This window comes from Lolium rigidum, chromosome 4 (assembly GCF_022539505.1).
Source record: "Lolium rigidum isolate FL_2022 chromosome 4, APGP_CSIRO_Lrig_0.1, whole genome shotgun sequence".
In the NCBI taxonomy this organism is placed as follows: Eukaryota; Viridiplantae; Streptophyta; class Magnoliopsida; order Poales; family Poaceae; genus Lolium; species Lolium rigidum.
The window spans coordinates 6,623,461-6,695,549 of record NC_061511.1 but is presented as its reverse complement, the minus strand read 5'-3'; positions in this window follow the sequence as shown (position 1 = coordinate 6,695,549).

The following is a 72,089-nucleotide window of genomic DNA, read 5'->3' as shown; positions in this document are numbered from 1 at the left end:
ATTTGATCTAAGGGGTTAGATCAAATGGAACTAAAATCCACACAACAACACTTTAATCAATGATCAATTGCTTGATCTTATGAAAGATCATAACACGCTATTCTTTACCATAACATATGAACAACTATTCAATTGGAAATCAAGTAACAATAAATGAAGAAACTATTCTTCACTTATCTTTTACATGTCTTAAACTAATCTATGTTCCTACCATGAACCTCATGGTATTCATTCCACTTAATTCTTGGAAACATGACAAGGAGATCAACTCTAGAAGTATATATTCTTCTCTATTCCAAATTATTATACATCAAACCTATCGGAGAGAGAGTTCTATATTTATTATGCAAGCACTATAAACTTTGAGCATATGGATGTATTCAAATCAACATCTTTAGGAGGAACCCTAGGATATTATTCAAGACATTCCTAGAGAGAGAAACCATCTATGATAATTAGAGATATTGATGATCACATCATTCTCTATGGAGCCTAACCTTAGGTTAGTACTAAAGTCCTTCCCAAATGAGAGACCATTCATACCAATCCTAGCTTTATCTATTTAAGAACCAAGGACAATTCTTGAACTAAAGTTTTAGGATGTAAACCATTTCATCTTGGAGTGGTGAGATGACCAAATATCAAATGGAATAATACCATACCCATGAACTGATAAAGTAAGGAGGAGACTAATCCAACCAAGATAGCCAAGTGGAGTCTTAGCCTAGATACCTAAGGAAATAATTAGGAGTACACCATAAACTCTAGAGCCCATTCCTAGTATTACACTCAAGTTAGTAGAGCCACACTTGAATTTGTGAGAGAGATCTATTCATAGAACCAGATGAATATATCATCATTCCCTGTAAAGAACCCTAAGTAATTATCTCAGGCATTCTCCTGGGATATAAACTATTGAGACAACCATAACCATGTCCATTCAAGAAACTATAAAAGAAGTTCTATACCCTAGTTGATCAAGACAATACTTGATCTTGGAAATGAGAAAACGTAGTTCATGAGAGATACTTTAGGAAACCAAACCTTTGATCATTACAAATTGAGTAATGATCATATACTCTAAGAATTAGGAGTAGAAGCCATTGAGAATAAGATGCTCATGATAATGCCATGATCATGCTTTGGAGAAATAGAAGAATAAACCATAAGTTAAACCTTATACGATAAGTAGATATCATTTACCACATGAAATCATAGGAAGATCACTAGTAAGCAACCCTAGGCTTATATCTCAATCCTAACTTGTGAATCACTTGGTGATCATAAATAGAATCCTACCACATCTATATTCCACTTATTCCTCAATTAAAGAACATAAGAAAACCTTAGAGTCAAACTCTATACTTTATATGGTGAGAAACCATTCATCCTTATAACCAAAGTTAACTATAAAAAGAACCATAGCCACCCTAGTTAATTCAATGATAGATTAAAGATAATAATAGAAAACCACTGGTATAAGATAGAACCAATTCTCAGATCCTTAGTAACTAGAGGAGCACATGAAATATTAAGCAAGTAACCATTTTATCATGCATAGGGGAGATTAAACCTAGCCAATGCAATATGGTGTCATCTCATCTCTACAACCTAGAATTAAATCTCAACCATAATTTGTGTATCACTTGGGTGATCACAACTAAAACCTAAGCCACAATTAAGTTCCAACCCATGTGTCATTAGGAAAATAGCATTAGAACCCTAGAATTGCACATTAATTAAATCTTATGATTCAATTCTTGAACATAAGAAAAACCTCGTGCTACATTTTATAATTAAAGCCATATGTGTGGTGATCAACCATTTATCTTTGTAACCAAGATCAACCATGATGGAAACAATACCTACTTAGATACTTTCAAAGATAATGATAGTATTAACCTTAAAAGGGGGTTATAATAGAAATTATAAAACCCTAATACATTGGTGCTCACATAAAATCATATGTAAGTCATTCACTCCTCAAATAAGAAACCAAGACTTCATAATGATCTTTAAAATTGCTTTGAATAGAAAATATCCACCCTAAATAATTTAGAAGAGATTTATAACCAAGAAGAAAAATGAATTTCAAAGAACACATAAATTCATACCTAAATGACAATTTATAATAAAATTCATATTGGTACAAATAAAAGAAACATATATTAATATGAGCTCTGAACAACAAAACATTTTAATTGCCATTGTTATTAAGTCATAATTATAATATGTAAAAACATTTGTAAATAGAACTGAATTCAAATCTGAATTCAAAACAGAAATTACAAAACAGAAAATGAATAAAAGAAAGGAAGAGAAAATGGGCTCACCTGACTTACCTAGTCGGTCACCGAGCCCAGCAGTAGCCCACGAGGCAACCCAGCACCACGGCCCAGCCCAGCCCGTGTACCACTTCGTGCGGATAAGAGCGAGGAGGGCGTCGTCTTCGTCTTCGCCACCAGACGCACAGGAGAACGCCACGGCGACGACGAGCTCCACGTCCCGGCCACCATTGTGGACCGCGTGACCGTCGGCGACCACCCTCAAACCTATAAATACCTGGCCGAAGTCTCCCTCACTTATGTTCTTCTTTTTCCCCAATTTCTCAAACCCTATCCCGCTCAGACCTCGACCATCGCCGTCGATTGGGGAAGCCCCAGACGTCGCCATGACCACCATCGTCTCCGCCATGCTCGACTTGCTACTCCTGCAGAAGGAATCGAGCCGCCGCGCTCGGAAGCATCCGATTCGAGCCCACTTTGACTCACAGATGGTCCGGCCACCGTGACCATTACTTCGCCGTCCGACCGCCTCCGACCGCGCCGTCGAGCTCAACACAATCACGGTGAGCCCGCGCATCTCCTGAGCTTCCTATTGCATCAAATCGGCGACCGTAGCCTCCTAGCCTCGTGTGCCTGAATCCGCCGCCGCGGTACCTCGCCGGAGAGCATGCTCCGGTGACCAAACCGGAGCGACGCCACCACCAGTAGGTTTGTCTCGTCGCCCTCGTTCGATTGAGCACGCGCACGCCCCCGCGGGAACCCAGTAGCACCGGCGCCGTCCACGACTCGCCGCCGGTGGTGGCCATGGTTGCCACATCGATGCCACCGTGGCAGCCAACGTGGCTACAGCCCCACCAGTCAGCCTCTGCGGGTAGATCTAGCCAGGTAGGTTTAGTAGATTTAGTTTAAATTTAAATTTCATTAATTGCTGAAACTTTAAATGAATATAGAAAATTCATCTTAACTCAGAAAAATGAAAATAAGATATAAAAATTCTTATAAAAGTAAATTCTACCCAATAAAACTATAAAATGAAATTTTTATTTTTAATAAAAATTTAATTATTTAACCCTATTTATTTAAGTCTTTTCTTTTAATTCCAAATGCAACTAAAATTCAGAAATTTAGAAAACTTCTAAAATAAATAAAAACCAGTAAGTAAATAAGGAAAACATTAAAACTAATTTCCTTTACTAATAACTTATTAAATCCTTATTAGGAGGATTTAAAACCCTAATTAATAATTGTCTTAATTATTAATTCTTTAAAAATAATAAAATGCCAATATTATTTTATTTCAAAGTTACACCTCAACTATAATGAAGTTATTAACCTAAGAACTATATGGTAATTAGGAAACCCTAATTCCATATTGAATAAAGATTACAACCTCATAATTGTATGTGAAACCCAAAACCCTAATTCAATTAGAAACCCTAGCTCCACTATTTTATGTGAACCTTAAATGGTGTCTAAAACCTAAACCCCTAGCTTATAACATGTGATCATGTACTTTTTTTTCAATCATAGAATCATAATAGCAACTCAATGCTTATTCATAATCCCATAGGATCTAAAAAACCCTATCACTGAGAATTGAGTATTCCATGTATGCATACCCATATAACCAAGATGATCAAATGGGAACACCCAAGTCTAAACCCTAGTTCCTGTTCCCTAGGTCATTACCCTTAATTGGCCACCTTTAATATCAAACCAATTTGATCAACACTAATAGTAACCATGATTGATGTTTACCTTACATATCATACTCCACTAAACCCTACTAGTGTTGGATACTTATGAATCATCATACCTAGGAGCCAACTATTCATTACTTAATGGATCCAATAGCAAACCTTAGACAACCTCAACCTTAATTGAGATACTTCTTATTACCTGAGAAGTATGTTCTTCAAAAGTTATTCTTTTTAAGTAAATAAGGAGTAGCCATCAAACCAGCTTAATAGGGTCTATAAACCCTAGCCAGCTATCACCAGCAAGGTATACCAACCTTGATCGCAACTATTTATAATAAATTGCTCCAGATAATTAAGCTTAACTCAACCCTACAAGTTCTAGCTATTGATGAATCCAACATGGTTGGGATCCATCTAATCCTTACCCTAGAAACTAGTTGGAACCCATAGTAAACCATAGAACTTCACAACCCTAGTTATCATACTTGTTCTTTATTAAAGAACATGTTCTTCAAAAGTTATTCTTTTGAAGAATATAACAAGTAATCATTAACCATGCCATATAGTACTAAGACCAACCACTGTTCATTAGATGTTAGGATTATACCAAATCTTATTGTTGTGTACTAGTAATGATATTGTCATGATATATTGCATTAATTGTTTATGATACCAAGTAACCAACCCTTAATAAAAACCTTGTTTGTGAATCACTCTAAAAGTGCAACACACCCTGAACCAATCATTACAACTCACTAATCCTAAATCATCGGGGTTAGGTCACGCTTAGAGCGATTGCATCTCATACTTATGCATTATTGCATCCTTGCCAATCTTTCAAACATCGTCCTTACTGGACGATGATGCTATTTTAGAATTTGGAGTTATTGCGTATCGAAGACCTTGCCTGCATAATCTTGCAGAGAAGGCAAGTTCATCGCTTTCTCATGTCAATTTGAGTATTTTTTACCAAATTACTTGCAAAGTACTATACTTATCACTCTTGCATGAAAAGTGTAATATCCCAGGTATTGGGGTTACAAAAATAGAGTAAACAGATGTGTGCATTGCATTCATGCATAGAAAATCTGGGGAATTTTCGCGCTTTAAAGTAAAACAGTCACAGGGACTGAAGTTTCACTTGACCTTGGTGGAATTGAAGTAGCTCATCAAGTCAAGCGCTATAAACTTCAATGTGACTTTGTTAAAACCTTGTTTTGGGTAGAGATGATTTGATCTAAGGGGTTAGATCAAATGGAATTAAAACCAACACAAGAACATATGAATCAAGGAACAATTACTTGGATCTTATTAAAGATCATAACATTGAATTCCTTGCCATAACCTATGAACATCAATCTATTTGGAAATCAAGTAACAATAATTGGAGAAACTATTCTTCACTTATCTTCTCCATGTCTTAAACTAACCCATGCACTTATCATAAACCCTATGATACCCATTATACTTCAATCTTGGAAACAAGACAAAGAGATCCAACTAAGAAATATATATCCTTCTCTATTCCATGTTAATATACATCAAACCTAGAGAGGTGAGAGTTCTACTATAATTATTAGAGAAGCAATAACTAACCTTGAGCTAAGCCTTGGATATGCATCTATATATTCAAATCATTATCTTTGAGAGAAACCCTAGAATAACTATTCATTTATGAGGGAGCTCAAGCTAAGGTGTTACATTCAAGAAAGTTAAGCCAACACTTGAATGTGAGGGAGAAAACTATCCATATACCCAGATGATAATATCAACATTGTTTAAGTAGAACCCTAACAGAATATTTCAGGCATTCTCCTGGGATAAAATCTATTGAGACAACCATAGCCATGACCACCCAAGAAACTATAAGAGAGATATTATACCCTAGTTGATCAAGACAATACTTGATCATGGAAGTGAGAAACCTATTTAATGAGAGATACACCAGGAATCCAAACATTGATCATTATAAATTGAGTGATGATCATAAACCCTAAGAACTTGAGGTAATGATATTAAGAACAAGTTGATTATGCCTAATCCATGATCATGCTCTTGAGGTATGTGTGGGTAAGTAAATCTTAATAAGATTAGTAGATACCATTCACCACATGAAATCATAGGGAGATCAATAATAAGCAACCCTAGGCTTAGATCCCAACCTTAACTTGTGAACCACTTGGTGATCACAGGTATAATTCTACCACATTTACATTCCACCTATTCTTCACTTAAGAACCACATGAAAACCTCTAGAGTCAAACTCTATACTTTATATGATGAGAAACCTTCCATCCATATGACCAAAGTTAACTATAAAAAGAATTATTACCAATGTAGTTACTTCAATGATAAATTGGGGATAATAATAGAAGTTAATTGGTAGAAGATAAAACCAATTCTCAAATCCTTAGTAATTAGGGAAGCACAGGAAATGTTAAGTAAGTACCACCTTATCATGGTTAGGGGAGATTAAACCCTAGCACATGCAATATGGTGTCATCCCATCTCTATAACCTAGAATTAAATCTCAACCCTAGTTTGTGTATCACTTGGGTGATCACAAATAAAACCTAAACCACAATTAAGATTCAACCCATGTGTCATTAGGTAATAGCATTTGAACCCTAGATTTGCACATCAAATAAATCTTCTGCTTCAATTATTAAACATAAGAAACACCTAATGCTCAAATGCCATAATTCAAACACATGTGTGGTTATGAAACACTTATCCACCACTTATCCTTATAATTAATATCAAATCATGATTGAATCAATACTTATATCCGATACTTTCAAGGATAAGGTCAATATTAATCTCAGAAGGGGGTTAAAATAGAAACTATTAAACCCTAATAAGTTGGGCACACATAAATTATATGTAAGTCATCTCCTCTTAAACAGAAACCAAGCCTTATGAACAACCCCTAAACTACCTTGAGTTAAAAAGTACCAAAACCTAACAATACAAACAGATGGATACAAAAGATGAAAATAACATTTAAAATGGGGATATAACATCACATAACATCATGCCTAATGGCTATTTTGAATCATCCATTAGTACGTAATATAATCCAATGTGAAATACTTGTTTCAAACAGAATAATGATGTGATAGTCATCACACAACATCAAAATGGAATTAACATATAAAACACCTGCAAATAAAACAGAATTCAAATATGAATTCAAATGAGCAAATTAAAAACAGAAAATAAAAATAGAAAGGAGAAAAAGAGAAGAAGCTTACCAGACCTTACCTGCCGCCGTAGCCCACCAGAAGCCCAAATTTCTCAGCCCAGCATGGCCCAGACCAGCCCACCATACCCCTTCGTGAAAATTAACGAGGAGGAGTTCATCCTCATCCTCCCCGTGAGCTGGAGGGCAGCACGACGCCGTGATCGCCTTCTCCCTCGCGCTGGCGCCCTCTCCTCGACCGAATCCGTGACGAGGCACGCACCCAGGCGCCGTATAAAAGCCTGGACGAACCCTAGTCGCCCTCTTCTTTCTCGCGGTCTTAATTTCTCTCCACACCGAAACCCTGGCTCCGCCAGTCGCCATTACCGCCGGCGATAGAAGCCTCTCCGAGCCAAGGCGAGCCCACCGACGTGATCACCGTCCTCGACTTGCTACGCCCACGGGAGGAATCGAGCCGCCGTGCCCGAGATCGACGCCGACGACCTCATACTCTCCGGCGTCGGCATCAACCAATTCCGGCGAACCTGGCCGTCTCCGGCCAAGCCGTCAAGCCCGGCGTGCTCCTGGTGAGCTCCTGTACCTCACAGCATCCCTAGCTCGCTCAATCATGCGCTGTAGTGGCGTCACACCCTTCACCCGCGAGCACCGCCGCTCGGTCTCGCCGTCGACGCTTACTCCGGCGACCATTTAGGAGCGGAGCTAGTATCATTGTGTTCACCGCGGCGAGCTGAACCTAGTGGTGTGTTTATCTCGTCCGCGGGAGCCCTGGAGCGGCGGCGCCGTTGCCGTCGGATCGCCGGCAGTGAGCCCCGAGCCACTCCTTCGATTTGACTTGGTCCACGTCTGCGTGGAAGCCAACGTGGATCCCTGGCCCACCAGTCAGTCACTGGGTATAGGCTAGTCCGGGTACATTTAGTTAAATCGTTTGTTTTAATTTAAATTCCTAATTACTGAAACTTTGCAGATTTATAGAAAATTCGTTATAACTCAGAAAAAGATAAATAAGATATCAAAATTCTTATTAAGATAAGCTCTATCCAATAAAAATATAAAATGAAATTTTTATTTTTAATAAAAATTCAATTATTTAATAATTGTTATTTAAGCCTTTAATTTTAAATTCTAAATACAATTAAAAATTCAGAAATTAAGAAACCAATTATAAATTAAATAAAACCAATAAGCAAATAAAGAAAACATGAAAACTAATTTTCTTTATTTTGCAATCCTATTAAATCATTATTAGGAAAATTTAAACCCTAATTAATAATTACCCTAATTAGTAAATTATTTAAAAATAATAAAAAGCCAAATTAAATATTAATTTTATTTCAAAGTTATTAATAACTTCAACTTTAACATGAAGTTATTAATCATAGAATTAAATTGTAGATAGCAAAACCTAAATTCCACTTGGAATGATATTACAACCCCTATCATTTCATGTGACTCCTAAAACCCTAATGCCATTTAGCATTTAGTTCCATTATTACATGTGAACCCTAAATTGCCTCTAAACCTAAACCCTAGGTTAGAGCATGTGATCATGGTACCTTCTGTCAAAGCATGGAACCATAGTAACAACTAAATACTTGTCTTGGCCACATAAAATGTAGAAGACCTAGCACTAATATATGGGTATCCCATGTGTTCATTTTCATCAGACCTAAATAATCAAGTAGAGTCAACTAAGTGTAAACCCTAGATCCTATTACCAAAACCATCATCATGATTTATCCATGCTTAGCATCACACCATTGTGATGAACTCCAATAGCAACCATGCTAATATTGACATCACATTCCATACACACTAAACCCTATTAGTGTGAGATAATTAGTAAACATCCTACTTAGGAAACCACCATTCCTTACTTAGTGAATCCAATAGCAAACCCTAGACAACCTCAACCCTAATTGCAATACTTCTTAATACTTAAGAAGTATGTTCTTCAAAAGTTATTCTTTTGAAGTAAACAGAGAGTCATCATCAACCCTGCCTAACAGGACTTATAAATCCTAGCTATCTATTACCACTAAGATATATCCCCATGATAGCAACCAATAATTGCGTAAGATGCTTATGCTTCACTAAAACCTTACAAGCCCTAATTATTGATGAATCCAACTTGGTTGTGATCCATCTACTTCTTACTCCAGAAACCAATTAGAACCATAGAAAACCAGAGAACCCCACAAACCTAATTATCATACTTGTTCTTCATTAAAGGACATGTTCTTCAAAAGTTATTCTTTTGAATTATATAATAAGTAATCATCAACCATGCATTATAGGGCTTAAAATTGACAATTGTTCTTTACTTATTATACAATTACTATTCCTGGATGTGTATGATTGTTACTATGCATTTTACCACTTGCTTATGATTCTAAAACTACACAACCCTGAATAAGAACCTTGTTTGTGAATCACTCTAAAAGTGCAACACATCCTGAACTAATCATTACCACCCACTAATCCTAAATCATCGGGGTTAGATCACGCTTAGAGCGATTGCATCTCATACTTATGCATTATTGCATCATTGCCAATCTTTTAAACATCGTCCTTACCGGACGATGATGCTATTTCAGAATTTGGAGTTATTGCGTATCGAAGACCTTGCCCGCATAATCTTGCGGTCAAGAAAGGCAAGTTCATCGCTTGCTCATGTCATTTGAGTATCTTTATCAAATTACTTGCAAAGTACTATGATTATCACTATTGCATAAAAATCAAAACCACTATTTTCATAACTATGAATATGACTATGTGGTGGGCGGAACCATGGATTGTGTTGATATGGTGGAGGTTCCATTGCAAGGGTTTATATCCATCTAGGATTAAACAACAAATGTCGTCCAGTGATTCTTGTGCCGTAATACCCGTGTTAACCATAAGATCTGGAGTGGGATGGAGTAGTCAAAAGTGTTTCCACCTCTCGTTCATCAACGGATGCTCATTACTGGGTGCACATGATCTTGCGAGACATGATGCAGGGGTGGGAACCCGTAGAAGTCCCAACGGTAATGAGGTCTATGATGGGTTGCAGCTGCCGGCGTAGGAATGTATGGTAGAGCCCTGCATTGTCGTCGTGGTCGGGGTCCACCCTGAAATCTATGGGAATAATGGGACCGGCGTGGACCCAGGGTCGGAGTCTGCAACAAAGGGTGGGTGTTCGAGGTAGCGGAGGAACATGATTGGCTAGACCTTATACCGGGCCTCACACCAAAGGAAGTGTGGACGGGTCATTCCCGGTTGGCACCAAGGTTAAGATCTCTTATGGGTAAAGCAACACACCTCTGCAGAGTGTAAAGAACCGTGACTCCGTCACTCCCCGTTCCGGGATATGGAACTGCGAACGCGGCCGGAAAGGAGCTCCATGAAGTTCTAGTAAACCGGTGAAGGCCGACGGACATAGTTCTTCCGAATAAAAGCAACCTTTTGAAGAAATGGTTATGAAAACTTGCATTGGTATTAGACTTTCTGGTCTAATGCTCGTAGCTAGTGCATTAAACACCTCTTTCCTATAATGAACTTGTTGAGTACGCTCGTACTCATCCCACTCTTAAATCCCCTGCTTAGATATGGAGGCATCGAAGGAGGATCTACGAGTGCAACTCGAAGACCGAGAAGTCAACAACTACTTCAAGAGACGAGGACCTCGTCGGAGGAGTCAAATACCACATCCGAGCAAGGAGAAAACCTAGTTTAGCCATAGAAGGGAACTAGCTTCCTAAACCTAGCTCCTATTTAGCTAGAATCTATTCTTAGCCTCTCGTAGATAGTGCAATACTCTACAAATAGAGTTCGTGATAAGACTAGTCTACGAGTCGTTCTTCCGGGAGTTTATTTGCGGTTTTACCTCATTGTAAAGTAGGAGGTCTGTGATGATCTTATGTAACGGAGTCCGTATGTAATTCTATAGACATGCCTTGGACCCGCATATGTTTCCGTTGTACCACTCGAGCGATATAATACCCGTGGAACTGTGTTTCATTGGTGTTATATCAGACTTGCATACTACACCATGCAGTGGTATGCCGGGTCACCACAGTTGGTATCAGAGCAAATGCTTTGACCTTAGGATTAAAACCCTTTAAAGGAGACCTATAGGATTGGTAGTGTCTATAGGAAGTTGTCTTAGCCAAACCAAATAATCTTATGACTTGAGATGGATATTCACTTGAGAATAATCCTGACACACTTGAGTCAAACTTTCCTACCTAACTTTCCTAAGCAAAGTTAGTTAGCTAATTCCAAACATGTAAAACATCATTAAATCCTTATAATAATAGATGAGTAGACCATAGTTGGTATACAATACATGGTAGTCCAAAGAGAGGATACAACCATAAGGAATATATCCTAGTGGAAGATGTGTACCAACATATGTTATGATTAAGTAAGAGTTATCCAGACTGGTAATAGGAGTCATATCAATTGACAAAGATAATTAAGATATCCTAATAGAAGATGTAGACCCAGATAAGTAATGAGTAAGTAAAATTATCTAGACATGTGAAACAACTGATAGTAAGTGATAACTATGAGTCATATGAGGTAGTATAGACCATGATGAGTCAATCATGGGAGATAAGGAAGAGAGATATGAATAAAATATGATTACTTACATGGTAGAGTTGTTAATCATATATGATTCACCTGAGAATCATTATGTGATGGAATAGAACATGATAAGTATTTTGGAGGAGGACAATAAGAAACCAAGTGCTAAACAATAGTGCAAGAATTATGTCCCAAAAACCATGGGAACTGTGTCAAGAACATTAGGTCCATAGCCTTACGATACAATAACTTGGAAGTATGGGAGCTATATTCCAATAGTTATGTGTATAGAATAGTGATGTTAGAACCAGACATATCATTGAAGTAGTCCTCAACAAAATGGAAGCTAAGTTAGAAGTTCCAAAGGAAATTAGGTTAACCTTAACTATCCTAGACCACTTTGTTTCAAGTTTATCTCATTGCAAATGTGCAATTAAGGTAAAGGTTGAGACAAATAGTAGAATTCCCTATATTCGTGCTAAGTATCACGAAATAAACCTATCTTATGTGGTGTTCTATACTACACATCAGAGCCTGATGTTTAGAGATGTCTTACTCAACAATCATATTCAGGCTTATGATGATGTGTATTATAAGCATAAAGCTGAATCTTCTTGGATTTTATTGGATCTTCATTGTTTGACTAGATCCATACATGAAGTTAGACTTTGATATGCAAATGCATGTTGCTATATCAAGTTCTTACTTAATACTATAGATCTAGAGGGTAATGGTATTCGTGTGAGGAAGTGACGAATTCTGAAGATTCTGAAGACAAGATGAAGGTTCATCAGAAAAAGGAAGTAAAGTTGTGGGAAGTAACCACAATACTCTGAAGGAAGTACAAGCAAAAACTCATGCTTACCTCAACAGAGGAGTACTTTTGTACGAAAGAAGCATGAAGGTGAGAAATATAATGATTATGGTGAAGCTGAAGCTGATCCATAGTCAACATAGAAGAGGGAATGCATGGGAAATCACTTAGGATACTATAATCATAGTGTCAGCTAGTGGTTTTCTTGCAAAATAAACCCTGAATGAAGGAAGGTGATATATGAAATCATAGCAGGTATAAGAAGACCATAGTTGATATCAGAAGACCACAATTGGTATAGGATCAATACTGCGAGATAAAGCAGAAGATGACTCGTCCAGTAGATCGGAACCTATAATAGAATCCATTCTTTTAGATATCAAATAGCCACAGTTGGTATAATAACCACAGCCGGTATCAGTTGGTAATACAAATAGTCCACGATTTAATTATTTGTAACAAAAGTTTGTGAACAAATAAAAATCTTGTCAGCCAAATAGCTAGATCTATAATCATTTAGTGGAAGGATTCACATTGGATGTCCACAATTAAGTGGATACACCACAAAGATTCTTCGCAAAACCTTAGAGGAATATAAATCATAAACAAGACCTATACCAATATTCTAATCATCAGTCCAATAGTTGGAAGAAAAGAAGTTGAAGACCATAAGAAAACTCTAAGGGGTAGAGTAAAGATTGAGTTGGATGTACAGTAACTCAATACTTTAAGCTATATAGAAGCAGAAGGTCTGAACTGAGAGGAAGTTCGATCTTATTTTCATAAGATTGTTGAACACTACTTTCGAAGTATGTCGGACTGAAGCCGAGGTTATACCTCGAGGAAGTAAGAAGTGGACTATAACTTGAGAAAGTAAGTAATATTTACTCAGAAGTACGATAGCTCAAGTCAGCTAAGTTTAATGAAGTTGGACGAAGAAGATACTGTAGCCCAAATGCAGCTCGAGAAGGCCAAATACTGAAGAAGATTGACCATACCAAAACTAAATATTAATTGAAAGATTCCTTTCATGGAACCTAAATAACCCAAAATAGTTATAGATGTCAACTATAAACCATGATTGGATGGACTAAATGAGTCTAATCCATTCTTAGAGGAATAATCCAGCATAAGTACCTTACTTAGTACCATTATTGCAGCTTTGGTAGTAAGGGAAAACAAAGACCTATTTACCAATTAGGAGTAGGTTATCAAATTAGTCTTCAGTTAAGACTAGCAACAACAGAAGAAGTCAACAGAAACATATAGAGTTGAAAGAAATCAAATAATTAAAGTTAGAAGCCATGGCGCAGAGACAAGTATTATTAGATTCCAGAAAAAAAATCATAGAACTGGAGTAAGAAATTAATGTTCAGAGACATACACTAATGGATTCCAGGAAGAATCTGGACAAGGGATATATTCAATGATATCCAGTAAGATCAATATGGAGTTCGAGAAAAGAAGTAGTCTGCACAAGTCAGGTCCACACTCCGAAACGTAAGAGAGTTCAAACTTCGAGGACGAAGTTTAGTTTAAGGGGTAGAGACTGTAATATCCCAGGTATTGGGGTTACAAAAATAGAGTACACAGATGTGTGCATTGCATTCATGCATAGAAAATCTGGGGAATTTTCGCGCTTTAAAGTAAAACAGTCACATGGACTGAAGTTTCACTTGACCTTGGTGGAATTGAAGTAGCTCATCAAGTCAAGCGCTATAAACTTCAATGTGACTTTGTTCAAACCTTGTTTTGGGTAGAGATGATTTGATCTAAGGGGTTAGATCAAATGGAATTAAAACCAACACAAGAACATATGAATCAAGGAACAATTACTGGAGCTTATTAAAGATCATAACATTGAATTCCTTGCCATAACCTATGAACATCAATCTATTTGGAAATCAAGTAACAATAATTGGAGAAACTATTCTTCACTTATCTTCTCCATGTCTTAAACTAACCCATGCACTTATCATAAACCCTATGATACCCATTATACTTCAATCTTGGAAACAAGACAAAGAGATCCAACTAAGAAATATATATCCTTCTCTATTCCATGTTAATATACATCAAACCTAGAGAGGTGAGAGTTCTACTATAATTATTAGAGAAGCAATAACTAACCTTGAGCTAAGCCTTGGATATGCATCTATATATTCAAATCATTATCTTTGAGAGAAACCCTAGAATAACTATTCATTTATGAGGGAGCTCAAGCTAAGGTGTTACATTCAAGAAAGTTAAGCCAACACTTGAATGTGAGGGAGAAAACTATCCATATACCCAGATGATAATATCAACATTGTTTAAGTAGAACCCTGACAGAATATCTCAGGCATTCTCCTGGGATAAAATCTATTGAGACAACCATAGCCATGACCACCCAAGAAACTATAAGAGAGATATTATACCCTAGTTGATCAAGACAATACTTGATCATGGAAGTGAGAAACCTATTTAATGAGAGATACACCAGGAATCCAAACATTGATCATTATAAATTGAGTGATGATCATAAACCCTAAGAACTTGAGGTAATGATATTAAGAACAAGTTGATTATGCCTAATCCATGATCATGCTCTTGAGGTATGTGTGGGTAAGTAAATCTTAATAAGATTAGTAGATACCATTCACCACATGAAATCATAGGGAGATCAATAATAAGCAACCCTAGGCTTAGATCCCAACCTTAACTTGTGAACCACTTGGTGATCACAGGTATAATTCTACCACATTTACATTCCACCTATTCTTCACTTAAGAACCACATGAAAACCTCTAGAGTCAAACTCTATACTTTATATGATGAGAAACCTTCCATCCATATGACCAAAGTTAACTATAAAAAGAATTATTACCAATGTAGTTACTTCAATGATAAATTGGGGATAATAATAGAAGTTAATTGGTAGAAGATAAAACCAATTCTCAAATCCTTAGTAATTAGGGAAGCACAGGAAATGTTAAGTAAGTACCACCTTATCATGGTTAGGGGAGATTAAACCCTAGCACATGCAATATGGTGTCATCCCATCTCTATAACCTAGAATTAAATCTCAACCCTAGTTTGTGTATCACTTGGGTGATCACAAATAAAACCTAAACCAAAATTAAGATTCAACCCATGTGTCATTAGGTAATAGCATTTGAACCCTAGATTTGCACATCAAATAAATCTTCTGCTTCAATTATTAAACATAAGAAACACCTAATGCTCAAATGCCATAATTCAAACACATGTGTGGTGATGAAACACTTATCCACCACTTATCCTTATAATTAATATCAAATCATGATTGAATCAATACTTATATCCGATACTTTCAAGGATAAGGTCAATATTAATCTCAGAAGGGGGTTAAAATAGAAACTATTAAACCCTAATAAGTTGGGCACACATAAATTATATGTAAGTCATCTCCTCTTAAACAGAAACCAAGCCTTATGAAAAACCCCTAAACTACCTTGAGTTAAAAGTACCAAAACCTAACAATACAAACAGATGGATACAAAAGATGAAAATAACATTTAAAATGGGGATATAACATCACATAACATCATGCCTAATGGCTATTTTGAATCATCCATTAGTATGTAATATAATCCAATGTGAAATACTTGTTCCAAACAGAATAATGATGTGATAGTCATCACACAACATCAAAATGGAATTAACATATAAAACACCTGCAAATAAAACAGAATTCAAATATGAATTCAAATGAGAAAATTAAAAACATAAAATAAAAATAGAAAGGAGAAAAAGAGAAGAAGCTTACCAGACCTTACCTGCCGCCGCAGCCCACCAGAAGCCCAAATTTCTCAGCCTAGTGATACGTCTCCGACGTATCGATAATTTCTTATGTTCCATGCTACATTATTGATGATATCTACATGTTTTATACACATTATATGTCGTATTTATGCATTTTCCGGCACTAACCTATTAACAAGATGCCGAAGAGCCAGTTGCTATTTTCTCGCTGTTTTTGGTTTCAGAAATCCTAGTAAAGAAATATTCTCGGAATTGGACGAAATCAACGCCCGGGGTCCTATTTTGCCACGAAGCTTCCAGAAGACCGAGGGAGAGTTGAGCCGGGGCCACGAGGTGGCGACACACCGGGCGGCGCGGCCCGGGCCCCGGCCGCGCCGGCCTGTGGTGTGGGCCCCTCGTGCCGCCTCTTTACCTGCCCTTCCGCCTACTTAAAGCCTCCGTCACGAAACCCCCGGTACCGAGAGCCACGATACGGAAAACCTTGCGAGACGCCGCCGCCGCCAATCCCATCTCGGGGGATTCTGGAGATCTCCTCCGGCACCCTGCCGGAGAGGGGATTCATCTCCCGGAGGACTCTTCACCGCCATGGTCGCCTCCGGAGTGATGAGTGAGTAGTTCACCCCTGGACTATGGGTCCATAGCAGTAGCTAGATGGTTGTCTTCTCCTCATTGTGCTTCATTGTTGGATCTTGTGAGCTGCCTAACATGATCAAGATCATCTATCTATAATACTATATGTTGTGTTTGTCGGGATCCGATGGATAGAGAATACTATGTTATGTTAATTATCAAGTTATTACCTATGTGTTGTTTATGATCTTGCATGCTCTCCGTTATTAGTAGAGGCTCGGCCAAGTTTTTGCTCTTAACTCCAAGAGGGAGTATTTATGCTCGATAGTGGGTTCATGCCTCCATTGAATGCGGGACGGTGACGGAAAGTTCTAAGGTTGTGGATGTCTTGTTGCCACTAGGGATAAAACATTGATGCTATGTCTAAGGATGTAGTTATTGATTACATTACGCACCATACTTAATGCAATTGTCCGTTGTTTTGCAACTTAATGCTGGAAGGGGTTCGGATGATAACTCTGAAGGTGGACTTTTTAGGCATAGATGCATGCTTGGATAGCGGTCTATGTACTTTGTCGTAATGCCCAATTAAATCTCACTATATTTATCATATCATGTATGTGCATTGTTATGCCCTCTCTATTTGTCAATTGCCCGACTGTAATTTGTTCACCCAACATGCTTTTATCTTATGGGAGAGACACCTCTAGTGAGCTGTGGACCCCGGTCCTATTCTTTACATCGCATACAATCTCATTGCAATACTTGTTTTACTTGTTTTTACGCAAACAATCATCTTCCACACAATACGGTTAATCCTTTGTTATAGCAAGCCGGTGAGATTGACAACATCAACTGTTTCGTTGGGGCAAAGTACTTTGGTTGTGTTGTGCGGGTTCCACGTTGGCGCCGGAATCCCTGGTGTTGCGCCGCATTACATTCCGCCACCATCAACCTTCAACGTGCTTCTTGGCTCCTCCTGGTTCGATAAACCTTGGTTTCTTTCTGAGGGAAAACTTGCTACTGTCTGCATCACACCTTCCTCTTGGGGTTCCCAACGGACGTGTGTCAACTGCACGCATCACCCAGCATGGCCCAGACCAGCCCACCATACCCCTTCGTGAAAATTAACGAGGAGGAGTTCATCCTCATCCTCCCCGTGAGCTGGAGGGCAGCACGACGCCGTGATCGCCTTCTCCCTCGCGCTGGCGCCCTCTCCTCGACCGAATCCGTGACGAGGCACGCACCCAGGCGCCGTATAAAAGCCTGGACGAACCCTAGTCGCCCTCTTCTTTCTCGCGGTCCCAATTTCCCTCCACACCGAAACCCTGGCTCCGCCAGTCGCCATTACCGCCGGCGATAGAAGCCTCTCCGAGCCAAGGCGAGCCCACCGACGTGATCACCATCCTCGACTTGCTACGCCCACGGGAGGAATCGAGCCGCCGTGCCCGAGATCGACGCCGACGACCTCATCCTCTCCGGCGTCGGCATCAACCAATTCCGGCGAACCTGGCCGTCTCTGGCCAAGCCGTCAAGCCCGGCGTGCTCCCGGTGAGCTCCTGTACCTCACAGCATCCCTAGCTCGCTCAATCATGCGCTGTAGTGGCATCACACCCTTCAACTGCGAGCACCGCCGCTCGGTCTCGCCGTCGACGCTTACTCCGGCGACCATTTAGGAGCGGAGCTAGTATCATTGTGTTCACCGCGGCGAGCTGAACCTAGTGGTGTGTTTATCTCGTCTGCGGGAGCCCTGGAGCAGCGGCGCCGTTGCCGTCGGATCGCCGGCAGTGAGCCTCGAGCCACTCCTTCGATTTGACTTGGTCCACGTCTGCGTGGCAGCCAACGTGGATCCCTGGCCCACCAGTCAGTCACTGGGTATAGGCTAGTCCGGGTACATTTAGTTAAATCGTTTGTTTTAATTTAAATTCCTAATTACTGAAACTTTGCAGATTTATAGAAAATTCGTTATAACTCAGAAAAAGATAAATAAGATATCAAAATTCTTATTAAGATAAGCTCTATCCAATAAAAATATAAAATGAAATTTTTATTTTTAATAAAAATTCAATTATTTAATAATTGTTATTTAAGCCTTTAATTTTAAATTCTAAATACAATTAAAAATTCAGAAATTAAGAAACCAATTATAAATTAAATAAAACCAATAAGCAAATAAAGAAAACATGAAAACTAATTTTCTTTATTTTGCAATCCTATTAAATCATTATTAGGAAAATGTAAACCCTAATTAATAATTACCCATTAGTAAATTATTTAAAAATAATAAAAAGCCAAATTAAATATTAATTTTATTTCAAAGTTATTAATAACTTCAACTTTAACATGAAGTTATTAATCATAGAATTAAATTGTAGATAGCAAAACCTAAATTCCACTTGGAATGATATTACAACCCTATCATTTCATGTGACTCCTAAAACCCTAATGCCATTTAGCATTTAGTTCCATTATTACATGTGAACCCTAAATTGCCTCTAAACCTAAACCCTAGGTTAGAGCATGTGATCATGGTACCTTCTGTCAAAGCATGGAACCATAGTAACAACTAAATACTTGTCTTGGACACATAAAATGTAGAAGACCTAGCACTAATATATGGGTATCCCATGTGTTCATTTTCATCAGACCTAAATAATCAAGTAGAGTCAACTAAGTGTAAACCCTAGATCCTATTACCAAAACCATCATCATGATTTATCCATGCTTAGCATCACACCATTGTGATGAACTCCAATAGCAACCATGCTAATATTGACATCACATTCCATACACACTAAACCCTATTAGTGTGAGATAATTAGTAAACATCCTACTTAGGAAACCACCATTCCTTACTTAGTGAATCCAATAGCAAACCCTAGACAACCTCAACCCTAATTGCAATACTTCTTAATACTTAAGAAGTATGTTCTTCAAAAGTTATTCTTTTGAAGTAAACGAGAGTCATCATCAACCCTGCCTAACAGGACTTATAAATCCTAGCTATCTATTACCACTAAGATATATCCCCATGATAGCAACCAATAATTGCGTAAGATGCTTATGCTTCACTAAAACCTTACAAGCCCTAATTATTGATGAATCCAACTTGGTTGTGATCCATCTACTTCTTACTCCAGAAACCAATTAGAACCATAGAAAACCGAGAGAACCCCACAAACCTAATTATCATACTTGTTCTTCATTAAAGGACATGTTCTTCAAAAGTTATTCTTTTGAATTATATAATAAGTAATCATCAACCATGCATTATAGGGCTTAAAATTGATAATTGTTCTTTACTTATTATACAATTACTATTCCTGGATGTGTATTATTGTTACTATGCATTTTACCACTTGCTTATGATTCTAAAACTACACAACCCTGAATAAGAACCTTGTTTGTGAATCACTCTAAAAGTGCAACACATCCTGAACTAATCATTACCACCCACTAATCCTAAATCATCGGGGTTAGATCACGCTTAGAGCGATTGCATCTCATACTTATGCATTATTGCATCATTGCCAATCTTTTAAACATCGTCCTTACCGGACGATGATGCTATTTCAGAATTTGGAGTTATTGCGTATCGAAGACCTTGCCTGCATAATCTTGCAGTCAAGAAAGGCAAGTTCATCGCTTGCTCATGTCATTTGAGTATCTTTATCAAATTACTTGCAAAGTACTATGATTATCACTATTGCATAAAAATCAAAACCACTATTTTCATAACTATGAATATGACTATGTGGTGGGAATTGGAACCATGGATTGTGTTGATATGGTGGAGGTTCCATTGCAAGGGTTTATATCCATCTAGGATTAAACAACAAATGTCGTCCAGTGATTCTTGTGCCGTAATACCCGTGTTAACCATAAGATCCGGAGTGGGACGGAGTAGTCAAAAGTGTTTCCACCTCTCGTTCATCAACGGATGCTCATTACTCGGGTGCACATGATCTTGCGAGACATGATGCAGGGGTGGGAACCCGTAGAAGTCCCAACGGTAATGAGGTCTATGATGGGTTGCAGCTGCTGGCGTAGGAATGTATGGTAGAGCCCCGCATTGTCGTCGTGGTCGGGGTCCACCCCGAAATCTATGGGAATAATGGGACCGGCGTGGACCCGGGGTCGGAGTCCGCAACAAAGGGTGGGTGTTCGAGGTAGCGGAGGAACATGATTGGCTAGACCTTATACCGGGCCTCACACCAAAGGAAGTGTGGACGGGTCATTCCTGAGTTGGCACCAAGGTTAAGATCTCTTATGGGTAAAGCAACACACCTCCGCGAGTGTAAAGAACCGTGACCTGTCACTCCCTGTTCGGGATATGGAAGCTGCGAACGCGGCCGGAAAGGAGCTCCATGAAGTTCTAGTAAACCGGTGAAGGCTGACGGACATAGTTCTTCTGAATAAAAGCAACCTTTTGAAGAAATGGTTATGAAAACTTGCACTGGTATTAGACTTTCTGGTCTAATGCTGTAGCTAGTGCATTAAACACCTCTTTCCTATAATGAACTTGTTGAGTACGCTCGTACTCATCCAACTCTTAAATCCCCTGCTTAGATATGGAGGCATCGAAGGAGGATCTACAGTGCAACTCGAAGACCGAGAAGTCAACAACTACTTCAAGAGACAGGACCCTGTCAGAGGAGTCAAATACCACATCCAGCAAGGAGAAAACCTAGTTTAGCCATAGAAGGGAACTAGCTTCCTAAACCTAGCTCCTATTTAGCTAGAATCTATTCTTAGCCTCTGTAGATAGTGCAATACTCTACAAATAGAGTTCGTGATAAGACTAGTCTACGAGTCGTTCTTCTGGAGTTTATTTGCAGTTTTACCTCATTGTAAAGTAGGAGGCTGTGATGATCTTATGTAGAAGAGTCTGTATGTAATTCTATAGACATGCCTTGGACCCGCATATGTTTCTGTTGTACCACTCTGAGCGATATAATACCCGTGGAACTGTGTTTCATTGGTTTTATATCAGACTTGCATACTACACCATGCAGTGGTATGCCGGGTCACCACAAAAAGCAAAAATGCTACTTTCATAATTATGAATATGACTATGTGGTGGACAATGGAACCATGGTATGAGTATGATTGAGGTTCCATTGCAAGGGTTTGTATCCATCTAGGATTAAACAAAAAATGTCGTCCAGTGATTCTTGTGTCGTAAGACTCGTGTTAACCATAAGATCTGGAGTGGGACGGAGTAGTCAATTGTACTTGTTCCTCTCGTACATCAACGGATGCGCTTACCGTAGCAGTTGTATCTTGCGAGAGAAACCGGAGGGGTGGGGAACCTCTAAGTCCCCATGGTAATGCGTTCTATGATGGGTTGCAACGACCGGCGAAGGAATCAGGTCGAGAACCTGGTTGTTGTCGAGGTCGGAAGGTATCCATAGGGGTACGCTGAGCGGCGATGAATGTACTAGGACGTCGCCTAGAGGGGGGGGGTGAATAGGCGGTGTATAAAAACTTATACTTGAGAGCTAAACTAGGCGGAATAAAACTACACATGTGTTTACTAGTTTAGCTCAAAACCTATCAACTAGGGGTTTGCCTAAGAGCACCAACAACCTATGCTAGCATGATGAGCAACAAGGTGATAACAAGCTAGGTATAGCACATCAAGCAAGATAGATATAACAAGGTAAAGCGCAAAGGTAAATGAGCTCGGGTTGAGAAGTAACTGGTGCACGAGGAGACGACGATGTATCCCGAAGTTCACACCCAAGGGTGCTACGTCTCCGTCTGGAGCGGTGTGGAGGCACAAGACACTCCAATGAGCCACTAGGGCACCGTATTCTCCTCGAGCCTTTCCACCAAGGGGAAAGCCTCGATCCACTAAGGGACCCTTGAGGGTGGTCACCGAACCCGTACAAGCTTGGGAAAAACCCCAAGTATCAAGCTTGAGGCAACTCCACAACACGGAGGCTCTCAAGTACAAGGCCACAAGAGGCTACAACACGCCACACCGGCAACAAAGCCACCAAGACACCAACGCGCCACAACCGGCTCCAAAACCACAAAGGCTAACACACTCCACAAAGGCAACAACGGCACAAAGGCTACAACGCCACAAAGACAACAAGGCCACAAAGGCTACAAGAACACCACTAAGGTCAAACATGCCCTCTACGAGACCGAAACCTCGGAGAGAACCCAAACCGATGCACCTAATGCAATGGCTAAGAACACCACTAAGATGCCCAAGTTCTTCTCTCCCAAATTCCAACAAAGCTACAAAAGCTATTGGGGGAATAAGGGAGGAAGAACAAATATGTGGAGAAACACCAAATAACTCCAAGACCTAGATCTAGCAAGATCCCCTCACTTGGAGAGGGATTCAATTGGTGAAGCTCTAGATCTAGATCTCCTCTCTCCTTTCCCCCAAAAATATGCAAGAAATAGTGGGGGGATCAAGAGGAGGAAGAAACAACTCAAGGTCAACAATGGAGGAGAGAGAATGAAGGGGAAGAAGTGATTTGGTCGGAGGTGGAAGAGAGGTATAAATAGGGGCCTAGAAATATAGCTGCTGGGGCAGAAAACCGGTCAGATTCGCGCCCGAGCGGTACTACCGCTTGTCAAAGCGGTACTACCGCTCGCGCACAAACTGAGCAGATAATAGACGAAAAGATGCCTCAAACCGGTAGTACCGCTCCACGGAGCGGTACTACCGCTTGTGCCAATAAAGCAGATCTGGATCTGAAAAACTGCGCGGCAGAGAGAGAAAACGGGCCGGCCGGTAGTACCGGCCCGGTACCGGCCTGGTACCGTAAATGGGTTACGGTACTACCGGGCCGGTACCGCCCTAGTACCGCTTCGAGTCCAGTAAGCCTGGAAGGCTGATGCGGTACTTGGGCCGGTACCACCAGCGGTAGTACCGCCCGGCCCAAAAGCAATTTCCTTTTTCTTTTTCAAATATGACGATACGGAAAATGCGATATCTTGAGCTAGGAAACTCGGAATGACATGAAACCAATTTTGCCGGAAAGAGGACGACGAGAGCTATCACTACAAATATGGAAAAGAGTGAGTGATGATTTTCTCATGGTCATAGAGGTGTAACCTCTCAATATGGTATATCGGGAAATCATCACCCTCGCACATGCAACATGCGATGCATCCGGAATCCGTTTTCGATGAGCTAGAGCTTGTCATGAGAATGAACACAAGCTCTCGAACATATAAAGGATAAGAACCAAGAACAACCAAGAAACACGATGCAATTGAGCTCTCTCCGATGACGCGGCCCACTATCCTATCGAGCACAAACCTTATCCTTGCGCGTTCCTCTCGAGTCGGCAAGCTCCGTCTTCACCCTCTTCATCATTGTACATGCCGCCGTCTTCCTCCAACATACACGCCACCGTCTTCTTCGATCTTGTACGCATGCCACCGTCTTCATCCATCTTCTACGCCGTCTTCGTCATTGTACTCCGTCTTCTCCATCTTGCAACCTTGAGTCCAACACATGGCTATGGACTTGACCTAAGATTGATTCTCAATGCAACCGTTAGTCCATAGGGATTGTCATCAATTACCAAAACCACACATGGGGTAATGGACATGTTCTTTCAGGCGAGGACCCAAGGTCGGAATTGCAACAAAGGGTGGGTGTGCGAGGTCGCGAAGGAGTATAATTTGGCTAGGACCTTATACCGAGCATCACACCACGGAAGTGTGGACGGGTTGCGCGCCCGGTTGGCACCAAGGTTAAATACTCTTATGGGTAAAGCAACACACCTCTGCAGAGTGTAACAAATCGTGACCTGTCACTCCCTATTCCGGGTTATGGAACTGCGAACTCTGCCGGAAAGGAACTCCATGAAGTTCTAGTAAACCGGTGAAGGCTGACGGACATAGCTCTTCAGAATAAAAGCAACCTTTTGAAGAAATGATTACAAAAACTTGCATTGCCTTGGACTTTCTGGTCCATGGTTGTAGCTAGTGCATTAAACACCTCTTTCCTATAATGAACTTGTTTAGTACGCTCGTACTCATCCCACCCTTAAATCCCCTGCTTAGATATGGAGGCATCGAAGGAGGATCTACAGTGCAACCCGAGACCAAGGAGTCCACAACTACTTCAAGGGACAGGAACTGGTCAGAAGAGAGTCAAATACCACATCCAACAAGGAGAAAACCTAGATTAGCATTAGAAGGGATCTAGCTCCCTAAACTTAGCTCATATTTATCTAGAATCTAGTCATAGCCTCTATAGCTAGTCAAATACTCTATAAATAGGGTCCGTGATAAGATTAGATTACGAGTCGTTCTTCTGGAGTTTATTTGTATGTTTTACCTCATTGTAAAGTAGGAGGCTTTGTTGATCTTTTGTAAAGAGTCAGAGTTGTAATTCTATAGACATGCCTTGGACCCGCATATGTTTCTGATGTACCACTCTGAGCGATATAATACTAGTGGAATGGTGTTTCATTGGTGTTATGTCAGACTTGCATACTACACCATGTAGTTGTATGCCGGGTCACCACATGTCTCTTGTCCTCACACACACCAACAAAACGGCACTGCTAAGCGTAAGTACCGTCACATTGTTGAAGCCGGTCTTACTTTATTAGCACATGCATCTGTTCCTTTGTGTTATTGGAATGATGCATTCGCTATTGCTTTCCCTTTTCCAAATTGTTGTACAGTATCATTGTACAAAACCCCTGCCTTGTTTTCCAAATAGTCATTTTTTCCTCCATCTATATACAACTTTCTTGTCATTTCTGCTTTTTGGTTTCATTAATAAATGATATACATCTGAAACCCAACCTAACGTATAAAGAATGAATATTTATTGGTAATGCTCAGGAAGAAAGAAGGGGTCATCTTTTTTTATTCCACCCTCATGTACCCTTCTTTGCATTTTTTCTCATTAACAGGCTTCCGAGTCGCACCATTGAGATGAAAACACCTCTTCAGAGACTTCTTAATGAAACACCTGGCTATACCTTTTTTAAGGTGTTTGGGTGCGCTTGCTGGCCACACCTTTGACCCTATAATAATCATAAGCTTGATATTCCTTCGAAGAAGTGTGTGTTTTTGGGCTATAGTTCTCTTCACAAGGGATACAAATGTCTCCATGTTCCGTCTAATCGTTTCTACATATCTAGGGACGTTATTTTTGATGAGAACGTTTTTCCCTTTTACAACATGCCAAAATCTCATTATCTACCACCTGTTTCGGAGTCCTCTTTACTTTGAGCTGACCACTTTATGGATGTTGCACATGCCTTGCCCTTGCTTGCTGACCATGGTGCAGGTATCGGACGCGGGAGTCGCCTTGACGTTTTTACTCCAGCATCATCACATGATCATGTCGATCTAGGCTACATGGAGCTGCGTCGGGCTGCGTGCAGTCATGCACAGCGGCTCCTCCCACTGAGTTTGGCCCTGCCTCGGGCTCCGCGTCAGTCGAGCCTGGCTCCGCCTCGAGCTTCTGCCCCGTCCTGCCAGGAGAGGAGCGCGCGTCCACGCTGCATGGGCAGCAGACCGCCTCAGGCTTCCGCTCCGTCATGCCCGGAGAGGAGCGCGCGTCCGCGCTGCATGGGCAGCAGCATCCACAGCTGCGTGCATGCGTGACCCCCGTCATGTCAGCGCCTGCCTACACCGCGCCTGACGCCGAATCTTCTCCTGCACGAGGATCGCCTGCAACACATGTGACTGTTGTTTTGCATGTGCATTTGTCCACTGATTCCTCTGCTGCTACGGATGGGTCAGTGCCTCAGGTGATACGGACAACCTCTCAACCAATGAAAACTCCTATTTTCTCCAGTGCAACTCCTGTCTCAACATCAGCAAACGCAACAATGCATGTGGTCATGCCACTGACTCCTCCTCCACCAACTGGACCAATGACACGTCGGCGTCATGGCATTCATCAGCCTAAAAAGCGCACTGATGGGACATTTTCCTGGACTTGTGTGCTTGCAGCTCATGCGGCACTGAAGCATACTCATGAGCCACGAGATTACAAAGAAGCTCTTCGCACTTCTCATTGGCGTGATTCTATGGAGACTGAGTTTTCTGCTCTTCAGGCTAATCAGACATGGCACCTGGTTCCTCATGTTTCTGGTGTGAACTTAATTGATTCTTGATGGGTGTTCAAGGTGAAACTTCATGCAGATGGTTCCATTGAGCGGTACAAGGCACGTCTTGTTGCATAAGGGTACAAACAACGTTATGATCTGGATTATGATTAGACTTTCAGTACGGTGGTCAAGCCAGCTACCATTCGTCCGTTGCTTGCCATGGCTCTCTCTCTCTCACAAATGGCACCTTTCTCAGCTTCATATTCAGAATGCTTTTCTTAATGGTTTTTTGGATGAAGAGGTATATATGCGCCAACCACCAGGTTTTGTTGATCCTGATAAGCCTGATCACTATTGCAAGCTGATACATTGCAAACGTATCTATAATTTTTGATGCTCCATGCTTGTTTTACACCAATTTCTATATGTTTTGTTTAAAATTCGTTGCACTTTTATGCATTTCCTAGAACTAACCTATTGACAAGATGTCATAGTGCTAGTTCCCTGTTTTCTGCTGTTTTGTATTTCAAAAAGTTGCACAGGAAATATTCTCGGAATTGGACAAAACGAAAGCCAAAGTTCCTATTTTTCCCGACCCGAAGACGGAGTAAACAACATATACGGAGGAGGGCACCGAGGTGGCCACACCACCCCTAGGCTCGGGCCCACCTCTGGCCGCGCCTAGGCGTTGTGTGGGCACCTCGGGCGCCCACCGACCTCGCCCTTTCGCCTATAAATTGCCTCCCGATGCGAAAACCCTAAATCAACGTCCACGAAAATTCTGTAGCTTCGCCGCCATCGAAGACAACTTTCGGGGGACAAAAGTCTCTGTTCCGGCACCCTGCCAGGACGGGTAATTGCCCCCAGAGCCATCTCCATCGACTCACTGCCACCTTCATCGTTGTTTCTGACTCCCATGATGAGGAGGGAGTAGTTCTCCCCCGAGGTTGAGGGCTTTACCGGTATCTATGTGGTCTATTTCTCTCTCCCATGGTATGATCTTTATGTGATCATGAGCTTTGTAATCTAGTTGAATAAGTAGATGTTATTCTTCAACTATTATGCTACTCAAGTGGTTTTATTATGTGATCTCCGGAGACATATTGTCTGACGGTGTGAAGGTGACAGTATGCATACCGTGTGTGTCTCTTAAGCTTAATTTACAGAAATACTTATGAATTGTGGTGTCTTGTTAGTACTATCTTTGTATGCTCAAAGTGATAGCGTGGGGGTCCCTAGATTGGGAAAGCGAACTTTAATGAGTGCTTATGCAGCCCTACGCGGTGATATTGTGTTTGTTATCCAACCGGAGAGTGGTTTAGAGTAGCGTAGTGAAGAGATAATATTTATGTATTCAATTATGATATCATGGTTGAGAGTGTCCACTAGTGAAAGTATGATCCCTAGGCCTTGTTTCTAAGCATTGAAACACCTTTTACAACCAGTTCTGCTACATGTTTGCTTGCTGCCATTTTTATTTCAGATTGCAATTACCACTCATAATCATCCATATTACTTGTATTTCACTATCTCTTCACCAAACTAGTGCACCTATACACCTGACAAGTGTATTGGGTGTGTTGGTGTCACAAGAGACTTCTTGTATCGTAATTCAGGGTTGCTTGAGAAGGATATCTTTGACCTCTACCTCCCTGAGTTCGATCAACCTTGGGTGATCCACTTAAGGGAAACTTGTTGTTGTTCTACAAACCTCTGCACTTGGAGGCCCAACACCGTCTACAAGAATAGAAGCGTGCGTAGACATCAAGCTCTTTTCTGGCGCCGTTGCCGAGGAGGTAAGGTAAAAGGTACTCACATCCTCTGGCTACTAAGCTATTTAGTTGTTGGTGAGTGCTCGAATTTATTTCCTTTAGATTCTGCAATTATATCATTTTGTTTCTTGTTTTTATTTTCACTAGTTAGGCTTAATGGAAAACAACAACAAATTTATACAACTTTATAGTATTTATCTTGAGTTAGGACATGAGGTGTTTGAAGAGAAAATTTAAAAACCTATGCAACTTTATTTGCATGCTAATAGCAGTGTTAATAGTATGAATTCTTTGAACACCATTATTGCTAATGCTACGGAAAAGTCTAACCTTGGGGAAGCCAGTTTTTATGAAAATGATCTTTTTAGTTCCCCAGCTTTAGAGGAGGAAATTTGTTATGATGATACTGTTCCTCCAATATATGATGATTACAATGATGATTATGTTATTGCCAATCCACCTACTATTGAGGAGAAAATTATTTATGATTACAATATGCCTCCTATATTTGATGATTATGGTGACGAGAATAATAACGATAGCTATTTTGTTGAATTTTCTCTCACTACAATTAATAAGAATGACTATGCTTATGTGGGGAGTAATAATTATTTTATGCATGTGGCTGATACGTCTCCGACGTATCGATAATTTCTTATGTTCTATGCCATATTATTGATGATACCTACATGTTTTATGCACACTTTATGTCATATTCGTGCATTTTCTGGAACTAACCTATTAACAAGATGCCGAAGTGCTAGTTCCTGTTTTCTGCTATTTTTGGTTTCAGAAATCCTAGTAACGAAATATTCTCGGAATTGGACGAAACGAAGACCCAGGGGCCTATTTCGCCACGAACCTTCCAGAAGACCGAAGAGCATACGAAGTGGGGCCACGAGGTGGCCAAACCACATGGCGGCGCGGCCAAGGGGGCCCGCGCCGCCTGTGGTGTGGGCCCCTCGTCGGCCCCCGACTCGCCCTTCCGCCTACTTAAAGCCTCCGTCGCGAAACCCCCGATGCGAAAAACCACGATACGGAAAACCTTACCGAGACGCCGCCGCCGCCGATCCCATCTCGGGGGATTACGGAGATCTCCTCCGGCACCCTGCCGGAGAGGGGATTCATCTCCCGGAGGACTCTACACCGCCATGGTCGCCTCCGGAGTGATGAGTGAGTAGTTCACCCCTGGACTATGGGTCCATAGCAGTAGCTAGATGGTTGTCTTCTCCTCATTGTGCTTCATTGTTGGATCTTGTGAGCTGCCTAACATGATCAAGATCATCTATCCGTAATACTCTATGTTGTGTTTGTCGGGATCCGATGGATAGAGAATACCATGTTATGTTAATTATCAAGTTATTACATATGTGTTGTTTATGATCTTGCATGCTCTCCGTTACTAGTAGAGGCTCTGGCCAAGTTTTTGCTTTTAACTCCAAGAGGGAGTATTTATGCTCGATAGTGGGTTCATGCCCGCATTGACACCGGGACGATGTGATGAAAGTTCTAAGGTTGTGTTGTGCTTGTTGCCACCGGGGATAAAACATTGGCGCTATGTCCGAGGATGTAGTTGTTGATTACATTACGCACCATACTTAATGCAATTGTCCGTTGCTTTGCAACTTAATACTGGAAGGGGTTCGGACGATAACTCGAAGGTGGACTTTTTAGGCATAGATGCGATTGGATGGCGGTCTATGTACTTTGTCGTAATGCCCAATTAAATCTCACTATACTTATCATGTCATGTATGTGCATTGTTATGCCCTCTCTATTTGTCAATTGCCCGACTGTAATTTGTTCACCCAACATGCTTTTATCTTATGGGAGAGACACCTCTAGTGAACTGTGGACCCCGGTCCATTCTTTAATACTCGAAATACAAATCTGCTTGCAATACTTGTTTCATTGTTTTCTCTGCAAACAATCATCTTCCACACAATACGGTTAACCCTTTGTTACATCAAGCCGGTGAGATTGACAACCTCACTCTGTTTCGTTGGGGCAAAGTACTTTGGTTGTGTTGTGCGGGTTCCACGTTGGCGCGGAATCTGCGGTGTTGCGCCGCACTACATCCCGCCGCCATCAACCTTCAACGTGCTTCTTGACTCCCTACTGGTTCGATTAAACCTTGGTTTCTAACTGAGGGAAACTTGCCGCTGTGCGCATCACACCTTCCTCTTGGGGTTCCCAACGGACGTGTCAATTACACGCATCAAGCAAATTTCACGGCGCCGTTGCCGGGGAGATCAAGACACGCTGCAAGGGGAGTCTCCACTTCTCAATCTCTTTACTTTGTTTTTGTCTTGCTTTATTTTATTTACTACTTTGTTTGCTGCATTATATCAAAACACAAAAAAATTAGTTGCTAGTTTTACTTTATTTACTGTCTTGCATTCTATATCGAAAACACAAAAAATTAGTTTACTTGCATTTACTTTATCTAGTTTGCTTTATTTACTACCGCTAAAATGGCTACCCCTGAAAATACTAAGTTGTGTGACTTCACTAGCACAAATAATAATGATTTCTTATGCACACCTATTGCTCCACCTGCTACTACAGCGAGAATTCTTTGAAATTAAACCCGCTTTACTAAATCTTGTTATGCGAGAGCAATTTTCGGTGTTAGTTCCGATGATGTTGCTGCCCATCTCAATAATTTTGTTGAACTATGTGAAATGCAAAAGTATAAAGATGTAGATGGTGACATTATAAAATTAAAATTGTTTCCTTTCTCATTAAGAGGAAGAGCTAAAGATTGGTTGCTATCTCTCGCCTAAGAATAGTATTGATTCATGGACTAAATGCAAGGATGCTTTTATTGGTAGATATTATCCCCCTGCTAAAATTATATCTTTGAGGAGTAGCATAATGAATTTTAAACAATTGGATAATGAACATGTTTCTCAAGCTTGGGAAAGAATGAAATCTCTGGTTAAAAATTGCCCAACCCATGGACTGACTACTTGGATGATCATCCAAACCTTCTATGCAGGACTAAATTTTTCTTCGCGGAATTTATTGGATTCAGCTGCTGTAGGTACCTTTATGTCCATCACTCTTGGTGAAGCAACAAAGCTTCTTGATAATATGATGGTTAATTACTCTGAATGGCACACGGAAAGAGCTCCACAAGGTAAGAAGGTAAATTCTGTTGAAGAATCCTCTTCCTTGAATGATAAGGTTGATGCTATTATGTCTATGCTTGCGAATGATAGGACTAATGTTGATCCTAATAATGTTCCATTAGCTTCAGTGGTTGCCCAAGAAGAACATGTTGATGTAAACTTCATTAAAAATAATAATTTCAACAACAATGCTTATCGGAACAATTCTAGTAATAACAATAGGCCATATCCTTATAATAATGGTAATGGTTATGCTAATTCTTATGGGAATTCTTACAACAATAATAGGAATACACCCCCTGGACTTGAAGCCATGCTTAAAGAATTTATTAGTACACAAACTGCCTTTAATAAATCTGTTGAGGAAAAGCTCAATAAAATTGATATTCTTGTTTCTAGAGTTGATAGTCTTGCCTCTGATGTTGATCTTTTGAAATCGAAAGTTATGCCTAATGAGGATATTGAAAATAAAATTGTTACTACAGCAAATGCCATCCAAGTTAGAATTAATGAGAATATAAGATTAATGGCTGAACTGCGTGCTAGGTGGGATAGAGAAGAAAATGAAAAACTAGCTAAAAAGGAGAATGTAGCTAAAGTTTGGACTATTACCACCACTAGCAATGCTAATGATTCACATGTTGCTGCACCTCCTATTATCAATGGTAAAATAATTGGTGTTGGCAATGCTTCTACTCCTAGTGCAAAGCGCGCAAAATTACTGAAGCTGCTAAAACGCTGAAACTGCTCGTGATAAAACTGCTGAAATTTTTTCCAACCTTGGGGATGATAATCCCATTGCTTTAAATTGTAATGATTTAGATTTTGATGATTGCCACATCTCTGAAGTTATAAAGTTCTTGCAAAAACTTGCTAAGAGTCCCAATGCTAGTGCTATAAACTTGGCTTTCACAAAACATATTACAAATGCTCTCATAAAAGCTAGAGAAGAGAAACTAAAACTTGAAACTTCTATTCCTAGAAAGCTAGAGGATGGTTGGGAGCCCATCATTAAAATGAGAGTCAAAGATTTTGATTGTAATGCTTTATGTGATCTTGGTGCAAGTATTTACGTTATGCCTAAAAAGTCTATGATATGCTTGACTTGCCACCATTGAAAAATTGTTATTTGGATGTTAATCTCGCTGATAATGCTAAAAGGAAACCTTTGGGGAGAGTTGATAATGTTCATATTATGGTTAACAATAACCTTTTCCCCGTTGATTTTGTTGTCTTAGATATTGAATGCAATGCATCTTGCCCCATTATATTGGGAAGACCTTTTCTTCGAACCATTGGTGCTACTATTGATATGAAGGAAGGTAATATTAAATATCAATTTCCTCTCAAGAAAGGTATGGAACACTTCCCTAGAAAGAGAATGAAGTTACCTTATGATTCTATTATTAGAACAAATTATGATGTTGATGCTTCGTCTCTTGATGTTACTTGAGATACACTTTCGCGCCTAGCCGAAAGGCGTTAAAGAAAAGCGCTTATGGGAGACAACCCATGTTTTTACTACAGTATTTTTGTTTTATATTTGTGTCTTGGAAGTTGTTTACTACTGTAGCAACCTCTCCTTATCTTAGTTTTATGTTTTGTTGTGCCAAGTAAAGTCTTTGATAGAAAAGTAAGTACTAGATTTGGATTACTGCGCGAGTTACAGATTTCTTTGCTGTCACGAATCTGGGTCTACCTCCCTGTAGGTAGCTCAGAAAATTAAGCCAATTTACGTGCATGATCCTCAGATATGTACGCAACTTTCATTCAATTTGGGCATTTTCATTTGAGCAAGTCTGGTGCCCTAATAAAATCCATCTTTACGGACTGTTCTGTTTTGACAGATTCTGTCTTTTATTTCGCATTGCCTCTTTTGCTATGTTGGATGAATTTCTTTGATCCATTAATGTCCAGTAGCTTTATGCAATGTCCAGAAGTGTTAAGAATGATTGTGTCACCTCTGAACATGTTAATTTTTATTATGCACTAACCCTCTAATGAGTTGTTTCGAGTTTGGTGTGGAGGAAGTTTTCAAGGATCAAGAGAGGAGTATGATGCAATATGATCAAGGAGAGTGAAAGCTCTAAGCTTGGGGATGCCCCGGTGGTTCACCCCTGCATATTCTAAGAAGACTCAAGCGTCTAAGCTTGGGGATGCCCAAGGCATCCCCTTCTTCATCGACAACATTATCGGGTTCCTCCCTGAAACTATATTTTTATTCCGTCACATCTTATGTACTTTGCTTGGAGCGTCGGTTTGTTTTTGTTTTTTGTTTTGTTTGAATAAAATGGATCATAGCATTCACTTTATGGGAGAGAGACACGCTCCGCTGTAGCATATGGACAAATATGTCCTTAGGCTCTACTCATAGTATTCATGGCGAAGTTTCATCTTCGTTAAATTGTTATATGGTTGGAATTGGAAAATGCTACATGTAGTAATTCTAAAATGTCTTGGATAATTTGATACTTGGAAATTGTTGTGCTCATGTTTAAGCTCTTGCATCATATACTTTGCACCCATTAATGAAGAAATACTTAGAGCTTGCTAACTTGGTTTGCATATTTGGTTTCTCTAGAGTCTAGATAACATCTAGTATTGAGTTTTGAACAACAAGGAAGACGGTATGGAGTCTTATAATGTTTACCATATGTCTTTTATGTGAGTTTTGCTGTACCGTTCATCCTTGTGTTTGTTTCAAATAACCTTGCTAGCCTAAACCTTGTATCGAGAGGGAATACTTCTCATGCATCCCAAATACTTGAGCCAACCACTATGCCATTTGTGTCCACCATACCTACCTACTACATGGTATTTATCCGCCATTCCAAAGTAAATTGCTTGAGTGCTACCTTTAAAATTCCATCATTCACCTTTGCAATATATAGCTCATGGGACAAATAGCTTAAAAACTATTGTGGTATTGAATATGTACTTATGCACTTTATCTCTTATTAAGTTGCTTGTTGTGCGATAACCATGCTTCGGGGACGCCATCAACTATTCTTTGTTGAATATCATGTGAGTTGCTATGCATGTCCGTCTTGTCTGAAGTAAGAGAGATCTACCACCTTAATGGTTGGAGCATGCATATTGTTAGAGAAGAACATTGGGCCGCTAACTAAAGCCATGATCCATGGTGGAAGTTTCAGTTTTGGACACATATCCTCAATCTCATATGAGAATAATAATTGTTGCCACATGCTTATGCATTAAAGAGGAGTCCATTATCTGTTGTCCATGTTGTCCCGGTATGGATGTCTAAGTTGAGAATAATCAAAAGCGAGAAATTCAAAATGCGAGCTTTCTCCTTAGACCTTTGTACAGGCGGCATGGAGGTACCCCATTGTGACACTTGGTTAAAACATGTGCATTGCAAAGATCCGGTAGTCCAAGCTAATTAGGACAAGGTGCGGGCACTATTAGTATACTATGCATGAGGCTTGCAACTTTTAAGATATAATTTACATAACTCATATGCTTTATTACTACCGTTGATAAAATTGTTTCATGTTTTCAAAATAAAAGCTCTAGCACAAATATAGCAATCGATGCTTTCCTCTTTGAAGGACCATTCTCTTTACTTTTATGTTGAGTCAGTTCACCTATCTCTCTCCACCTCAAGAAGCAAACACTTGTGTGAACTCGTGCATTGATTCTTACATACTTGCATATTGCACTTGTTATATTACTCTATGTTGACAATTATCCATGAGATATACATGTTACAAGTTGAAAGCAACCGCTGAAACTTAATCTTCCTTTGTGTTGCTTCAATACCTTTACTTTGATTTATTGCTTTATGAGTTAACTCTTATGCAAGACTTATTAATACTTGTCTTGAAGTACTATTCATGAAAAGTCTTTGCTTTATGATTCACTTGTTTTACTCATGTCATTACCATTGTTTTGATCGCTGCATCCACTACATATGTTTACAAATAGTATGATCAAGGTTATGATGGCATATCACTTCGAAATTATCTTTGTTATCGTTTTACCTGCTCGGGACGAGCAGAACTAAGCTTGGGGATGCTTGATACGTCTCCGACGTATCGATAATTTCTTATGTTCTATGCCATATTATTGATGATACCTACATGTTTTATGCACACTTTATGTCATATTCGTGCATTTTCCGGAACTAACCTATTAACAAGATGCCGAAGTGCTAGTTCCCGTTTTCACGCTGTTTTTGGTTTCGGAAATCCTAGTAACGAAATATTCTCGGAATTGGACGAAACGAAGACCCGTGGGCCTATTTCGCCACGAACCTTCCGGAAGACCGAAGAGCATACGAAGTGGGGCCACGAGGTGGCCAAACCACATGGCGGCGCGGCCAAGGGGGGCCCGCGCCGCCTCGTGGTGTGGGCCCCTCGTCGCCCCCGACTCGCCCTTCCGCCTACTTAAAGCCTCCGTCGCGAAACCCACGATGCGAAAAACCACGATACGGAAAACCTTACCGAGACGCCGCCGCCGCCGATCCCATCTCGGGGATTCTGGAGATCTCCTCCGGCACCCTGCCGGAGAGGGGATTCATCTCCCGGAGGACTCTACACCGCCATGGTCGCCTCCGGAGTGATGAGTGAGAAGTTCACCCCTGGACTATGGGTCCATAGCAGTAGCTAGATGGTTGTCTTCTCCTCATTGTGCTTCATTGTTGGATCTTGTGAGCTGCCTAACATGATCAAGATCATCTATCTCGTAATACTCTATGTTGTGTTTGTCGGGATCCGATGGATAGAGAATACCATGTTATGTTAATTATCAAGTTATTACATATGTGTTGTTTATGATCTTGCATGCTCTCTAGTTACTAGTAGAGGCTCGGCCAAGTTTTTGCTTTTAACTCCAAGAGGGAGTATTTATGCTCGATAGTGGGTTCATGCCCGCATTGACACTCGGGACGATGTGACAGAAAGTTCTAAGGTTGTGTTGTGTCTGTTGCCACTAGGGATAAAACATTGGCGCTATGTCCGAGGATGTAGTTGTTGATTACATTACGCACCATACTTAATGCAATTGTCTGTTGCTTTGCAACTTAATACTGGAAGGGGTTCGGACGATAACCTGAAGGTGGACTTTTTAGGCATAGATGCAGTTGGATGACGGTCTATGTACTTTGTCGTAATGCCCAATTAAATCTCACTATACTTATCATGTCATGTAAGTGCATTGTTATGCCCTCTCTATTTGTCAATTGCCCGACTGTAATTTGTTCACCCAACATGCTTTTATCTTATGGGAGAGACACCTCTAGTGAACTGTGGACCCCGGTCCATTCTTTAATACTGAAATACAAATCTCGCTGCAATACTTGTTTTATTGTTTTCTCTCGCAAACAATCATCTTCCACACAATACGGTTAACCCTTTGTTACAGACAAGCCAGGTGAGATTGACAACCTCACTTGTTTCGTTGGGGCAAAGTACTTTGGTTGTGTTGTGCGAGGTTCCACGTTGGCGCCGAATCTCTGGTGTTGCGCCGCACTACATCCCGCCGCCATCAACCTTCAACGTGCTTCTTGACTCCTACTTGGTTCGATTAAACCTTGGTTTCTAACTGAGGGAAACTTGCCGCTGTGCGCATCACACCTTCCTCTTGGGGTTCCCAACGGACGTGTCAATTACACGCATCAGTGGCTCATGATAAGAATGTTTTATGTGATAATTATATTGTTAAATATATTCATGATGCTACTGAAAGTTATTATGAGAGAGGGAAACATGGTTTTATTTATCTCAACAATATTAAGTTTCACCTCTTTATGTTGAAAATTTTGAAGTTGCACTTGTTTTGCTTTCCTATGCTTGTTTCTTTGTGCTTCCATGACTTGTTTGTTTACAAGATTATTTTTCGTAGGAAGTGGGTTAGACTTAAATTTGTTTTGTATTTGCTTCTTGATGCTCTCTTTTATTTCAATTCATATTTCTTATGTGAGCATTTTCTCAAACTACTGTGCCTAGCTGAAAGGCGTTAAGGAAAAGCACTCTTGGAAGATAACCCATGGTTATTTCTGTAATTTTTCGTTTGTTGAGTCCTGGAAGTTATTACCTCTGTAATAATCTCTCCTTATCCTTTTAATTTCGTTTTTGTGCCAATAATAACCTCTAATAGGAATAAACTAAGATTTGGGGAAGTTGCTATCCTAAAACAGATTTTGTGCTATCAACAAAAAACAATTGTATTCCCAGTCATAACGTCATTTTGAGCTGATAATTTTTGAGCATATGCCCCAGGTTATTATCTAACTTTCGTTTGTTTTGCACTTTTCGATTTGAGCAACAGAGGATTTTCGAAAAAATCGATCTTTACCTGCTGTTCTGTTTTGACAGATTTAATTTCTTCTACTATTTGCATTTGCCTCTTAATTTTTATTCTTTTTTAGTTCTTTTGAGAGAAAGAGGTATTAAAAGAAGTTGCTACAGTAGCTAATGTTTTAATGGATGTGACTTGTGTTAGAACTGAACCAAAGTGGATTTTTTATTTTGATTAATTGCACTAATGCTGCTAATGAAAATTGTGTGAAGTTTTGTATGAAGGAAGTTTTCAAGTGTAGGGAGAGAAGATTGATGTGATGAGATGAAGTATGGACAAAAGTTCAAGCTTGGGGATGCCTATTTCACCCCAAGAAATATCCAACGAGTACGAGCGTCAAAGCTTGGGGATGCCCCCTTTCTTCAACAACAAAGTATGAGGTCATGTTTCAAGACGCTATATTTTTATTGCTTCATATGCTATGTGTTGTTCCTGGAGCATATTTATTTTTGTTTTCAGTTTTCTTTTCTTTTGTTTTCTGTAGCATATGGTTGTATCCCAGCAAATTTGTTTTGGAAAATGACACACTCTATTTTAGTTGCATAGAACACTCTAGTTTTCACTCTTATTGTTCTGCGAGTGTTCTCTTTTGCTAGTACTGCGTTTAGCTCTTGCTTTCCACTCGTATTTTATTCAGAGCTTGTTAGTTTTCTTTAGTTAGGTATGATTAGCTCTCTGGTCTTTATTGATTATTATCTATGAGAGTTGTTTCAAATAAATTGATTGGTGTTGGAGACGAGTAAAATATTTCATGCTTATAGTGATGCAAAAGGAAGCTTGTTTAGACTGTGGCATAGACTTTAACATGTCATGTTAGATATTATTTTCATTATATGCTTAGTAGTTATTGTTGTAGCATGACTTGTCTCAAATAGTTGAGAGTGTTTAATGTGCCATTGAAATAATCATGTGTTGTTTTCATCATACAAAGCATAATATTGTGGTATTCTCCTTTGATGCTTTATTGGGTTGACTTGGCACATGCTTACATCATGTTATGACTACAAACCAGTCACCTAAAGCCTCTATGGTAATTTAGTTTTTGACTTGTAATATCACTTTATGCTTTGATTAATAATGTTTTGTCGCTATGCATGATTATTGTAGTGACCTCACCCGGTAGGGTGCCGATCCCTGTGCAAAAGTGCTAGTCCCGGATCGAACTGCTAGCACACACAGTTTAAGATGTAATATCAAATAGCAAAGGTCAATATTACATCGCATGATCCAGAAAATAAAATAGTTCATTACAACTTGCATAGCTCTCAGCTAGCACTTATTCAGAGTTCACAACGGAAAGTAAAACATAAAGCATGGAGCCATCTTTCTTCATGATGCCACAGGCAGACATGTTGAGCGAAGACTCGTAACCCTAATTCAACGTTCTTCAATCAGAGTTGTAACCTGCAACATAAAAGGTTGCAGCCATGAATGGTCAATACATTTGGAATTGTATTGGCAAGATGACACTATAGTGGACTCAAATGGCAACCTAACACTTAAGTGTACATTTGGCTGGTAGAGCTCAGGCAATTTTTGCGTAAAGCAAGTTTTCACCTATCATTTCTCAAAACATTTTCTCTTCTATTAAGCGGTACCATTGATAGAAACCAATGGGCCTAGACATCAACGATGGAAACCGGGGAGTCTTCCTACCCTTATTCAACCATCAAGTTTTAATTAAAGAAATTGGGATGAGGAGACTTTCGAACAGGATCCTTGTCAGTTCGCTCAAATTGTCCGTAACCGGGGACACGGCTAAGTACTTAGATTTAACACTCTGCAGAGGTTGTACAAATTTACCCACATGACCTAGTCTGTTCTTCTTCCATGATGCACATTTTGCTCAAATGGACAGATGTCGACTAGGATGAGACTTTTCCGAAGTGATCACCTAGACCATCCTCTACGGATCCGCTCCAACCTACATTCCCCTACATCATCATGTCGCGTAGGGCCCAGGTTCACACAACGTACTCCGTCAAGCCAGAGCCCATATAGCATGTGGTTGTACGGTAAGCTAATGAGCAAGGTTGTCTAATATCTCTTTGTTCCTGGGTGGCCGTCCACAAGTGCGATGCACACGGCGGTTCATAGACATGACCCCGTTGCAACCATTCAACATAAACCAAGCAAAGCCACATTCCACCCAGGTAGTTCATTGAATTTAGTTGTTTTTCCATAACCACTACTAAAACATTTTTCATAGCATAGCTGAGCATGAACTAAATTCAATGGCGACAAAAATATGGTCAGGTGGTAGTAGCTATCTACTGGGATTACAAAAGCAAAGCATATCCCTAGACTTACTACAAAAATCACTAAGGTGCATGAATAAAATCTAGGACATTTGTGAGGGTGTGTCACTTGCCTTGGTGAGAGGAGGAGTTGGTACACTCTTCGCAGAAACACTCGTTGCAATCAGCACAAGCACAATCTACAAATAAAATTTTCACTCCTTAAACACATAGCAATATATAGACAAGCACAAGTAAAGTATGGATGCAATATGTAGCTTAAACATGCTCAACACAACTTAGTATGTTTTCTGGTTGTCACCATATGCATGATGCCATGGTTCAACTTTTAGAGTTGTTTAAAAAAAAAATTCAAACATTTTCCTACACTAGAAAAGGGCTTTAACACTAAACAAATAATACAAGGTAAGTATACAGGCCCACGTTTCTATTGTTCTAATGCTGCTGTACAAAGGTTTCCATTTTATGATAACAGAAAAAAAATTGAACATTCGAGAATATTTTTTTGTAGACTAATTCTATGGTGAAAATACTCCATTTTAGTTTCTGCAAAAACTGTGAATAAAAATGATGCAAAAGTGCGATATTATGGTTCTACTGTATTCTACACATTTTTGTGAATCTAGGGACATCTTATTTGCTAATTTTGGACAAACCGAACTCAAGATATGATTTTTCGAAGTTTGCGGTAAAATCTGTCAAAGTGACGAAAATGCAAAATTGCAACTATTCAAAGTAGACGTGCTGTGTTTCTATACAGGTTCAGTTCGGTGAACTAGTAAGAACGTTCTATCTAGCAAGGACGTTCTATCTAATTCGTACGGTGGCTTCATACTATTTCGATTCTACGGTCTCCTAGTGTCTGGTTCACCTCTTATTCCTAAACGTATACGAAGATAGCATGAGCAGTAGACACCATGCCATACCAATAGCGCGAATGTGATCGATGCTGTTGTCGGGAACGGAGATGGACGAAGACGGAACGACGAGCTTCCCGAGTCGCCTTCTACGTACCGTACTTCTCGCGAAACCGCTCGCCGAAAAAAGAATCTTCCCCACGAACAGCTCGGAGATGAAAATGGCGTCGTCGCTGTGGTGCACCAAAAATTGAGAAACAAGGCTTGAGAGATGCGCAAGGAATAAATGGGAAGTTTGGAAGAAACTAGAGATCAAAAGATGGCCCGTGCTCACCGCAATCGACGATTTACCGTGACGGTGCTGCGGACTTTCGAGCTCGAATTCGAGCAGCCTGGGGGCTCTCAGGATGTGCCGTTTGGGGGAAATGAAGAGGAGGATGTGGGGCTTACGTAGCAACAAACGGTGCATCAAATGGTGGCTTAAATCGCTGGAAATCAATTGGGGATGAAATGCACAAACTGAAAACGCACGCAGTCATGAGCTATGTCCGTTCGATTCGTGCCTGGCGTGAAGACGATGACCTGGCGGTGGGACCCGCACGTGAGAGAAGAAAAGAAAAATCAACGAAACGCCGGATCATTGGATGCTGCTGTGTGAGGTCGTACGTGCGGCGTGTGCCCAGCTTTGTTCTTTTGACTTTCGTCTTGCCAGTTGCCCCGCTCGTTTCCTTTTTTTTTTACTGGTTAACTTTTCTTTTCCTGTTTTAGTATTTAGGAAATTAATTTGAAAACCAAATTTTGATCAAAAGTGAGTCAAAACAAGTCAGAAAAATACAAATAAAATATCAGCGGATTCTTTATTCAATGAAGAATATATTGGAACCACTTTTAAAACATTTTGAAAAAGAAAAAAAAAATTTGAAACTGGCACACAGGTCTATATGGCTTTACTTGCATTACTTCGGGTTTTGGTTTCTTTAACAAAATTTAAAATTACATTCATGTTTTTCCTAGGGAATGCAACGATGCCATGATGCTTATGAATGAAATGCATGCATTTTTAATTTGAAAATTTGGGATGTTACAAATCTAACTCCCTTAAGATGAATCTCCTGACGCGCGTAGGGAAATGCGGAGGGCTCTCGCGACTTTGGCGACGCGGAGTGAGCTGCCGCCGCCGGCGGCCTGATCTCCCCCGTCCGGCCTCCTCTTCCTCAGCTGAGCCCAGATCCTGCATCGCCTGCTCCTCCTCTACCCTCCGAGCCAGGCTTCATCCCGGTGCCGCTCCTGAAGCTCCGCCCCGACGTCCGCCGCCTCCTCCCGCTGGTCCCCGCGCCGGAGCTCGTCCCCGTCGGAGATCCTCGTCGGCCGCCCGTCCTCGCCCTACACGACCGCTGGCCGCTCCACCCGAGTGCAGCATGTAGCTGATGGGGCTGCCCACGGAGCAGCGGCCTTGGAGGCGACGGTGGACGTCACGCCGCCGGCGCGCTGTTCTCCCTCCGCCGGCCGTCTCTACCTCTGCCGCGTCAAGCACCGGCCTCACCTCGACGTCCTCACCCCGTGCTCGCTCCGCTGCCCTCGCTGTGGAGGCGTTCGGGCCTCAGGCAACCCTGTCCGCCGGGCCAACGTCTCTGCCTCCGGAGCCCGCCGCCGTGCTTGCCTGCATCCGCCCTCGCTCGCCGCAGGTCGGACCCAACCGTTGGTGGGCGGATGCGTCGTGCTCGTCGCTTCCGCAAGCCTGTGTTGGCGTATCCCGTTGCTTCTCGCCCTCCCGTGAAGAGTTGTGTGATCCTGCCGTGGTGGTTGAGGGTCTCGGATGCCTGTCGCTGCCGCCGCTTGAGGTGCTTCCCCAAGCTCCCCCACCGTCGTTGCCCGTCTTGAACGACGATGTCTCCGGTGATGCCCAATGCTCTGTCGGTGTATGCGATGGGGAAAGTGCGCCGGAGAAGGTGGCGGGTTCCGGCGATATGCGCTCTGAGGAGATGGCACATGAGAAGATCGACGATGATGAAGAGTTGGCCCCGCGGCGGACGCCGTCGGTCTCCACCAACGGTGTTGTCCTTGGCTCGGTTTGCGATATCGCTGATGTGCGCCATGGTGGGAAGGCGCTGGAAGAGCTCTGTGACGACCTCTTGATGGCGTGTATTTCACACGTTCGTTGGGCAACCCCAAGAGGAAGGTATGATGAGCACAGCAGCAAGTTTTCCCTCAGAAAGAAACCAAGGTTTATCGAACCAGGAGGAGCCAAGAAGCACGTTGAAGGTTGATGGCGGCGGGATGTAGTGCGGCGCAACACCGGAGATTCCGGCGCCAACGTGGAACCTGCACAACACAACCAAACTACTTTGCCCCAACGAAACGGTGAGGTTGTCAATCTCACCGACTTGCTGTAACAAAGGATTAACCGTATTGTGTGGAAGATGATTGTTTGCGAGAGAAAACGGTAGAAACAAGTATTGCGAGTAGATTGTATTTCGGTAAAGAGAATTGGACCGGGGTCCACGAGTTCACTAGAGGTGTCTCTCCCATAAGACGAACGAGCATGTTGGGTGAACAAATTACGGTTGGGCAATTGACAAATAAAGAGAGCATGACAATGCACATACATATCATGATGAGTATAGTGAGATTTAATTGGGCATTACGACAAAGTACATAGACCGCCATCCAACTGCATCTATGCCTAAAAAGTCCACCTTCGGGTTATCATCCGAACCCCCTCCGGTATTAAGTTGCAAACAACGAGACAATTGCATTAAGTATGGTGCGTAATGTAATCAACAACTACATCCTTAGACATAGCATCAATGTTTTATCCCTAGTGGCAACGAGCACAACACAACCTTAGAACTTTACATCCATTGTCCCGGTGTCAATGCGGGCATGAACCCACTATCGAGCATAAGTACTCCCTCTTGGAGTTAAAAGCATCTACTTGGCCGGAGCATCTACTAATAACGGAGAGCATGCAAGATCATAAACAACACATGTATAACTTTGATAATCAACATAACAAGTATTCTCTATTCATCGGATCCCAACAAACGCAACATATAGAATTACATATAGATGATCTTGATCATGATAGGCAGCTCACAAGATCCGACAATGATAGCACAATGGGGAGAAGACAACCATCTAGCTACTGCTATGGACCCATAGTCCAGGGGTAGACTACTCACACATCACACCGGAGGCGACCATGGCGGCGTAGAGTCCTCCGGGAGATGAATCCCCTCTCCGGCGGGGTGCCGGAGGCGATCTCCGGGATCCCCCGAGATGGGATCGGCGGCGACGGCGTCTCGGTAATGTTTTCCGTATCGTGGCTCTCGGTGCCGGGGGTTTCGTCACGGAGGCTATTTGTAGGCGGAAGGGCAAGTCAAGAGGCGGCACGGGGGGCCCACACCACGGGGCCGCGCGGCCAAGGGGGGCCGCGCCGCCCTAGGGTTTGGCTCCCCGTGGCCCCTCTTCGTCTCGTCTTCGGTCTTCCGGAAGCTTCGTGAGAAAATAGGCCTCCGGGCTTTTATTTCGTCCAATTCCGAGAATATTTCTTTACTAGGATTTCGAAACCAAAAACAGCGAAAACGACAAGCGGCACTTCGGCATCTTGTTAATAGGTTAGTTCCGGAAAATGCACGAATATGACATAAAGTGTGCATAAAACATGTAGATAACATCAATAATGTGGCATGGAACACAAGAAATTATCGATACGTTGGAGACGTATCGGCATCCCCAAGCTTAGTTACGCTCGTCCCGAGCGAGTAAAACGATAACAAAGATAATTTCCGGAGTGACATGCCATCATAAACTTGATCATACTATTTGTAAAGCATATGTAGTGAGTGCAGCGATCAAAACAATGTGTATGACATGAGTAAACAAGTGAATCATAAAGCAAAGACTTTTCATGAATAGCACTTCAAGACAAGCATCAATAAGTCTTGCATAAGAGTTAACTCATAAAGCAATAATTCAAAGTAAAGGTATTGAAGCAACACAAAAGAAGATTAAGTTTCAGCGGTTGCTTTCAACTTGTAACATATATATCTCATGGATATTGTCAACATAGAGTAATATAATAAGTGCAATAAGCAAGTATGTAAGAATCAATGCACGAGTTCACACAAGTGTTTGCTTCTTGAGGTGGATAGAAATAGGTGAACTGACTCAACATTGAAAGTAAAAGAATGGTCCTCATAGAGGAAAAGCATCGATTGCTATATTTGTGCTAGAGCTTTGATTTTGAAAACATGAAACAATTTTGTCAACGGTAGTAATAAAGCATATGCATCATGTAAATTATATCTTATAAGTTGCAAGCCTCATGCATAGTGTACTAATAGTGCTCGCACCTTGTCCTAATTAGCTTGGACTACCTGGATTATCACCGCAATACATATGCTTTAACCAAGTATCACAAAGGGGTACCTCTATGCCGCTTGTACAAAGGTCTAAGGAGAAAGCTCGCATTTGGATTTCTCGCTTTTGATTATTCTCAACTTAGACATCCATACCGGGACAACATAGACAACGAGATAATGGACTCCTCTTTTAATGCTTTAAGCATTCAACAACAATTAATTCTTTTCTCATTAGAGATTTGAGGATGTTTGTCCAAAACTGAAACTTCCACCATGAATCATGGCTTTAGTTAGCGGCCCAATGTTCTTCTCTCACAATATGCATGCTCAAACCATTCAACTCGGTGTAGATCGCCCTTACTTCGGACAAGACGAACATGCATAGCAACTCACATGAAATTCAACAATGAGTTGATGGCGTTCCCCGAGTAAACATGGTTATCGCACAACAAGCAACTTAATAAGAGATAAAGTGCATAATTACATATTCAATACCACAATAGTTTTTAAGCTATTTGTCCCATGAGCTATATATTGCAAAGGTGAATGATGGAATTTTAAAGGTAGCACTCAAGCAATTTACTTTGGAATGGCTGGAAAATACCATGTAGTAGGTAGGTATGGTGGACACAAATGGCATAGTGGTTGGCTCAAGTATTTTGGATGCATGAGAAGTATTCCCTCTCGATACAAGGTTTAGGCTAGCAAGGCTTATTTGAAACAAACACAAGGATGAACCGGTGCAGCAAAACTCACATAAAAGACATATTGAAAACATTATAAGACTCTACACCGTCTTCCTTGTTGTTCAAACTCAATACTAGAAATTATCTAGACCTTAGAGAAACCAAATATGCAAACCAAATTTTAGCATGCTCTATGTATTTCTTCATTAATGGGTGCAAAGCATATGATGCAAGAGCTTAAGCATGAGCACAACAATTGCCAAGTATCACATTACCCAAGACATTTATAGCAATTACTACATGTATCATTTTCCAATTCCAACCATATAACAATTTAACGAAGGAGAAACTTCGCCATGAATACTATGAGTAGAAACCAAGGACATATTTGTCCATATGCTACAGCGGAGTGTGTATCTCTCCCATAAAGTGAATGCTAGGATCCATTTTATTCAAACAAAACAAAAACAAAAACAAACCGACGCTCCAAGAAAAAGCACATAAGATGTGGCCGAATAAAAATGTAGTTTCGGGGAGGAACACGATAATTTGTTGATGAAGAAGGGGATGCCTTGGGCATCCCCAAGCTTAGACGCTTGAGTCTTCTTGATATATGCAGGGGTGAACCACCGGGTGCATCCCCAAGCTTAGAGCTTTCACTCTCCTTGATCATGTTGCATCATACTCCTCTCTTGATCCTTGAAAACTTCCTCCACACCAAACTCGAAACAACTCATTAGAGGGTTAGTGCACAATATAAATTGACATATTCAGAGGTGACACAATCATTCTTAACACTTCTGGACATTGCATAATGCTACTGGACATTAGTGGATCAAAGAAATTCATCCAACATAGCGAAAGAGGCAATGCGAAATAAAAGGCAGAATCTGTCAAAACAGAACAGTTCGTATTGACGAATTTTAAAATGGCACCAGACTTGCTCAAATGAAAATGCTCAAATTGAATGAAAGTTGCGTACATATCTGAGGATCATGCACGTAAATTGGCATAATTTTCTGAGCTTCCTGCAGGGCAGTGGGCTCAGATTCGTGACAGCAAAGAAATCTGGAACTGCGCAGTAATCCAAATCTAGTACTTACTTTTCTATCAACGGCTTAACTTGGCACAACAAAACTCAAAACTAAGATAAGGAGAGGTTGCTACAGTAGTAAACAACTTCCAAGACACAAAATAAAAACAAAGTACTGTAGGTAAAAACATGGGTTGTCTCCCATAAGCGCTTTTCTTTAACGCCTTTCAGCTAGGCGCGAAAGTGTGTATCAAGTAACATCGAGAGATGAAGCATCAACATCATAATTTGTTCTAATAATAGAATCATAAGGTACCTTCATTCTCTTTCTAGGGAAGTGTTCCATACCTTTCTTGAGAGGAAATTGATATTTTATATTACCTTCCCTCATATCAATAATAGCACCAACGGTTCGAAGAAAAGGTCTTCCCAATATAATTGGACAAGATGCATTGCATTCAATATCCAAGACAACAAAATCAACGGGAACAAGGTTATTGTTAACGGTAATGCGAACATTATCAACTTTACCCAAAGGTTTCTTTGTAGAATGATCAGCAAGATTAACATCCAAATAACAATTTTTCGAGCGGTGGCAAGTCAAGCATATTATAAATTTTCTTCGGCATAACAGAAATACTTGCACCAAGATCACATAAAGCATTACAATCAAAATCTTTAACCTTCATCTTAATGATGGGCTCCCAACCATCTTCTAGCTTTTTAGGAATAGAGGCTTCGCGCTCTAGTTTCTCTTCTCTAGCTTTTATGAGAGCATTTGTAATATGATGCGTGAAAGCCAAATTTATAGCACTAGCATTAGGACTTTTAGCAAGTTTTTGCAAGAACTTTATAACTTCAGAGATGTGGCAATCATCAAAATTCAAACCATTATAATCTAAAGCAATGGGATCATCATCCCCAATGTTGGAAAAAATTTCAGCGACTTTATCGCGAGCAGTTTCAGCGATTTTAGCAGTTTCGAGCGGTTTTCGCGCTTTGCATTAGAAGTGGAAACATTGCTAACACCAATTATTTTATTAGTATGAGTAGGAGGTGCAGCAACATGTGTAGCATTAGCATTACTAGTGGTGGTAATAGTCCAAACTTTAGCTATATTCTTCTCTTTAGCTAGTTTTTCATTTTCTTCTCTATCCCACCTAGCACGCGAGTTCAGCCATTAATCTTATATTCTCATTAATTCTAACTTGGATGGCATTTGCTGTAGTAACAATTTTATTTTCAATATCCCTATTAGGCATAACTTTCGATTTCAAAAGATCAACATCAGAGGCAAGACTATCAACTCTAGAAACAAGAATATCAATTTTCCCAAGCTTTTCCTCAACAGATTTGTTAAAGGCAGTTTGTGTACTAATAAATTCTTTAACCATGGCTTCAAGTCCAGGGGGTGAGTTCCTATTATTGTTGTAAGAATTTCCATAAGAATTACCATAGCCGTTGCCATTATTATAAGGATATGGCCTATAGTTGTTACTAGAATTGTTCAGGTAAGCATTGTTGTTGAAATTATTATTTTTAATGAAGTTTACATCAACATGTTCTTCTTGTGCAACCAATGAAGCTAACGGAACATTATTAGGATCAACATTAGTCCTATCATTCACAAGCATAGACATAATAGCATCAACCTTATCACTCAAGGAAGAGGTTTCTTCGACGGAATTTACCTTCTTACCTTGTGGAGCTCTTTCACGTGTGCCATTCAGAGTAGTTGATCATCATATTATCAAGAAGCTTTGTTGCTTCACCAAGAGTGATGGACATAAAGGTACCTCCAGCAGCTGAATCCAATAAATTCCGTGAAGAAAAATTTAGTCCTGCATAGAAGGTTTGGATGATCATCCAAGTAGTCGAGTCCATGGGTTGGGCAATTTTTAACCGAGAGATTTCATTCTTTCCCAAGCTTGAGCAACATGTTCAGTATCTAATTGTTTAAAATTCATTATGCTACTCCTCAAAGATATAATTTTAGCAGGGGGATAATATCTACCAATAAAAGCATCCTTGCATTTAGTCCATGAATCAATACTATTCTTAGGCGGAGATAGCGAGCCAATCTTTAGCTCTTCCTCTTAATGAGAAAGGGAACAATTTTAGTTTAATAATATCACCATCTACATCTTTATATTTTTGCATTTCGCATAGTTCAACAAAATTATTAAGATGGGCGGCGGCATCATCGGAACTAATTCCGGAAAATTGATCTTTCATGACAAGATTCGATAAAGCGAGGTTTAATTTCAAAGAATTCTGCTGTAGTAGCGAGGTGGAGCAATAGGTGTGCATAAGAAATCATTATTATTTGTGGTTGTGAAGTCACACAACTTAGTATTTTCAGCGTTGGCCATTTTAGCAATAGTAAATAAAGCAAACTAGATAAAGTAAATGCAAGTAAACTAATTTTTTTTGTGTTTTCGATATAGCAAACAAGATAGCAAATAAAGTAAAACTAGCAACTAATTTTTTTGTATTTTGATTTAGTGCAGCAAACAAAGTAGTAAATAAAATAAAGCAAGACAAAAACAAAGTAAAGAGATTGAGAAGTGGAGACTCCCCTTGCGGCGTGTCTTGATCTCCCCGAGCAACGGCGCCGGAAAATATGCTTGATGGCGTGTATTTCACACGTTCGTTGGGCAACCCCAAGAGGAAGGTATGATGAGCACAGCAGCAAGTTTTCCCTCGAGAAAGAAACCAAGGTTTATCGAACCGGGAGGAGCCAAGAAGCACGTTGAAGGTTGATGGCGGCGGGATGTAGTGCGGCGCAACACCGGAGATTCCGGCGCCAACGTGGAACCTGCACAACACAACCAAACTACTTTGCCCCAACGAAACGGTGAGGTTGTCAATCTCACCGGCTTGCTGTAACAAAGGATTAACCGTATTGTGTGGAAGATGATTGTTTGCAGAGAAAACGGTAGAAACAAGTATTGCGAGTAGATTGTATTTCGAGTAAAGAGAATTGGACCGGGGTCCACGAGTTCACTAGAGGTGTCTCTCCCATAAGACGAACAGCATGTTGGGTGAACAAATTACGAGTTGGGCAATTGACAAATAAAGAGAGCATGACAATGCACATACATATCATGATGAGTATAGTGAGATTTAATTGGGCATTACGACAAAGTACATAAACCGCCATCCAAGCTGCATCTATGCCTAAAAAGTCCACCTTCGAGGTTATCATCCGAACCCCCTCCGGTATTAAGTTGCAAACAACGAGACAATTGCATTAAGTATGGTGCGTAATGTAATCAACAACTACATCCTTAGACATAGCATCAATGTTTTATCCCTAGTGGCAACGACACAACACAACCTTAGAACTTTACGTCACCTTGTCCCGGTGTCAATGCGAGGCATGAACCCACTATCGAGCATAAGTACTCCCTCTTGGAGTTAAAAGCATCTACTTGGCCAGAGCATCTACTAATAACGGAGAGCATGCAAGATCATAAACAACACATGTATAACTTTGATAATCAACATAACAAGTATTCTCTATTCATCGGATCCCAACAAACGCAACATATAGAATTACATATAGATGATCTTGATCATGATAGGCAGCTCACAAGATCCGACAATGATAGCACAATGGGGAGAAGACAACCATCTAGCTACTGCTATGGACCCATAGTCCAGGGGTAGACTACTCACACATCACACCGGAGGCGACCATGGCGGCGTAGAGTCCTCCGGGAGATGAATCCCCTCTCCGGCGAGGGTGCCGGAGGCGATCTCCGAGGATCCCCGAGATGGGATCGGCGGCGACGGCGTCTCGGTAATGTTTTCCGTATCGTGGCTCTCGGTGCTGGGGGTTTCGTCACGGAGGCTATTTGTAGGCGGAAGGGCAAGTCAAGAGGCGGCACGGGGGGCCCACACCACGGGCCGCGCGGCCAAGGGGGGCCGCGCCGCCCTAGGGTTTGGCCACCCCGTGGCCCCTCTTCGTCTCGTCTTCGGTCTTCCGGAAGCTTCGTGAGAAAATAGGCCTCCGGGCTTTTATTTCGTCCAATTCCGAGAATATTTCTTTACTAGGATTTCGAAACCAAAAACAGCAGAAAACGACAAGCGGCACTTCGGCATCTTGTTAATAGGTTAGTTCCAGAAAATGCACGAATATGATATAAAGTGTGCATAAAACATGTAGATAACATCAATAATGTGGCATGGAACACAAGAAATTATCGATACGTTGGAGACGTATCAAGGATCACATGTTTTCACCAAGTGTTAATGCTTTGCTCCGGTGCTCTATTAAAAGAAGTACCTTAATTACCAGTAGATTCCCTTGAGGCCCGGCTGCCACCGGCTGGTAGGACAAAAGATGTTATGCAAGTTTCTCACTGCGAGCATGTATGACTATATATGGAAAACATGCCTACATGATTAATAATCTTGATGTCCTGTCTTAATGCTTTCAATCCTATCAATTGCCCAACTGTAATTTGTTCACCCAACACTTGTCACTTGTTATTGGAGAGTTACCACTAGTGTAGATAGCTGGGAACCCCGGTCCATCTCTCATCATCATATACTCGTTCTATATGTCATTGGAAGTAGTATCAACTATCTTCTGTGCCATTGCCTCTGTGTTCTTATTACTTGCTGCTGTGTTATTCGTTACTATTGCTCTCATATTACTGCTGCTTTCACATCACCCCTGTTACTAGTGCTTTTCCAGGTGCAGCTGAATTGACAACTCAGTTGTTAAGGCTTATAAGTATTCTTTACCTCCCCTTGTGTCGAATCAATAAATTTGGGTTTTACTTCCCTCGAAGACTGTTGCGATCCCCTATACTTGTGGGTCATCAAGAGTTTCGATTCTCACCGCTCCAAGTTTTTCTGGGAAGGGGCTGGCCCAAAGAGGAAATACCACCTAGTGAATTGGCCAACGATTTGCCGCCCCAAGGAGTTTGGGGGCCTGGGACTTCTGAACACAAAGAAAATGAATCTGGCCTTACTCCTGAAGTGGATCTGGCGCCTATATCAAGAAGAAGACACGATCTGGGCTCGTATCATGCAGGCCAAATACTCAGATGCCTCGGACATCTTCTCTGGCTCTGGCCATGGAGGCTCTCCGTTCTGGAAAAGCTTACATAAAATTAAGCATCTTTTCAAGGTCGGAGCTAAACACGAGGTGAGGAACGGGAGGCGTGCCAGCTTCTGGAAGGACTGGTGGATTGGGAGGGGTCCCATCATGGAGTCCTTTCCTCGGCTCTTCGCCATCTGTGACAACCAAGACATCTCAGTCGCAGAAGCTTTCAGTCACGATTCCCTTCAAGTCCGCTTCCGTCGTTCGCTTGATCAGGAAAACCTGCAGCTTTGGGGTGAGCTACAAGGCATGGTGAGCCAGGTGCTCCTCGGCTTTGGCCTGGATAAGGTCTCCTGGCACCTGGAACAGAATGGCTCTTATTCGGTCAAATCTATGTACGCCCAACTCTCCCAGGGTACGACTGTCGCCCATCACAAGGACATGTGGAAATCCAAAGTCCCGCTTAAAATCAAGATTTTCGCCTGGCAGTTGGCACTGGATAAGTTGCCATCGGGGCAGCAGATTCTGACTAGACACGGCCCTTCCAATGGTCTATGTGCCCTCTGTGGCGCCCTGGAGGATGCAAGCCACATGTTCTTCGCTTGTTCCCTGGCAAAGTTTGCTTGGTCGGTTTTACGCCAGCTGCTTGGGTGCAACTGGTGCCCGGCCAACTTCGCCCAATTCCATGCCATCCTCTCTGGTTTCTCTGGATATGCTAGGAGGCTGCTGTGGGTGCTCTTTTTGGCGCAATCCTGGGCCCTTTGAAATAAGCTTGCGATCGAAAAGGAAGTTATTTCTAACCCAGCTGACATTATTTACAAAATTATTATTCTTTTGCAGCTGTGGAGCCTAAAGTTCAAATCAAGAGAAAAGGAAGGGCTAAACTGGATGACACAAGAGCTAAGGGAGCTGTACGTGCAATTGAAGCCCCCGGCGGCGTGAAGAAGTAGCCTCCTCCTGGTTCGGGACCTGGGCGTGTGGTGAAGCATTAGTGTTATCTCTCTCTTGCCGTGTGATCTTCTATGTTGGATCTTCCCATGTCGTGTCTATGTGGCCAAGCTGTAATGCCCAGCGGTGTGTAATCCTAACTGGCTACCGTATGGCTTTATTAAGTTAAAGTCGGGCAAAGTTCTGCCTGTTATTAAAAAAAAGTTTTCTTGGCCGGAGGTGGTGGGGTGGGTTTATACACTGGCGGAGGGCCGGATCCAGGGCGACCGACCGGACGTCTACGTCGAGCTCCACTATGTGGGCGACAACGTGCAGCCGGGGTTCGACCCGACGCGCGTCCGCTTCTTCATCAACCACGACTTCCTCGGCACCGTTGCCCAAATGCCCATCGTCGGCTAGCAAGCATGCATAGCTTTGCATTTGCATGCAAATCAAGTCGTTGTTGAATTTCTAATGAAAAACAATTTCGAATATGTCTTCGCCACGCGGGAGTGTACGGTAGACACGTAGATGTTGCTTTTGCAAGCTTAATCTACTTACTGAACTCCAATTTCATCTTTTCTCACTTCCTAGAAAGGTGGAGTACTACTTCCATTTCGATGAGTAATGTTTATAAATTTAGTTAATAGTCAAATCTTAGTAGGTTTGACAAAAAAAAACTAAAAATGTCTACAGCATGAAGTATATTATGAAGATATATTTTACGGTGAATCTATTAATATATTCATTTGGAATTAAAGTGAACGATGATATAGGGCATTATTTCCAAACTTTAAAGGGTTAATAAAATATATGCCACTCCAATTCATGCCTATTCGAAAAATGCCACTCCAATTCTCAAACTTCGAAATATGCCGCTCCAATTCGTCTATACGTTGAAAAATGCCATTACAGTCTCATTTTTGGTAGAAAAACTGTGTACCGTATTTTCTCCCGAGCGAAACTGCCCCTGGTTCCACACGTGACTAAACCAACACACATCCCAGTTCATCCGTTCGTATCTTATCATCTGCTCCACGAGAACCCTAGGCAGGGCGCCGCTGCCGCTACGTCGCCGTCCACTCGGCGCGGCGCGCCTCGCAGCTCCCAAGAGCATCCCCACAGCCGTCCCCCTCCTCTGCCCCGTCTGACATAGGCATCCCAAATGGGCCTGCCTAAAATAGTACCCGGGGTTTATTGAAGGCCCACTACCCGAAGAATAAGAAGACTCGAGAGCCCAAGATGTATTTAAGGAAAAGATAGAGTTGTAATAGGAAGTGTTATTTGTAATCTGGCGGGATGAGTTAGAAACCATCCCGGACTACTGTAATCCTTGTATAGCACGAATCCCTCGGCTCCACCTATATAAAGGGGGGTCGAGGGACGAAAAGATCATCGAATCATTGTCTGCAAACCCTAGTTTTTATATTCGTCGAGTACTTTTCGGCTGAAACCTTCGAGATCTACTTGCCCTCTACTTCTAACTAAACCCTAGCCTACAATTCATAGGCATTGACAAGTTAATCCCTTGTCACCGTCCCCCACGCAGCTCCGCCGCACATCCCCACAGCCGTCCCCCTCCTCTCCCCCGTCCCCCACGCAGCACACATTTCCCCCTCCTTCTCGGTGCGTGCTCCATGGTGGCGACGGCCAGGGCTTCATGAGCAGTGCATCCCCAAGGCTTGAGCCACTTCCTGGAACAAAAATGTCATCCTCGCCACCACAATCGAAGTAAGTGTTCGCAGATCTTGCCCAAGTTGTAATTTTTCATGCACTGTGTATTTATTTCTTAGTTCTTTTCCAATTGATTTGAGTGCCCATTGGATTATGGTAGGTTCGGTGGGACCGGGAGCAATTCTTTTGATTTTAAAATTGTTGTGGAGGCATGTTTCTACACAAATGCTGATGGTAGAAAGAGCTATGTGAAAGGAAGGACTATGGTATGAACGGTAGACATAGATAAGTTCAGTATTGGTGCTCTAACACATCAGCTAGCTGTAGAATTGAACATTGGCAACAATCAATTGGTGTCACTTTGGTATTATGGCAAAGTCTTGGACCAAAAAGTCCAACTATTATATGAGCAGCAACCCTCTTTGATGTTTGAGATGTATGCAGCCGAGCTGAATGTGTCACTTACTGTGGTAGTGATGGATGTAACTTGGATCCAAGTGCATCCAATTGTGCTGAAAATCGTGTAGAGTTTGTTTCGATTACTGTTGTACCTGCTGATGACCCACTAGTTATTGGCACTAAAAGCAGTCCAGGTACAACAACTCAGCCTGCACACCAGCCTATAACTGAGAGTGTCACATCAGAGGTTGGCAGTACAAGCCAGTCCAATGTGGCGCAAGCTGACCAAACACAACATCCTGAAAATCCTTTCAATCCATTTGATAATGAGGAGTTGGCGTTGATGATGAACACCTAGTTGGTGTTAGCATTCCAGAACATATAGTGGAAGCATCCTCTGTAGCACCTGAGGAGGAAGCATCTAATGCACCTGAGGAGAACATGCTCATGTCGGAAATTTCAAATTTCTTGAAAGCCTTGTATTCATGCATTAACATTCATTTGTTCAATGAGGGGCGCCAAGATCAAGAGCTTTGTTGATGATTATTACAGTGTGGCAAAGTTTAGGGCTGCTTATGCTGGGGCACTGCCGACCATGACTGATAAGACACAATGGGAGCAAGTCGATCTTGGCTTCCTAGTTAACCCACCTATACAAGAGAAAAGGCCAGCAGGGAGGCCTAGGGTTCAAAGAATTAGAGGTTTCCTTGAAGACCCAGGCAGGAAAGTGGTGAAATGCAAAAAATGTGGTCGTAAGGGCCACTTTCAAAAAACTTGCAACTTGCCTCCAGAAATTATTGCTGAAGCAGCACAAGAGCACACTCCTGAAGCTTCTATGGAAACTACTTCTGAAGCAGCACAACATCACACTCCAACTAAAAGGTACAATTATACTTGCCTAACTTTGTTTATGTGTACTGGGTTAACGTTTCTAAACTTTTTCACCTTTGTGTCATGCAGAAAGAGAGATGCTAATGCAACCGAGGAGGTAAATGTAGAAGATGATGAACCTATAGCCAATTATAAAAGGTATCATACTAATGTTAATTCTTTTATATGAGCATAAAGTTCTTACTTCTCATACATGCTCTAAAAATATTTGCAGACAGAAGACGCCAACAAAGAAGAAGATGCCAACGAAGAAGAAGACGCCGATGAAGAAGACGCCGGTGAAGAAAACACCAGTTAAGAAGAAGGCACCAGCCAAGAAGAAGAAGACGCCGGTTAAGAAGAAGACTCCGGTGAAGAAGAAGACGCCGGTCAAGAAATCGGCTGAACAAAAGGGAAACAACAAGCAAACTCAAGGTGCTGGAAAGAAACCTACAGGGAAGAACAAGAAGGAGATTGTGACACCATCTATTACTGATACTGTACTCAATCCAACTTTAGGAACCAAGAGAAGTCTGCTTTGGTGGCTTGGGGGAGATTCTGATGCATCTGCTGCTCCACCTCCGGCAGATATGCCATCTGATGCTCCACCTCCTTGTAATCTGGTGTGAACCTTGTTTGTAATCTGGACCATTGTATGTGTGTGTGTGTGTGATGTTTAAACTGGATCATGTGTTTGTGTGTGTCTGATGCTCAATTTGAGACCATTTGCACCTTTTGATTAAGTAATATGCAGTTTTAAGACCATTTTGTTTCATCTACTATAATGCAAAATATTGTCACTTGTAATCCGCTGTAAATTGGTTGTATTTGCGACAAGGTCATGCCAAATTCTTCCACTTAATTCGATTTGTAAATCTGGTACAAATAAGTTTGAATTTACTTGGTATATAATGCAACAGTACATGAAGCTTCGTTGCTGTAATTTTTTTGCTGAACCGCTGTGGGAAGAAAGGCTCTCAAAGCTAAGACATGTGGCGACGAACAGGGGCAGTTTCGTCCAGGAGAAAATACATTGACCGTTTTTCTACCAAAATTGAGGCCAAATGACTATAATGGCATTTTTCAACGTATAGACGAATTGGAGTGGCAAATTTCGAAGTTTGAGAATTGGAGTGGCATTTTTCGAATAGGCATGAATTGGAGTGGCATATATCTCATTAACCCAACTTTAAAAGGCTTGCGGAAGGGGGGTCCGCTGTCTCCAGTCCTTTTTAATATTGTCGCTAATATGTTGGTTGTTTAGTTGCGAGGGCTAAGGAGGATGGTCACCTAGTCGGGGGAGGTGTGTCAATCCTTGAATATGCTATGACACAATTTTGTTTTTGGAACATGATGTTTTCCCTTCTTCGGCTACCTCAGCCGATGTTGTATCCAGAGCATTGTGTCTCCTTTTTTCTATCTTAATGGAGTTTGGCCTCAAGTCCTTCGAAATATGAAATTAATCTTGTGTATTTTCGAACAATAATCTAGCTTAAAATTAAATTTCATAAAAGTGAGGTTCTTGTTTTGGTAAATCCAAGGACGCTCAGGACGAGTACAGAAGTATTTTTGGCTGGCAAGTTGGTTTGCTGACATTCAAAGTTTACACACCCTAATAAATTACGGAAGATTGTTAAATAAAGAATGGAAACAAGTACGCTGGGTTGCTAGGCAGGCAAATTGCTGTCATATGGAGACCGATTAGTGATTATTAATTATGTTCTTATGAGTTTACCTATGTTTTTGTGATCCTTTTTTCTGATCCCAAAAAAGGTGAGGAATAGATTGGACTTATATGGATCATGTTTTTTGTGCAAAGTTATCAATCGTAAAAGAAGTATAGGTCAACCAAATTGAATACTCCTATATGTTCGTCCAAAATACCAAAAGGTGGTTTGGGTAGAGGTTCCTGATATTAAGAACATGTGTTTACTTAGCAAGTGGCTATTTAAATTAAAGAGAGTGGATTTGGTGATCAAGGGGATACGTGAGCACCTGGTTATCACCATTGGATTTGGTCCACCATCGTTTGATTCTGCTACTCACTAACGGCCACTACCTCGCCCGTCCTCCACCTCGCGCATCTGAAGTCGCGCCAGTGTCTCCTGGCTTAGCGTGTCGCCGTGCACCTTCCCCGCGTCTCTACGCCCTTCGACTCGACGCGCCGGACCGCGTCGATGCGTGTACAGTGCTAACGTTGTTAGACACGTGTCGAGCAGAGAAGGGGTGCTCACGTAATGAAGATGGTGTGTGGCAGGAGCTGCTACAAAATAAATATCTCTAAAATAAAGCTTTTCCTCAAGTTCAGGTTAAACTAACTGATTCTCCTTTTTAAAAAGGAATGTGAGTGTTAAAGATGAGCTTTTTCAGCGAGGATCATTTGTCATTGCTGACGGAAACAATGTTAGATTTTGGGAAGACCCTTGGACGGTCGACAACCTATGGCCAACCATTATCCTTCTCGTTTCAATATCATGAGACAAAAAAATGTCACGGTTACAGAAGTGATGAATGATGTACCCCTGAATATTAGGTTCAGCATCCCCGCAAAAAAAGAATATAAGATTCAGCGGGATATTCTTTCATGATAAATGGATGAATTGGGTTCATCTATTTGAACGCCTCATGGTTGTTCAACTTTTGGATGACCGTGATAAATATGTGTGGCATCTTGCATCTTTAGAACCTTTTTCCGTAAAATCCATGTATAGGGACCTTAAGAACGATCATATTAGATTTCTTAGGAAATACATATGTCATTCAAAGGTACCACTAATGATTAGAATATTTATGTGGTGTTTACATAAAAAAGTGTTTCTTATAAAATATAATCTTATGAGAAGAAATTGGACGGGCTCTAAGAAGTGTGCCTTTTGTAAGGCTGATGAAACTGCGGATCATCTGTTTATTAAATGCTCTTTTGCGAAAATAATATGACGGGTCGCTTCACTTTTATTATATCTCCTCTAGCTAAAGTTGCACATCTATTTAGAAATTGGCGGAATGGAATTGATAAACAAACTAAGGATAAAATACTTATAGGCGTGTGTGCTTTACTAATTTTGGCAATATGGAACTGTAGAAATAATATTATTTTTAACAAGGTGGAAGGCGTTTTGGTTTTGCTATTCATAATGCTACATACCGGATCAAAATGTGGTCTTATCTTCTGCCGAGCATCAGAAGGAACCTATGAAGTCTGGATGGACTCGGTTGATGGCAGTCATTTGGACTAGTTGGGTGGCTCGGAGCATGCTAATAGGATAAAAAATGCATAGGCATCTTACATCTTCTCTTTCCCACTGGCTCATTCATGTAGCCATGTTACAAGATCCTCGAATTTGTAATACTCTGAATTTGAACACGTTTTAATAAAGACAGTTGTGTCCATCAGTTTGATGCAGAGGCTGGGGCACTATCCTCCGTTTCGACGAAAAAACATCGGGAGGGTGGAGGGAGATTGTGGGTGAAAGAAAAAGGATGCTGCCTAGAGGGGGAGGTGAATAGACGGTGTAAAACTTCTTATGTTAGCACCTTGAGAAAGTGCAGAAAAACGTTTAACTTGTCAAACACAAAATCTATAAACTAGGATTCACCTATGTGCATCAACAACTTATGTTAAGCATGATAAGCAACAAGCTGATATCAAGATATAGAACTTCAAGCAGCATGGTTATCACAAAGTAAATTGAATAAATAAAGGAGCTCATGTTAAGGAATAACGAAGGCAAACGAGATGATGATGATGTATCTCTTGTGGGTGCTAATATTTATTGGAGCGGTGTGGAGGTAAAAGCCACTCTAAATGCCACAATGGCTCACCGTATTCTCCTTGAGCCTTCCTACCAAAAGGGAAAACCTTGATCCACTATGGTACCGTTGATGGTGGTCACTAAACGCGTAGAATCTCGGAGCGAGATCCACAACTTAATTGAACTCCAGAGTAATCTTCAGGAAGGTCAGAAGCTTGAGGAAAACTCCACAACAATTGGAGGCTCCCAAGTAGTTACCACCAAGGTCACAACACCACAAAATCCCAACAAGCCGTCTAGGATTCCAAGAACCCAAGAGGTACAAGCTCCGGGTACAAACACCCGAGAGGAATAGCTCATGAACTTTCACTTCACCGAATCTCCGTATAGAACTCAAACCAATGCACCTGATGTAATAGAAGAACACAAGTGCTCAAGTCCTTCACTCCAAACTTTCACCAAAGCTATAAAAACTTATGGGAGAACAAGGGCGGATGGACAAAGGAAAAAAATCACAAAATAATCCAAGATCTAGATCAAATATCGTTCCCTCACTAAGAGAAGATTTTAATTGGTAGAAAAGTAGATCTAGCTAGATCTCCTCTCTCTTTTCCCGCAAGAATATTCAAGAATTATAGCAAGAATCAAGAGATAGGGCAATCTATTCAAGGTCAAAATGGAGGAGAGCGACGTAGGAAGACTTGGCTAGAAAGAGGAAGAAGAAAGGCTTAGATAGAAGCCCCAGTTTTCTCACCATTGGGCTGAAACCAGCTTGGGCCAGTAGTACCGTCCTGGTGAAGCAGCACTACCGCCCTTGCGTGCACGGTTAACTGTCGCATGATGCCACCAGCAGGAATACCGGCATGGGGTGAGCGGGGAAGCCCGGTAGAACCGGCATGGTACCGACTTGCCATAGTACCAATTGCAGGGCAATTTGGCCGGTAATGAGCTGCGTTCTGGTACCGGAGAGGTAGTACTGCCCAGCCTAAAAAAAAAAGCTCCCATCCCTCTTTTTCCAAACAAAAAAGGGGGAAATTATAAATGCAATAACTTGAGTTTGGAAACTCCGATTTAGGTGAAACCAATTTTGGTGGAAGAGGAATACAAGAGTTTCCTCACAAAAATGGGGTAGATTTTTCAACCAATTTAAGGTAAAACCTCTCAATATGAAGAACTGGTGAAAACTCTAAAACATAACAAGTTTTTCACACAAAAATCATTTTCGATAGATAGTGTTATTAATGAGAATAAACACAAGCTCTAAAATATCACATGGATAAGAACCAAGAAAAAATAAGAAATATGTTGCAAAGCATGCAATGTTTTGAGCTCTCTTCGAACGATGTGATCAAGTTACTCACTTGAGAGCCCTCTTGGTATCACGGCTAACTATCCTATAAACCGATATATTAACTACACCACGAGACCGGTAAGAAAGAATCATATCAAGAACAAACCTTAACCTTGGCCATTCCACCCGATCTAGATGATGAAGATCTTGATGGCATCAAGATGGAACATCTTTCTTGATTGTGCTATCTTGATGAAGTCTTGTGTATTGCTCCCTTATAAACCACTATGGGAGAGCTTCTTCTTTGCCATATCTTCATGAATCCATGATCACCATATGGATGTCAAGCTTCATGCTCATGATCTCTTCGAGATGGTTTATCTTGAAATTGCACACCATCTCTTTTTTCTTTATTATGTTGATGTCTTGAATACATATGAGAGAGCACTCCATCTTGATATTCAAGACATACTTGACATAGGCTCAACTTCACTCATGAGTCATGACCAATCTTCGGATCACTCCTTTATTAATGTCTTGGTCATCACTTTATCTTCTTCTTTCAACTTTGAAGCCAACATATGGCTCAAGGATGGCTATGGACAAATCCTACAAATATAACTCAAAGCAAATTTGTCCATACGAATTATCATTGATCACCAAAACCACACATAGGGGCTTCATGCACTTTTATCGAGGAGAGGAAGGGAATGCGCCATCACGGGTTCACAGGGAAGATGAAACACAAATCGGCATTGATACTAGTGGATGTCGTTTCCCATGACATAAATAAGATTTGTTTGGCCGCTTGTGGAATCGCTCGCGAAGACACGCAGTGTGATCACGTAAGAATAAGGGGATAAAGGAGTGGGATGCAGTGGTCTTGTGGGATGTAGCAATAAGATGAGATGCACGCTATGAAGAAGGTGTTTGTTCAACGACCCTAAAACTAAACAAAAACCAACTGATGTGGCAGGTAGGTGACGTGGCATACACTTAATCAAAAACAACGGAAGTAATGTGGCATGCTTGAATGTTGAGAGAACTATTCTGAATGGGTTGCTCCAATTTGGATACGATGGGAGGGAATTAAGCCCAATACTTCTATCCATTTTGTACATTCCGGCCCATAAATTATCTGTATGTATTTGTTTAGGCCCATAGAAATTGCCAACATTTCTAGGTAAAGCGAGAAATGTGAATAAGAAGCTAACTCCCCTCTGATTCTTTAATTTTTTTTAACTCCCCTCTGAAAGCACATTTCTATTTCGGTGCTCCACCCTTAGCACAACTTTCGAAGCGCAAAAACAAGAATGGTGGATATTTTTCCATACCCCTTCGTAAAAGAGGGTATGATCGTAAAATTTAAAAATCTGACATATACGTACAGCCATGTAGTGGCCCGTATGGCCCATGTTATCTTGTACGAGTAATTTTTATACGCATGGCATACTAATACGGTCACGTGCGTGTGATGTGGGGCGGTAGTTAGGCAGCTGGTGGTTACCTGGTCATATGATCTCTTCTTTCTTTCTAACGAGGCGCATAGAAAATGTATGTATAGAGACAGGTATACATGGGCTAGATTTGGGTTTCGACGGGCCTAAGGTACAAAAAGAAGACCGAATATAACCCCTCAACTACAGTTAGGAGGAAGAACTGAAGCAGGCTCCTGGAAACAAAAGAGAGAAACCCAATAGCAAACAATTCTGAATAAGCCCCCATCACTATTTCACGTCCCCCGAAACCCTAACCTCCCCTGCCGCCCCCCCCCCTCCCGGGCGGCAGCAGAGGCCCCCAGCCTCCAGCCCCCAGCGAACCTCCTTCCCCCGCCCCTCAGGCCGCCGCTGCTGCCGGCTCCGTTGGCGGTGGTGGTGCCCCTCCCGTCGAACAGCGATGGGGAGGAGAGGGCTTCCGCGGCGGCGCATCATGGGGGGCGATGAGGCGCAGGTTGAGGACGTCGGGCGGCACGGCTGCTTGGTCGTGGCCTGATGCACTTCGCCGGTAGCCATGGAGGAGTGGGTGGAGCGGTGGCGGCCTTCGCCCCCGGCGGTGGCGGCGACGCATGATCCGCGCCACCTTTTTCTTCTCTGGTGATCCGACATGAGTGACTGGTAGCGTGGGGGCTGCTGGTCTAGGTTTCTCTCATGCGAAGATGAAGACCTACCGGAGGCCAATCTGCCTTGTTCTGGCTGGAGTGATGAGTTCCGGAAAGCTCCGCCGACGAATGAAACAACGCATCTTTGCCTGGAATTCGCTGGATCGGGTGGTATTCGTTCGCGCGCACCCATGCTTTTATTCCGACCGTTTGGTGCTGGAGGGAGCGGCAGGAAACTCTTTTCTGTGTTGACACCAAGTGATTTTGGATCCATGGTGAAAGTCAGAAGAAGAGAATATCATGAAGACTGGATGGGAGGACTAGCTAAGGGAGGCTCAAGTCTCCGCAATGTTGAGGGACTTGATTGGTGTTCCAGGCTTCACAGCAGTGGTATGAAAGTGGGGGCACGCGACAACACAGGTGAAGTTCAGAGTCCTACCTTTCAGGGTGAAAACCCAAGGTCTGGTCTTAACTGGTTGTGCCTGGCAATGATCTTGTTGCAAGCATTGTTTTGAGAGCGAGGACTATCTCCAGGGTGAAAACCTAAGATCGTTGGTCGGGCGACGATGGTGCTGGAGCACTGTTCCCTTCTTGGAGGCGTCGCTTTTAGAGAGTCTGTATTTCAGGTGTTGTCTTGGTGGTGGATGTATTGTTGTTGTTAGGTTTGGGATCTTGTAGCGAAGACTTTTGTTTCTTAATTTTCTTTTCTCTTTTTTGATTGTGTGCATCCGTACTGCCATTAGGGTGTTGCGTTGTTGCAGAGGCTAGGTGTAATTGATATCTTCTGATATTAATACATTCTCTTTATCGAAAAAATAGCAAAACAATTGATTATGGTATGTAAACATGCATGGAGCATACACAATTCCTGAGAAAAGTAATGTGAAGTAAACAATCGTACAATAGTGTCACACAATCGAATTTGCTATGTGTTATCATTGATGTTAAGAAAAAAAATATTGCCGTATCAGGATGGCACGCAAGCGCGGATGCAGGGGAGCTAGCCCACGACGGATGTCCGGGCGACGGTCCCTTCGTGATCACCGGAGGTGGTGAAGAGGCGGACTCGTCTATGGTTGTGACCCACCGGCACGTGCTCGCCGTTACGGTGGATCTCAACCTCGACGATGTCCGGCCTGTCGGCGTGGATCTTGCTTATCGCCGGCACGACCGCCCATCCCACGACCTCCGGCCACGACATCTTCATTCTTTTCATTATATCATCCACTAGATGACAAATGCAAGACAGTACTGTAACCATATGTTTTATGCTGCTGATGTTTGTTTAATTGTCCAAGAATCCAGTAGGTCTTTGAGAGCTGCTGTATAGGCGATCTTTTTCAAAGAAAATAAAACATAAGTTTTACTCAGCTTATGTCTGTAAGTTTTCCAAGAATTCAGTATGTCTTTGAGAGCCCTTAAGCTTGTATAAACAATCCTTTTAAAAGAAAATAAAAACTTCCAAGCAACACATGTACAATACAGGAGCAACATTTGCTGCATCCAACCATTTGTTCATAGCAAAGAGAAATAAATGTGTATAAATATTTTTTTTGTGTGCCATCAACACATACAATAAGTACAACTGAAATAGTATTATTTCCTTCAATAAGAATACATCAAGATCCTCACTAAGAATCAAAGAACAAATGCGCACAGGCCACACCAAGTGGTACTTATCATACTTGCATATACCAAGATCACTATACATCATCATGCCATATCTATTAAAATATATAGATTCTTCAGTATATATGTCAAATACAAATTGAAGTAATTTATATTTTCCAATGAATGTTGATAGCTAGTGAAACATGCTGCTATGTGTCTGCTTTGAACTGCCTGCATATTTACATACACAAGGAAGTTTTGGCGCGGCGGCATGCCGCGCCCGTGCTGTTATCTTTTTTTTCTATGTTGCAATAAACATAGTAGAGCAAGTGGTTATATCTGGCATACAGATAACACATCAGCCAATTATACATATAGTAGGAAGGTGCTTTTAGATAGGTCTATACAGATAGAAGGCCACTCTAGATAATTATAGATGATCTTCTTGGTACGTAATATTACATGACTGATGTAGTGTTTATCCCAGTGGCAGTACGTAAGGTAGTTGTATTATGCATTGTGATCTCAGTAGCAAAAGTTGGTGAAATGGTTTCTTCATGAAGAGTCTCCGACTGGTTGTTATTTTATCATGTGTAGTCGATCTTGTTTGCCACACCGAGTGAAGCCTTGATGTTTCCTGCAATGAGGATAGGACATAAGATTACCGTTCTCTTATTATCTTGTATTATTTCTACAATTGACAACTATATACTTACTTGGTGAAGATAGGATTTGTGCTTAGTGACTGCAGTGAAGTGGTGGCCAGGTTGTAAAATTAGTGAGCTAGTGAAGTTTACTCGTGAGATATGAAATAGAGCGAGGAGTAAATGCGTTCTTTCTCGTCTTGCCTTCTATGGTGGAGCTTCATCCTGGTAAAAAGAAATGCATGATGTTAAATAGGTTATCAAAGGACATTTTACGTGACCATTTTACATATGCTCACATTTACCTCTCCTACGGTAGAATCAGCTCGGTTATGTCCTTGGTATGTCGGAATCAGTTGTCTCGGTTATGTCCTTGGTAGGTGTTGCTTCTGAATTTTTCGCTTCCGGTTGGTTACGTATGTCCTCTCGGTGGGTCTATAAGCTCACACATATGCTTCATTGGCTGGTGCAGGATTAGAAATTGGTATGTTGACGTGTCAACACAACATATAAGTATTTTTGAAAGCTATCACTCCTGTGATAATATAAGTGATAAGACAATGTGTGAATAGCATGCTCAATCAATATTTGTCATGTCAGTAGTGGCTTGAAATTCAAATACCTGAAAAATGGTAAACCGTTATGCCTAGCTAGGAATAATAGCTGAATTATGCTATCTTTAGAAGAGGCTGGATGATGGCCTTCCGCATCAAAATTCTCTGCGTGCTCTCCGCATAGAATAACAATTTCATGTCTACCACTGAACAAAAATACACACTATCAGTATGCATTCATACGTTTTGCTGAAATATTGCTATCTATACTCGAAGCATACCCTGCAACTTTAAAGTGGATATGTCTCCTTGGTTCTTGATTCGACTTTGGTGGAATGATGTCTATCAACCTTTTCGCACGTCCAATAACATCTGAGATTAGTAGCAAAAGAGAAGATTAAGCAGATGCAAACATATAGAGAGCAATACAAAATGGACAGGGTGCATTAACAGAAAACTTGACAGACTGGTATTGTCCCCTATGCGTGATTGCAGAGCATCAAATGGCATGGCGTTGTATGCAAACAGAGGAAAATTTTCAGAGTACGGAATGGTTTCAATAACCTTTGTGTGTTGGGTAAATTCTGAGCTTCTTACATCAGCAACAATAAAGATTTGATTCTTCCTGTCATACATGAATTATTTCAATGTAGAGGAAGAACATGTGTGACATAATAATAAAAATGGTAGAATTTTAATTTAATAGAATCAAGTAAATTTAGATTTTGCAGTATTCTTATTATAGTACTTGAATTGTCTCAGAGAGTGCAGAGGAAGAACATGGGATCAGGATAACCCTGAGAAGGAACTAAAATAACTATTGACGATACAGAATACTGGTCAGGCTTCAGTCTACTATAACATAGCATTTTGGCGTAAGCCATGTACTCAGATCGATAACATAGCATGTCGATCATAAATCATCATAATCATGTCGATTTTTTTAATTAGGAATTACGATTTCTCGTAGTTCATTAAGCACCCAAGTCTACCAACAAAAGACTTATACCTGCCAAATCAAAGGTTCAAACTGTAGGAAAAAATTAACCAGGCATATCTAACTGAGTCTGGATGATTTATAATTTATTGTGGAAACCTGACTAAATATGAGTTGGCAAATACTGTGTCTGAATTCATATTAGCAGAAAAAATCTCCGTCTAAATTACAATGCTAGGAGAATAAAATACAAGAAGCATTCGAAATCAGCAACAAACGAAAGACTTGGAAAGAGCACTATTTCTAGTCCAAGGAAAAGGTCAATTACACCCACAATAGTAAAAGGACAAAAGTTATGTACACAACTCAGTAGCATGTTAAGATAGAAGGAGTGTAAAATAATAACCATATGACACCCTTACACTTTCTAAACTGCATTTTGTATGACTTCCATCCACAAAAATCTCTATCACCTTGAAATAAATAAAATGTATGACCACTTTCCTCTCAACTAATACAGCTGAGTATACCAATGTTATTAACTGTATCTTCAACTATTTCCTTACATACAAATCTACTACTTTTAACACCTACACATGACTGGATGTAATAGACTGAATGTTCATCACGATCGTAAAAAAAATAGTGCTGAAAAGATTTAAGTTTTATTTGGATAATTGGAACAAAAGTTCAGAAGAAAAGCCAGAAGAAAAGCCTGTAATCAGCCAATCACAGTGGATTGCTATAGTACAATGAACATTGAGAATATGGAAAAAAATATTAGGCATATTATCTGACCTACAGCTAAGTAAGTTGACCAAGTAGTGACCGGTCAGATTAGGGTTCTATTGGCCAATGTTTTCGTATTCTCATTCTCTAACTAATCTTTGAGCTAAAAAAATTATAAGCACCAGCAGAAAGGTGGTACGCAAAGATAAGCCAGGTTTAAATATTCATGTTCTGTTTTGATTCTTTGTAGTAGATGACAAATTATAAGATGATGACGTCTTTCATAGTTTAGAAAAGGTAAGATGAGCCATCGCTGAATGTTACTACTCTATAATATGATGCCCATCTTTCTTTCTATTCAAAACTACCCTCGCAATAAAACCATTAGAGAATTGATACAGTTGCTTCACATTAGAAAAGAAGCTTAACAAATTGTACCATTGCTTGGCCCTGAATGAGCAGGTCAGCCCATTGTTCTATTGCTTCAGTCGGAAGCGGTGTCGCTTCCCATTGGCAAGGCTGAAATACACCAACTTGAGACACCTGAAATTGCATAATCAGGCACTTTAATTCAGTGGTTGAGCCCTACATAACAGTCGCTGATTTTAATGTATTAACTAACGTCAGAACTTCAAGAGATATGTGTGATTAATCCTAATTTATTTCACCCCACAGAGATGTATGCTGGTAGAATTAGACGATTTGCCAATCAAACTGAAGGTAAATTGAATGAGTATGGAAATACTAAAAATGAATGAATTTCCAAACAAAGCATTCTGCATCAATACAATAGCAGAACAAACTTAAGGAGCATAAGCGGACAGTAAACCAATCATATCAATTTAATTACATCAAAAAATTGAAAATTACTTACCTGCATCAAGGTGCTGCAACCTGAGCATGCTCATGTACATAGAGTTGTTAAGTCTGCCTTACCACCAAGGAGGTAGCGGCTAAGACCAAGTTGGATGAGGCGAGAACGTCCATCTCAATGGTTGCGGCAAGGCTTGTCAAGGAGTACCGAGGAGATCAATCTCGATGGTAACCTGCCGAGATAGCCAGCAAAGTAATCCAAAATTGAAGAAGCTTCATTATTCTAAAAATGGCATGCTTCTTAAATCCAACTGTATATATTGCGCTGAGCTGTAATATATACTTATAGAAGACATGTAAGCTACGGCATTACATTTGCACATCTAAAATTATTATGTGAGTCAAAAGAACTGATCACTCGCAACAAGTAAAAAAGTTGATAGGTCAATAGGTCATGACCTTTTTAGTGATGTACCGTGAGATGATCCACTCGGAGACCTGCAAGGCATTAACAGTTATAAGAAAGCTAACAACGAGTTACGCTATGGATATAACACATGTCGCTGCGAACAATCTAAAGAAAACACCAATAAATAGAGCATATAACTTATTGTATTGAAACGTATTGGTTAGCAAGACAACATTCAATCAACTTAACCATTGAAGTGCCTTTGAAGGTACACCCAGTTACGAAAGGCTGTTGCGGTCAGAAACCCACCGGCGGGCAGCGACGGGCAACACCGTAGAGCCGGGAACAACTCAGGGCTGCGGCTGGCCCTGGTCCCTCAGAGCGACGGCCCGCAAAGCCTTCTGGTCACACGTCCGATGCCTGTCGCAAGGGCGTGCCACCTGACCTATACCTGGTCGGGAAGGTGTTGGATGATGCCTCGCTTAGTTTCCTGCATGGCATACACGTAAACATTAAATACGAGCCTCGATCGGCTCTCGGGTTATCTCGTGAATCGGCTCAAAGAGCCGATCCACCCATGATTCGTACGAGGTGTACGAATATATGGTGGTCCTGCTTGATCAAGATAAAGCTAAAGCGATCTACGACGATTTAGGGTTTTCACCGCATAATCGGATCATCCTACTCACGATTGGGCCTCGCGCTCGCGTACGGTGATCGTAAGCCGATCCTAGACAGGGCCTAAAAACCAACACGAGGTTGATCCCCGGAACATCCTGTCTAGGGCTAGCAAACACACCCTACACGTCGCTGGATCCTCCAACCCTTTGTAAGGCCTAACTATTGCGGATATTAAACTAATCCTTGAAGAACAAGGAGCAACCGTAACGGATCGGATCTACTAAACAATGATCAAGCGGGGTGCCGCCCCTACACCTAAGATAGGTGTAAGGGCGGCTAGATGTACAAGGGTTGCACTACGACAGCATATGATACGAAGAACAATGCTAACCCTAATACATCTAAGATAACTACGTTGCTCGCCATCAAAAAGGCTTCAGCACGAGCAACGCATGAACAACGTAATAAGCTTGTGCTGCCTAGATCGCAAGATGCGATCTAGGCAGCATGGTGCTTACCGGGAGAAACCCTCGAGACGAAGGAGTTGGCGATGCGCCGAGATTGATTTGTGTTGAACGTTGGTTGTTGTTTTTCCATAAACCCTAGATACATATTTATAGTCCGGGGACTTTCTAATTCAGGCGTGCACCGAACCGTGCACGGGTACAACTCTAACTTCTAAACGACACGTATCCTACTATGGTACAGATACACGGGCATGCTAGCCCAAACTTTGCATATAAGGCCGATTCACGTATTTCTTCCGTATATAATCTTCAAGCCCATCTTGATCGCCGCCCACCTCTGACTCGGTCAAATTCTGGTGATAACACATGCCCCCCTGGTTTTGGAAATGACATTTCCAAAATCATTACGCTTTCTTTCGTCGGGTCATGTCGTGGCAGAGCAGAACTGCCGCAGAATCTTCCATCATTTCGCCTCGCCTCCTGGGCTTCTCTGCACGAATTGATAATTTCGGCATAACGTCCTCGAGAACCGTCATGGCATTAAACCTCCACTACACCCACTTTATTTATCCGTGCCAAACGGTTCGCCACTCCATCCCCTTGCTCTGTTCTGTCCACCAGCGCCAAAAAACCATCTTCCCATGTAGCAATGTCTTCCTCTTCCTCTTCCCCTTCAGGCTTGCCCCTCCAATCCTCGCCGAAGAGCAAGAACGAAGACAACCTCCACTCCGGAGCGAACCCCATCTCCTCCGACAAGGAGGAGAAAGAAGGAGAAGTAGAGAAGACAAAAGCCTCCCCCTCCGCCAGGCTCCCGCCGAAGAAGCGCTCCCGCATGTGGGCGGACAGCGAGGACGAAGATGATGACGAGGAAGGAGAAGAGGAGGAGGAGGAGGATGATTCCTCCTCTTCCGCTGGGTACCCGCCGACGAAGCGCTTCCGCTCTTGGGCGGACAGCGAGGATGATGATGATGACGAGGAAGAGGAAGCTCCGGCCGACGGCTGGGGTAGCAGCGGCGAGGAATTCTCCGGCAGTAGCGCCGACGGCGACGCCGACGACGATGCTAGCGAGGATTAGTTACGTAGGATTAGTAGTCCCTGAGCAATTGGCTCTTTCTTTTTCTCTTCCTTGCTTTGAGCAATCGGCTCTTCATTGTAAAAATCCTCTCTTATTGATGAAGAAGACTTTTCCTTAACTTGATTTTGCCGATTTCCCCTCGCACTGATTCTGCCGATTGTTAGTTGGATCAACGCTCAATGAGCCGATGGCAACGCATCGACCTCTTATGATACATTTCGAGATAGACCAATTTAGCCATCTCCTCAAATGGTACCCTGTGAACCTTGCTCAAACTCAGATCCACAACTTCCAACCGAACAGGTCCAACCCGCATTCACTGAGCGTATTATTAACGGCAACCTTTGTCTTTGGGAGAGCTCTAGGACCGTTGCTGAATCAATCCGGAGGCCGGAGCTGATACTTCTGCAGGACAGGCTCCTGCTCCGTTTTCCCGCAGCAACCATTCCTCAAAGTTGAGATGCAGAGCCAGCCGATTTCAACCAAATCGGCTTCCTATAGCAAAGGGTCCTTCAGGGTAAGCTGCCCCCGAGCCTCAGTTAAGGCGAGAAAAGTAGTGAGCCAGCCAAATGTGCCACCATCGGCCTCCAAGTCATCATGCGGAACCAGCCGATTTCAATAAAATCGGCTCCCCAGAGCAGAGAACCTTCAGGGTGAGCTGCCCCCCGAGCTTCTTCAGTCCACTTCTTGCGCCTTGCTGGTCAGATCGGCTCCTTTCCTTTGGCGGATTTGATGCACCCCATCCTTAACCTGATCTGCACG